Source organism: Triticum aestivum, chromosome 2A (assembly GCF_018294505.1).
Source record: "Triticum aestivum cultivar Chinese Spring chromosome 2A, IWGSC CS RefSeq v2.1, whole genome shotgun sequence".
NCBI lineage: Eukaryota > Viridiplantae > Streptophyta > Magnoliopsida > Poales > Poaceae > Triticum > Triticum aestivum.
The window spans coordinates 338699065-338771153 of NC_057797.1; the positions used below are offsets into that span (position 1 = coordinate 338699065).

A 72089-nucleotide genomic window follows, 5' to 3' on the forward strand; every position below is an offset into this window, starting at 1 on the left:
ATCACAATCCCAAACTTTAAGAAACGACAACTTTGGTTTCTTGCCAAACCACAGTTCAGATTGTGTCGTCTCAACGGACTTAGATGGTGCCCTTTTAAACGTGAATGCAGCTGTCTTTAATGCATAACCCCAAAACGATAGTGGTAGATCGGTAAGAGACATCATAGATCGCACCATATCTAATAAAGTACGGTTATGATGTTCGGACACACCATTATGCTGTGGTGTTCCAGGTGGCGTGAGTAGTGAAACTATTTCACATTATTTTAACTGAAGGCCAGACTTGTAACTCAAATATTTTACCTCTGCGATCATATCGTAGAAACTTTTATTTTCTTGTTACGATGATTCTCCACTTCACTCTGAAATTCTTTGAACTTTTCAAATGTTTCAGACTTATGTTTCATCAAGTAGATATACTCATATTTGCTCAAATCATCTGTGAAGATCAGAAAATAATGATACTTGTCACGAGCCTCTATATTTATCGGACCACATACATCAGTATGTATGATTTCCAACAAATCTGTTGCTCTCTCCATTGTTCCGAAGAATAGAGTCTTAGTCATCTTGCCCATGAGGCATGGTTCGCAAGCATCAACTGATTCATAATCAAGTGATTCCAAAAGCCCATCATCATGGAGTTTCTTCATGCGCTTTACACCAATATGACCTAAACGGCAGTGCCACAAATAAGTTGCACTATCATTATTAACTTTGCATCTTTTGGTTTCAATATTATGAATATGTGTATCACTACGATCGAGATCCAACGAACTATTTTCATTGGGTGTGTAACCATATAAGGTTTTATTCATGTAAACAGAACAACAATTTATTCTCTTACTTAGATGAATAACCGTATTACAATAAACATGATCAAATCATATTCATGCTCAACGCAAACACCAAATAACACTTATTTAGGTTCAACACTAATCCCGAAAGTATAGGGAGTGTGCGATGATGATCATATCAATCTTGGAACCACTTCTAACACACATCGTCACTTCACCCTTAACTAGTCTCTGTTTATTCTGCAACTCCCGTTTCGAGTTACTAATCTTAGCAACTGAACTAGTATCAAATACTGAGGGGTTTCTATAAACACTAGTAAAGTACACATCAATAACATGTATATCAAATATACTTATGTTCACTTTGCCATCCTTCTTATCTGCCAATCACTTGGGGTAGTTCCACTTCCAGTGACCAGTCCCTTTGCAGAAGAAACACTTAGTCTCAGGCTTAGGACCAGACTTGGGCTTCTTCACTTGAGCAGCAACTTGCTTGTTGTTCCTCTTGAAGTTCCCCTTCTTCCCTCTGCCCTTTTCTTGAAACTAGTGGTCTTGTCTACCATCAACACTTGATGTTTTTCTCGATTTCTACCTTCGTCAATTTCCGCATTACGAAGAGCTTGGGAATCGTTTCCGTTATCCCTTGCATATCATAGTTCATCACGAAGTTCTACTAACTTGGTGATGGTGACTAGAGAATTCTGTCAATCACTATCTTATCTAGAAGATTAACTCCCACTTGATTCAAGTGATTGTAGTACTCAGACAATCTGAGCACATGCTCACTAGTTGAGCGATTCTCCTCCATATTTTAGCTATAGAACTTGTTGGAGACTTCATATCTCGCAACTCGGGTATTTGCTTGAAATATTAACTTCAACTCCTGGAACATCTCATATGCTCCATGACGTTCAAAACGTCTTTGAAGTCCCGATTCTAAGCCATTAAGCATGGTGCACTAAACTATCAAGTAGTCATCATATTGAGCTAGCCAAACGTTCATAATGTCTGCATCTGCTCCTGCAATAGGTCTGTCACCTAGCGGTGCATCAAGGACATAATTCTTCTGTGCACAAATGAGGATAAACCTCAGATCACGGATCCAATCCGCATCATTGCTACTAACATCTTTCAACACAATTTTCTCTAGGAACATATCAAAATAAACACAGGGAAGCAACAACGCGAGCTATTGATCGACAACATAATTTGCAAAATACTATCAGGACTAAGTTCATGATAAATTTAAGTTCAATTAATCATATTACTTAAGAACTCCCACTTAGATAGACATCCCTCTAATCCTCTAAGTGATTACGTGATCCAAATCAACTAAACCATGTCCGATCATCACGTGAGATGGAGTAGTTTCATTGGTGAACATCACTATGTTGATCATATCTACTATATGATTCACGCTCGACCTTTCGGTCTCCGTGTTCCGAGGCCATATCTGCATATGCTTGGCTCGTCAAGTATAACCTGAGTATTCTGTGTGTGCAACTGTTTTGCACCCGTTGTATTTGAACGTAGAGCCTATCACACCCGATCATCACGTGGTGTCTCAGCACGAAGAACTTTCACAATGGTGCATACTCAGGGAGAACACTTCTTGATAATTAGTGAGAGATCATCTTATAATGCTACCGTCAATCAAAGCAAGATAAGATGCATAAAAGATAAACATCACATGCAATCAATATAAGTGATATGATATGGCCATCATCATCTTGTGCTTGTGATTTCCATATTCGAAGCACCGTCGTGATCACCATCGTCACCGGCGCGACACCTTGATCTCCATCGTAGCATCGTTGTCGTCTCACCAATCTTATGCTTCCATGACTATCGCTACCGCTTAGTGATAAAGTAAAGCATTACAGCGCGATTGCATTGCATACAATAAAGCAATAACCATATGGCTCCTGCCAGTTGCCGATAACTCGGTTACAAAACATGATCATCTCATACAATAAAATTTAGCATCATGTCTTGACCATATCACATCACAACATGCCCTGCAAAAACAAGTTAGACGTCCTCTACTTTGTTGTTGCAAGTTTTACGTGGCTGCTACGGGCTTAAGCAAGAACCAATCTTACCTACGCATCAAAACCACAACGATAGTTTGTCAAGTTGGTGTTGTTTTAACCTTCGCAAGGACCGAGCGTAGCCACACTCGGTTCAACTAAAGTTGGAGAAACTGTCACCCGCTAGCCACCTTTATGCAAAGCACGTCGGGAGAACCGGTCTCGCGTAAGCGTACGCGTAATGTCGGTCCGGGCCGCTTCGTCCAACAATACCGCCGAACCAAAGTATGACATGCTGGTAAGCAGTATGACTTATATCGCCCACAACTCACTTGTGTTCTACTCGTGCATATAACATCAACACATAAAACCTAGGCTCGGCTGCCACTGTTGGGGAACGTAGTAATTTCAAAAAAATTCCTACGCACACGCAAGATCATGGTGATGCATAGCAACGAGAGGGGAGAGTGTGATCTACGTACCCTTGTAGATCGACAACGGAAGCGTTAGCACAACGTGGTTGATGTAGTCGTACGTCTTCACGGCCCGACCGATCAAGCACCGAAACTATGGCACCTCCGAGTTCTAGCACACGTTCAGCTCGATGACGATCCCCGGACTCTGATCCAGCAAAGTGTCAGGGAAGAGTTCCGTCAGCACGACGGCATGGTGACGATCTTGATGTACTACCGTCGCAGGGCTTCGCCTAAGCACCGCTACAATATTATCGAGGACTATCATGGAAGGGGGCACCGCACACGGCTAAAAATATGATCACGTGGATCAACTTGTGTGTCTATGGGGTGCCCCTACCCCCGTATATAATGGATCAAGGGGGGGTGCGGCCGGCCAGGAGAGGGCGCGCCAGGAGGAGTCCTACTCCCTCCGGGAGTAGGATTCCCCCCCTTTCCTAGTTGGAATAGGATTCGGGAGGGGGGAAAGAGGAGAGAGAGAAGGAAGGGGGGCGCCGGCCCCCTCTCCTTGTCCTATTCGGACTAGGGGGGAGGGGCGTGCGGCCCAGCCCTGGCCACCTCTCCTCTCTTCCACTAAAGCCCACTAAGGCCCATATACCTCCCGGGGGGTTCCGGTAACCTCCCGGTACTCCGGTAAAATCCCGATTTCATCCGGAACACTTCCGATATCCAAATATAGGCTTCCAATATATCAATCTTTATGCCTCGACCATTTCGAGACTCCTCGTCATGTCCGTGATCACATCCGGGACTCCGAACAAACTTCGGTACATCAAAATGCATAAACTCATAAAATAACTGTCATCAAAACCTTAAGCGTGCGGACCCTACGGGTTCGAGAACAATGTAGACATGACCGAGACACGTCTCCGGTTAATAACCAATAGCAGAACCTGGATGCTCATATTGGCTCCTACATATTCTACGAAGATCTTTTATCGGTCAGACCGCATAACAACATACGTTGTTCCCTTTGTCATCGGTATGTTACTTGCCCGAGATTCGATCGTCGGTATCTCAATACCTAGTTCAATCTCGTTACCGGCAAGTCTCTTTACTCGTTCCGTAATACATCATCTCACAACTAACTCATTAGTTGCAATGCTTGCAAGGCTTATGTGATGTGCATTACCGAGAGGGCCCAGAGATACCTCTCCGACAATCAGAGTGACAAATCCTAATCTCGAAATACGCCAACCCAACATGTACCTTTGGAGACACCTGTAGAGCACCTTTATAATCACCCAGTTACGTTGTGACGTTTGGTAGCACACAAAGTGTTCCTCCGGAAAACGGGAGTTGCATAATCTCATAGTCATAGGAACATGTATAAGTCATGAAGAAAGCAATAGCAACATACTAAATGATCGGGTGCTAAGCTAATGGAATGGGTCATGTCAATCAGATCATTCATCTAATGATGTGATCCCGTTAATCAAATAACAACTCTTTGTCCATGGTTAGGAAACATAACCATCTTTGATTAACGAGCTAGTCAAGTAGAGGCATACTAGTGACACTTTGTTTGTCTATGTATTCACACATGTATTATGTTTCCGGTTATTACAATTCTAGCATGAATAATAAACATTTATCATGATATAAGGAAATAAATCATAACTTTATTATTGCCTCTAGGGCATATTTCCTTCAGTAACACCCCGAGACCCCGAGACCAATTCGGGTAAACCCTAGCCTCCACCTACTCCGCGTACCGGACATGCCCACCCCGCAGCCGGACGCGTCCGCCGCCGCCCCCTTAGCCAATCGCACACCGCCACATCACCCTGCCGGCCCTCTCTCTCCTCCGCGCTGCCGGACCCGCGGAGCCCATCTCCGGCCCGCCGCGGACCACGGCGGGCCTGGATCTCACGTCGGCCTCCGTCGCCCTAGCACCACCCGCCCGCCGCCGCCGTCCTGCCGCAGCTCGCCGCCGCGCCGCACCAGCGCCTCGTAGTCGAGCTCCCGCGCCCGCGCTGCCCGGCCTCCGCCCTCGCGATGCCCTCGCGCCTCGCCAACTCCGGCCGCCGCCCCGTCGTCCCCTGTGGCCGGATCCACGCCGGAGCCGCCGCCTCTCGCCGACGCCACGACGGCTCCCCCTCGCCAGATCCGCGCCGGACCCGACCCGGATCCACCTCGCCCGATCCACCAGTTGACATTCGCGAGGTGAAATATCTCTAAGTCCCAGGATTTCTTCATCTCATATGTGCATGTTTGACCTCGCGTTACTTCGTGCTTGTAGCTCTGTTTTGCGTGCATGCTATATCAAATTGTTCATCTCGTGATGCTCTACCTGATGATTGTTGTTGCATGCTTGTTTGAGTTCATCTTGACACCTTAATCCTCGTTGCAAAAGTGCTAAATGTTATAATCTGCTAGAAATTGTCATAATTTGCTGATTTGTCTTTTTCATAGCATTTTGTGTGCATTTCTTTTAAGCACCATGTCAACATGTTTTAGGAGCATCTTCATGACATCTTTAAAGTGGTGCCATCCATGTATTTTTATGTGCCCTGTGGTGACTAGCACAAGCATGCAAATTAGGATACTTGTTGTTGCTGATTTCAGTGACTTGATGATTTCTGCTAAGTTCGAGTCTGCTATATTTTGTTGCCATATTAACTGGATGCTACAAGTGGATCCATGCATATTTAGGAGATGCTTAGTAAGGATGTTTTGTAGATCTTGTTGTTATCTATCCATCCATGCCCTTGTTGGCAATTATGGCCTGCTGTAGCTTGTCATTATCATGCTCTAGAATTGCTAAATAATGTTTCTGTCAGCCTGTTATCAGTAAGTTCATTCTTGCCATGTAAATAGCTAGTGTTCTATGCATCCTATGACCATGTTCTTGCCATGAGTAGCTGCAAAGATATGCCTTCTTGCCATGGGTTACATTCACATGCCATGAAATGCTTTTTGGTGAGTTGCACAAGCTCGCAAACATGCCTACTTGTCGTTGTTCCTGCCATGTTCAGTTTATTTCACTCAGTCTGTGAATCTGTTATAACTTGCAATCTTGTCTTGACGATTGCCATTGATCTAGAGGTTATATGGAGATGCTTAGTAATCATGTTTTGTCATGTTTAATCTGTACGTTAATGCCACGCTTTTGCTTGTTATGTTCTTTCGCTGTAGCCTCATTGTTTCATGCCTCCAACATGTCAATATGTTATTTCTGCTCACATGTATGCATGTTTTTCACTAAGTTATAATCTGTGTTATAAAGTTGCTTGTTGCATTGGTCATATTAGTTTAATCCTGATGCCTATGAACCTGAACCTTGATGTTATTTGAAGCATGTAATATGCACTTTGAGTGCATATCAAGTTTGTGTCCATATGTTTCCTGTAGCATGTTGTTTCCTTGATTGCAAAGTGCATAGTTGTTGTTTTGAGCAGATTGTGTTTCAAACTTGTATTGAGTGTATGTGTTGAACCGTGGCTCCGTTTGGAGCATGCTCTACATGAAACTTGCTTGGTTTTGCATGTAGTTTCATCATGCCATGTTGCACCCTTGTTTTGGAGTGTTTGTGATGTTGTTTTGCTTGCATTTGCATCAATGTCATGTTTAACTTGTTTTGCTTATATCTTCTAGACCGTAGCTCCGAATTAAATGAAATTTATATGTAACTTGACTAAAAAGACGCGTAGATCATCTTGGTGCACTTTAACTTGTTGTTTGACAACTTCAACATTACATGTTGTTCAGATCTAGACCAATTCCAAAATTTGCATATGGGGAGTTTCCGGAATTGTTATGTGTTGTTTCCAGCCTCATTTAAACTTGCTTTGATGTGTTGTTCTTGTATGCATCATATCTTGCCATGAGTAGCATCATATAGCCTTATCATGCATCATACTTGGTTGAGCATCATGTCTTGTTATGTGTTGTGCGTTTACCATGTTGTTTGCTTCTTTTCGGTTGTGCTCCTTCTCGATAGTTCCTGTTTCATTGCGATTGTGAGGATTCGTTCGACTATGTGGGATCGTCTTCTTAATGGACTCGTTCTTCTTCCTAGCGGGATTTCAGGCAAGATGACCGTCACCTTGGATCTCACTACTATCATGCTATGCTAGTTGTCTCGATGCTATCGCTATGTCGCACTACCTACCACTTGTTTATCAAGCCTCTCAAATTGCCATGATAGCCTCTAACCTTTTTACCCTTCCTAGCAAACCGTTGTTTGGCTATGTTATCGCTCTTCTCAGCCCCTCTTATAGCGTTGCTAGTTGTAGGTGCAATTGCAGGTTGTTCTATGTTGGGACATGGATATCACGGGATATCACAATATCTCTTATTTAATTAATGCACATATATACTTGGTAAAGGGTGGAAGGCTCGGCCTTATGCCTAGTGTTTTGTTCCACTCTTGCCGCCCTAGTTTCCGTCACACCGGTGTTATGTTCCTTGATTTTTACGTCCCTAACACAGTGAGGGGTATGGGGCCCTCTTGACAGTTCGCTTTGAATAAAACTCTTCCAGCAAGGCCCAACATTGGTTTTAACATTTGCCATAATAATACTTGAACCTAATAATTAATTGGCATAGGGCGTCATGAAACCGAGGATTTTCTACATAGCAGGGGGGCAGTGCTTATGGTGTTGGTCCCAAACTAGAGCACCGTGCGGGACCGCCCCTAGGCAACTTGGGGTATTTGGATCATGTACGCTTCGCTTATCTGGCCGTGGCCTGAGACGAGAACGCGCGGCTACTATCAGGGTGTTGGCACACCGGGAGGTCTTGCCATGAATAGCGTCATGTAGCCTTGTCATGCATCATACTTGGTTGGGCATCATGTCTTGTTTATGTGTTGTGTGTTTACCATGTTGTTTGCTTCTTTTCGGTTAGGCTTCTTTTTGTTAGTTCCTGTTTCGATGCGATCATGAGGATTCATTCGACTACGCTCGGTTCGTCTATGTGGCTTTGTCTTCTTCATGGACTCGTTCTTCTTCCTAGTGGGATTTCAGGCAAGATGACCGTTACCTTGGATCTCACTACTATCTTTGCTATGCTAGTTATCTCGATGCTATCGCTATGTCGCGCTACCTACCACTTGTTTATCAAGCCTCCCAAACTGCCATAAAACAGTCTCTAACCTTTTTCACCATCCCAGCAAACCGTTGTTTGGCTATGTTACCGCTTTTCTCAGCCCCTCTTATAGCGTTGCTAGTTGCAGGTGCAGTTGCAGGTTGTTCCATGTTGGGACATGGATATCATGGGATATCACAATATCTCTTATTTAATTAATGCATCTATATACTTGGTAAAGGGTGGAAGGCTCAGCTTTTTGCCTGGTGTTTTGTTCCACTCTTGCCGCCTTAGTTTCCGTCATACCAGTGTTATGTTCCATGATTTCGTGTCCCTAACACGGTGAGGGTTTATGGACCCCTCTTGACAGTTCGCTTTGAATAAAACTCTTCCAGCAAGGCCCAACATTGGTTTTACCATTTGCTCAACATAATAACTAAACATGATAATAAATTTGTCGCATGGAGAGTTAGCGCTACCCGAGGTTTGTTTTCGACCTAATACAAGGGGGCCAGTGCTGATGGTGTTGGTCCCAAACGGGCAGCCTACAGGGCCACCTCGGGGAAACTCGAGGGCTGGTTTTACTCGTAGCTTGTACCATCCGGTGAACCCTGAGAACGAAATACGCGCAACTCCTATCAGGCTAGGTCGATGCATCGGGAGGTCTTGCTGGACTTGTTTTACCATTGTCGAAATGTCTTGTGCACCAGGATTCTGAGTCTGATCTGAGGGTCCCACGATGGAGGATTGTCTCCGCGGATCATGAGCTTGTCATGGGCTAAGTTGGGACACCCCTGCAGGATTTAAACTTTCGAGAGTCGTGCCCGCGGTTATGTGGCAGATGAGAATTTGTTAATATCCAGTTGTGGTGAACTTGAAGTAAACTCAATTAAAATACACCAACCGCATGCATAACCGTGACTGTCGCTTTTCGGAGAAGTTCGAGAGGAGAACACGGTTGGATTATGATTGAACGTAAGTAGTTCGGGATCACATATTGATCATTACTAGTTTGTGACCGTTTACGTAGTTTCTCATCTTACTCTTGTACTCGTAAGTTAGCCACCAAACAATGCTTAGTCGCTGCTGCAACCTCACCACTTTACACTCCCTTCCTTACCCATTAAGCTTTGCTAGTCTTGATACCCATGGTAATGGGATTGCTGAGTCCTCGTGGCTCATAGATTACTAGAACAACAGTTGCAGGTACAGGTAACGCGATGATCATGACGTGAGAGCGATGTTTACTTGTTTTGGAGTTCTTCTTCGTCATCGTCGATCTTGGGATAGGTTCCTGGTCGACAGCCTGGGCTACAGGGTGGACGTCGTTTGAGCTTCTGTTTGTGTTTCATCCGTAGTTGGATGTTCTCATGTATGATGTTTGATGTATTCTTGTGGCATTTGTATGCCCTTTGTATGTATCCCCAACTATTATGTAATGGTACGATGTAATAATATCCACCTTGCAAAAGCGTTTCAATATGCAGCTCTATCCTTGGTGGGACCTTCGAGTTCCTCTCGGATAGGATCGCATATTGGGCGTGACACCCCGCCCATCGCCACGAGTCGAACACGGGCGGTCATCTGCGAGAAGTAGAAGGGTTTCGCCGCGAGCACGCAAGGGCGCCCAATCAAGGTTGCCGCTGCCCGTGGGAGGTTGTATGCCACTGGAAGGACGACAAAGACATGGACAACGATGAAGATGATGACAGCCTCGGAGCCATGCCTACGAGGTCATCGTCTGGTACCTCGCATAGTTTAGTTTACTTTAAAAAAATACTTGAACTTGTTAAATAGCATCTGGTTTGCATGTGATACATATGAAACATGCTTAAATTTCGTCTGATTTACATGAATTTCGCTCGTTTAGGAATTATCCGTTTTAAATGTGGGCAAACATTTGGTGCATAGGGTTGAATGCCTGGCCCCTATCCGTTGTCACGGGACGCGTGTCCATTTTGATGAACACATTGGAGATGTCCTAACAGTTTGTAATACCATATCACATTTGCTCCCTCCGTGAGAGCCTCCCCTCATTTCTTCATTAACCTCCTCCCTTCTCCTCAGTCCTCCTCTTCGGCACTAGGGGAATGCGGTTGCCCTAGATCTAGTGGTAGAGTAGTTGTAGTTTGGAGTTCTCCCCATACTTTGGTTTGCTGAGTTATTCTGGCGCTTTGACCATAGCTGAGACAACGGCTCACGGGATTGGTGTTTTTATCTGGGCGGCGGAGGTGTCCCATTGTCCAAATAATGTCCACTCCATCCTATCCCCATTCTGGCGGTGTGCCTAGCTACGACGGAGGGTGCATGGAGGTGTGTTTCCATCGGATCCACCTGGCTTAGGTCGGCGTTGGTCTCCAGCCTATCCGGTTGGATTTGGATATCGTCATCGTTCGTGTGTTTGCATGTATAGTCTTTTTGATTTACGTTCTTCTGGATGCTGGACTAGTGCGCTAGTCCTTCGAGTCTTAGCATGACGACTTCCCAACTATCAACTACAACAAGGTTTGACCGCCTCTTGTGCGGGAAGGGGGATGATAGCGGCGTGCCTTCAGCTCGTTCGAGTACTTCTAGTCATCGCTAGGTGGTCCATGAACCTAGTTGTAATTTTTACTATTGGGATCTTTGTACTACTTTTAGTAAATGTGTGCAACGCAAGTTGATATTATGAAGAAAATTAATTGCACATTGATATTAGGTAGGATATCAATGACATATTAATTATGTGGCTAGCGTAGACGTTGGTATTTGGTAGTATGATACATGTTGATATTTGGTATGATACGAATCAAACGCTAAACATGTTTAGCGCTCGCCTTTGGAGTAATATAGGTCATTGGATTGCCATTTTCTGATAGCCGAAATTTGTTGGATCTGCCCCTTTAAGTTTTTTTATATTGGTATAGATAGAAATATTGATTATTGAATGATCGGTGGACTTTTTCAAAAAAAAACACAAGACTGGGCCTCTGTGAATACTTGTGCCTCTATCCATGCGTCATCAACTCCCATAGCATTAGGCCATGCCCAATGCTTCAGATTGGACAGATGCCCCAGCATGCCATGTAGGTTCGGATGGTTTAGCATGGCAAAAATGTGTAGCTTAGAGGTGTAGACGGTATCCTAGAGAAGAGGCTAGTTCTTCCCTGACAAAAGTGTAGAAGTAGTCAATGAGGAAGGATTTGACCGTTGACCCAGCATGCCATGTATTTTCAGATGGTTTAGCATGGCAAAAAGTGTAGCTTAGAGGTATAGATGGTATCCTGCAGAAGAGGCTGGTTTTTCTTTGACAAAAGTGCAAAAGCAGCCAATGAGGAAGACCACACCATGCTGATTTTAACCGGACCAACCTCTTGAGTATATGTGTTATGTGTATGTTGTGTATTGGGTTCGTCTCGTAGTTTCTTGTTATAATTGAGATCTGTGGCTCACCTTTATACATCATATATATGTGTCTATGCACAAAAAGTAATATATCATGCAATTCACCTATTCTACATGATATCAGTTTTTTAAAGTTTTCTTTCTCACTTCCGTTGCTGCCGCCGCCGCTCGCGTGCCTCCCCGCGCCGGTCGCCGCTCCTGCCTCCCCCGATCCATCCCGCCCAATCGCCTTCAGCAGCCAACCGCCGTGCCAGCCGCCATCCGCTACCCGCTTCGCCCGCCCCACCCCGCCCGATCGCTCCCGCCCGCTCCACCACGTCGCCTCCTGCATCCAACAGCCGAGATGCCCGATCACCTCGCTCGGCCGCCAGCCGCTTCGATCGCCTTGCCCGCCCGCCCGCTCGCGCCACCTACCGATCGCCTCGCCCGCCACCCAGCCGCCCGCCTACTACCATCGCTCCATCCGCCTCCTATGCTAGTCGCCGCCGCCTGCGCGCCTCCCGCGCTGACCATCGCCGTCGGGCCCGCGATGGCGTTAACCGGCCCGTCCACCACCGCCTTTGTCGTCCCGCCGCCGGTGTCCTCTGGCGCAGCCCCACTGCTGTACGGGGCGGACGCGACCTACGGCGCGTCCCCGCTGCCCCCGCTGGCTATGTCGACGCGCCACCGACAGCGCCCTCCGGCCAGTCCGTCATCGCTCCGCCTGCTTACGGGGCTCCGGGAGCGTACGGGTCTTCCGGGTACTGTTGGGGGTCGTCAGCGGACCAGCACTCGCTCGCTGGGCAGCAGCCAGACGGCGCCCAGCACCTACAGCATTTGTCAGCGGGCCAGCAGGTTTTTCCGGCAGACCATCCGGCCTATCCGACACCGTAGTTGCAGCCAGGGCTGCTCTCCATACCGTACGTGACTCCCGCCCCTCCCGCTCATTATGCGTACTCCGCGGCTCCTCAGCTGTATGGAGAGTACCCACCGCCGCAACTGAGCAGCAGCTACGGCTTCCCCATGGCGTCTCTGTCTCCCTCGTCGGCCCTGCCGTCGACGCCCTGGGACCCGGTGCTCCTCACCGGGCTGCATGCCGCTCCTACGCCGAACAACTACACTGGAGATGGTGATTGGTACATGGACACCGGTGCTATGGCTCACATGTTTGCTCATCCTGGTAACCTTGCCTCCTTCGCTCCTGTCTTCACTGACCGCCGCATCATTGTCGGCGACGGCTCCACACTTCCTATCACACATGTTGGGCATACTTCTTTTCTAATTCTACTACATTATCTTTGTCTAACATATTTGTGTCACCTCGTCTTATTAAGAATCTCATTTCCATTTGTTGTTTCGCTCGTGAAAATCCTGTTACTATTGAATTTGACGAGGTTGGTTTTTTGTGTCAAAGACGCTCGAACCAGGATGGTACTTCACCGATGTGACAGCCCCGACGAGCTCTATCCGGTGCACTCGCCTTCATCCACCACCACCGCACCGGTTGCTCTCTTCGTTGGAGTCGATCTCTGGCACATTCGCTTGGGTCATCCCAACCCCATCACACTTTGTCACATTCTGAGGAGTTTCAATTTCAGTTGCAATAAGATCGAGGATCACACTTGTCATGCCTGTCGAGTCGGCAAACATGTTCGCCTACTGTTTAATAATTCCACCACCATTGTTTCTTTTTCTTTTCAGTTGATTCATAGCTATGTGTGGATCTCTCCGGTTCCCAGTAACTCGGGCTATTTATATTATCTAGTCATTCTTGATAATTATTCTCATTATGTGTGGACTTTTTCTTTACGCAGAAAGTCGGATGCACTCTCTACCTTGACGGCTTTTTTACTCCTATGTCCGCGGCAGTTTGGGCGTCCCATCCTTGCGCTTCAGACGGACAATGGAAAAGAGTTTGACAACCTCTCTTTCCACACTTTTTTGTCGCATCACGGCACAATTTTCCGCCTCACATGCCCGTACACTTCATAGCAGAACAGTCGAGCTGAATGCGTCCTTCGCACTCTGAATGACTACGTTCGCACACTCTTGTTTCATGCCAACGTGGCGCCTCATTTCTGGCCGGACGCACTCGCCACTACATCACTTCTTTTTAACCTTAGACCCTGCCACCCACGGTGGAACTACGCACATCACCATCTTCTCTTTGGTACACCGACTTGCGTATTTTTGGGTGTCTTTGCTATCCCAGCACTACCGACACCACTTCTCACAAGCTTGCACCTCGATCTGTCGCTTGCATCTTCATCGGCTACCCCTCTAACTCCAAGGGATATCGGTGCTATGATCCCGTCTCCCATCGTGTGTTCACCTCCCGGCACATTTACTTTGATGAGCATGTGTTTACGTTTTAGCAGGTACCCCCGGCTGTTCCTCCCGCCACCGGTGACGCGGGCTCCTCGACGCCTCTCCCAGGGCGCTCGCGCGCCTCTCTTGGCCCGCCCCTGGCTTTGAGGCGCGCCTCCCCGCATGCGGCGCCTCCTACAGCCGCGGCACTGGCGCCCCCGACGTTGGCGCCCGCGGCCCCCTCGGCGCACGCGGCCCTCGCGCCCCCCCCCCCCCCAACGATCCCGGTGCCCATGGCCCACTCGGCGCCTCCGGCCTCCTCGGCGCCCCCCCCCCACCTGTGGCCGGTCTGGTCACCCGCGCCCGTACGGGCGTTTTTCGGCTGAACTCGCGCTATGCCTTGGATGACTACGTCCATGCGGCGTCCATCTCTGAGCCGTCGTTGTTGCCGTCCTCCGTTCAAGCCGCTCTTCGTGACCCGCTCTGGATGGTTGTGATGCAAGAGGAGTTTGACGCCCTGTTGCGTAACCGGACGTGGCAGCTTGTTCCCCGTCCCCGGCACGCCAACGTGATTACCGGGAAGTGGGTCTTTAAACACAAGCTCCGTCCTGATGGTACCCTTGATCGCTACAAAGCGCGTTGGGTCGTTCGTGGCTTTCGACAACGTGCTGGCATCGACTTCACCGACACCTTCGCTTCGGTCGTCAAGCCCGGCACGATACGTACGGTTCTCCACCTTGCGGTCTCCCGTGCTCGGCCGATGCACCAGATGGACGTCCCAAACGCCTTCCTCCATGGTCACCTCGAGGAGCAGGTCTTCTGCCAGCAGCCCACCGGGTTTGTTGACCCGGCGCTTCCCGACCACGTGTGCCTGCTTTCACGGTCCTTGTACGGACTCAAGCAGGCTCCGCGCGCTTGGTACCAGCACATCGCGGCGTTTCTCCACCAGCTTGGGTTTCGCTCTACCCGCTCGTACGCCTCGCGCTTCATCTATCATCAGGGCTCTGACACGGCCTACTTGCTGCTCTACTCGACGACATCATCTTGACGGCATGTACGACTGGTCTCCTCAGTCAGCTCACGGCTCGTATTTGCGCTGAGTTCACCATCAAGGACTTGGGTCCTTTGCACTACTTCCTCGGTGTCGAGGTGGTGCACCGTCCAGATGGCTTCTTCCTTTATCAGCGGAAGTACACTCACAAGCTCCTGGAGCGCGCCGGCATGCTTAACTGCAAGTCGGCCGCTATGCCTGTTGATACGAAGGCCAAGCTTTCTGCCATGGATGGTTCTCCTGTTTCGGATGCTGCTTTCTATCGATCTATTGTTGGTGCTCTCCAGTACCTCACTCTGACTCGACCGGAGATCCAGTATGTCGTGCAGTAGGTGTGTCTTCATATGCATGCTCCTCGAGACGTTCACTGGGTTGCCGTCAAGCGGATTCTCCGCTATATCTGTGGCACTATGGATCTTGGCGTCACGCTTCCGCCGACACCGCCCTCACCGCCTACTCCGATGCAGACTGGACGGGCTACCCTGACACTCGTCGCTCCACTTCGGGCTATTGTGTCTACCTTGGTGTGACGCCTGGATAATTAGGCTACAGTAACCCCCGTTAATGATGCCACGTCACCTCTGTCACTGTAGTTAATCTCGGGTTAGTTCAAAAACCGATTCAAAATTCAAATTCAAAATAGAGGCAAACAATAAAAGTTTTCAAATATTAAAATTTAAATATTCGGAGTAATCCAAATATTGCATAGGTAATTGTGGCGGAGAAACCAAACTTTGATAAAGTGTTTAAAGGCTCTAAAATAAATAAAACAATAGCTTAGACATTTAAATAAATGCCTTTCATAATTTATAGAGTATTAAACTATTTTAATTAGGTGTGGACTTTTTGTGGCAGTGGTAAAACTATTCACACTAATTTAGGTGCTTCTGTATATATTTTGTAAAACAAAATTAAATGAGCATAAAGATAAAACAATAAAGCAAAATTACTAATAAAAAAGGAAACAAAAGAATAAAAGGAAGACAACCCCCCCCCCCCCCCCGACTGGGCCTTGGCCCAGTTGGCCGTGCGGCCCAGCTAGCCAACCGGCCCAACCGCACCCCCCACTCTCTGGCCTACAAGGCCACCTCTCCCTCCCACGTAACCCTAGATCCCCAATTCCCCACCCACGATCCCCCTCTCCTCCACGATCTGGATCGGGGGGAACGAACCCACGACGCCCATCCCCGTCGCCCCGCACGACCACCCCACTCCCTCTCGTTCTCCATCATCGCCGAGCACCCCGCGCCTGATCCCTTGCCGAGTCGGAGCCCCACCTCGCCCGCGCGACCCCGCCCGAGGAACCGTCGCTTGCCGCCGTCCCCAGCGCCCGAGGACGACCTCGCCGTCGCTTCTCGCCACTACCCGGAGCTCCTCCGCCTCGACTCCGTCGACGCACGCGTCCCCGTCCTCCTCCCCGACGGCCTCCTTCGAGCCTTGTCGCCCCGGTCTCTACTCGACCGTGAGGACCCCAACCCCTCTCTTCTCCTCTCTCTCCCGTTCGTCCGCCGCGGTCATCTCCGTCGATCTCCACCGTCGGCGCCTCCCGGCCTTGCCGAGCTCGTCCACGGCCTCCCCGGGGTGAGCCTTCGCCCGTTCCCCCTGTTTGCCCCTCCCCAACGCTGTTTGTCGCCGCCCCACGACGTCCCAGGCTCCGGCTGTTGGCCGCGGTCACGGCGCGCCCTGCGGCGCCTACACCTCGCACCACGGTCACCCCACGTGCGCCCCGCGCCGCCCCCTGGCCGCGACCGGCCGCGCGCTGGCCGTCCTTGGCCGCGCCTTGCGCGTGCACGCGCGCCCGTGTATCTGCTGCTGCTGGTGCCGCCCCGCTCGACCCCGCTCGCCATCGCTGCGAGCCCTGCCGGCCTCACCCGCCTGCGCGCCGCCCTGGCCTCCTGCTCGCCCCGGCCATCCCTCCGCCGCCACCCCTGGCACTGGCCGCCGGCGCCGGTGTGCGTCGTGTGCGTCCAGCGCCCTTCGGGCTCGCGCCCGTTCGGGTGCCCGCCCCGCTGCTCGCCCGAACCCGATTGGCCCCTGGGCCATTGACAAGTGGGGCCCCGCCCCTGAACGTTTTAGGGTAAAGAAAAAAATAGAAAATTAATTAGAAAAATATTAATTAATTAATTAGATAATTAATTAACTTAATTAAATCTATTAAATTAACCTAATGACTTAATTAAACTAATTAAACCTGCTTAGTTAGTCTAAGGCAATGACGAACGGGCCCCACCTGTCAGTTTGACCGGTCAACGGTCACAGTTGACCGCTGACGTCATGCTGACGTCATGCTGGTGTAGTAAACCTATTTTTGGTTTAAATTAAATTTGTTAATTCCTGAAAATGATTAAATCCTTTTTAAATTAATATAAAATAAACCGTAGCTCGGATGGAAAAACTTTGTACATGAAAGTTGCTCAGAACGACGAGACGAATCCGGATACGCAGTCCGTTTGTCAGCCACACGTCCCTAGCATATCAAACCTGCAACTTTTCCCCTCCGGCCTGTCTATAAAAAAACACGAAACACCGGGAATACTTTCCCGGATGTTTGCCCCCTTCACCAGTATCACTTACTACCGCGTTAGGTCACCTCTAGCATCGCGCATTGCCATGTTATACTTTGATTGCTCTGTTATTTATTATGTTCCCCCTCCGTTACTTCTTTTCGGTAGACCCCGAGACTGCCGGCGAACCCCACTTCGACTACAGTGTTGACGACACGTCCTCCTTGCCAGAACAACCAGGCAAGCCCCCCCCCTTTGATCACCAGATATCGCCTACTCTTCTCTATACTGCTTGCATTAGAGTAGTGTAGCATGTTACTCCTTTCCGTTATTCCTATCCTAATGCATAGCCTGTCCTTGCTACTACTGTTGTTACCATTACCTGCTATCCTACTGCTTAGTATAGGATGCTAGTGTTCCATCAGTGGCCCTACACTCTTGTCCGTCTGCCATGCTATACTACTGGGCCGTGATCACTTTGGGAGGTGATCACGGGCATATACAATATACTTTACACAGTTACATTACCTGTGATACTGTTCGGAGATGGGGGCTGAAGGGGCAGGTGGCTCCATCCCGGTAGAGGTGGGCCTGGGTTCCCGACGGCCCCCGACTGTTACTTTATGGTGGAGCGACAGGGCAGGTTGAGACCACCTAGGAGAGAGGTGGGCCTGGCCCTGGTCGGTGTTCGCGGATACTTAACACGTTTAACGAGATCTTGGTATTTGATCTGAGTCTGGCTATTGGCCTATACGCATTAACCATCTACGCGGGGACAGTTATGGGCACTCGACGTCGTGGTATCAGCCGAAGCCTTCGTGACTTCAGCGACTAAGTGGCGCGCGCCGGATTGGACCGTAAGCCTGCTCTTGTATTAAGGGGGCTAGTTCTGCTTCCGGCCGCGTACGCAACGTGCAGGTGTGCATTGGGCGATGGGCCCAGACCCCTGCGCCATAGGATTTAGACCGGCGTGCTGACCTCTCTGTTGTGCCTAGGTAGGGCTGCGACGTGTTGATCTTCCGAGGCCGGGCATGACCCAGGAAAGTGTGTCCGGCCAAATGGGATCGAGCGTGTTGGGTTACGTGGTGCACCCCTGCAGGGAAGTTAATCTATTCGAATAGCCGTGATCTTCGGTAACAGGACGACTTGGAGTTGTACCTTGACCTTATGACAACTAGAACCGGATACTTAATAAAACACACCCTTCCAAGTGCCAGATACAACCGGTGATCGCTCTCTCACAGGGCGACGAGGGGAGGATCATCGGTTAGGATTATGCTATGTGATGATACCTGGAGGACTTCAGTTTACTCTCTTCTACATGCTGCAAGACGGAGGCTGCCAGAAGCGTAGTCTTCGAAAGGACTAGCTATCCCCCTCTTATTCCGGCATTCTGCAGTTCAGTCCACATATGATAGCCTTATTCCAGTTGATACCAATGCATACATATGTAGTGTAGCTCCTTGCTTGCGAGTACTTTGGATGAGTACTCACGGTTGCTTTCTCCCTCTTTTCCCCCTATCCCTTCTACCTGGTTGTCGCAACCAGATGTTGGAGCCCAGGAGCCAGACGCCACCTTCGACGACGACTCCTACTACACCGGAGGTGCCTACTACTACGTGCTGCCCGCTGACGACGACCAGGAGTAGTTTAGGAGGATCCCAGGCAGGAGGCCTGCGCCTCTTTCGATCTGTATCCCAGTTTGTGCTAGCCTTCTTAAGGCAAACTTGTTTAACTTATGTCTGTACTCAGATATTGTTGCTTCCGCTGACTCGTCTATGATCGAGCTCTTGTATTCGAGCCCTCGAGGCCCCTGGCTTGTAATATGATGCTTGTATGACTTATTTTATTTGTAGAGTTGTGTTGTGATATCTTCCCGTGAGTCCCTGATCTTGATCGTACACGTTTGCGTGTATGATTAGTGTACGGTCAAATCGGGGGCGTCACAAGTTGGTATCAGAGCCGACTGCCTGTAGGAATCCCCCCTTCCACACTCCTTGGTCGAAGTTGAGTCTAGACATTACAAAAACTTTTACTAACATGGCTGTGTGCCTTACGGGCCCACGTCGCCATTTGGGTGGTATTAGAATCTTTTACTCCTCGATCTTTACTCTGGGACTCTGAACTCTCTTCTATTCGGGTTAAATGAATTTTGCTAAATCTAACATTAGGATCTCATTATCACTTTCTCCCGGAGAGCCCTTCATTACAGATGATCGACTGCTTCAACAGAAGATTCTGATAATACTCTCCGATGTTCTCCCGAAACCTTGTGCCATTGCTTTTGCAATTCCCTACCAGTGAAAAATCCCTATGGATAAATACTTACACCTATCGTTCTTAATTTTATTCCCAGTTGGTCTTGTTATTACAAGATACCCCGAAATACTCGTCGTTGTTTCGATAATCCTTTGAGCTTACTGCCTTGCTGTTTTTTTTGTCACATGAATACCCCTACGGATAATTCTCGCACTTATCGAGTATCCGCTCATCCCCCAATTGATCATGTGTTTCATAATGGTCACCGAAATACTATTCGATCCTCCAAAAATCCTTAGTAGCTTATTGCTCTGCAATACTTGTCTGCTTGCATGATGGATGCTTTCCATATGTCTGGCAATATTCGTTAGTATCCTTAGACACCGTCATTTTGATCCCTTTAATTCAACATGAGTGCGAATGCACGCAATCATCAGTTGATCCTTTTATACTATCTTTCCGGCTCAGACGTCATTTTAAACATGAGCTGGTTCTCAACAAATCCAATTGCCGTCGATTGTACCCCTAAGGCTATTCAACTTATCCATCCCTAATCAGAACATTGCTTCTGATCCCTTGATTTGAAAATCATAATTCCTTTGCATTTGAGCTCTGGATTAGTCAGTTGTTTCCATAATCCAATGCCTTTGCATTGTTACTTCCTCTGGTTGTGTGCCGATGCTCACGTCAGCTCTGTTATAGACCGGCAGATCCTTTAATGGATTTTATCCGACATCGTCCTTCATATTCAATAACCTTGTGAGCCTTCCCTCGGATACATAATGCCTTTGGTAAATGGTATCATCTACTTTCACAACCTTGCTCTACTTTCGAGCTTGTGATATTTACTCTTGAAACTTGTGGTATATGTTTCTAAGAAGCCCCTATGGGTTGAACATATGCCTTCTCTAAACTGTGTGAACTCGAAAGTTTTCACGAGTCATACACTTCTGGTATTTTCCAGATAAAATTTCAACACTACAACTTCTTCGAAAGTGAGAAGTGAATGGAAGGTTATGCATTGGAGAAGTGGGAGTCGACCTTGAACTTTGTGTTCATGCCCATGGACACGATGTAGATCTTATCATTAAAGCTTCTCTTAAATTAAATTATTCCTTTGGTATAAGTTCATCTTATATCCGGGATCTGGCCTTTTGCAATCGTGGTTCCGACCATGTTCTCCTTTAAATACCATTTCGCGTGCAAGTTTAAGCGCTTGTCTTCTATAGAGCAATACCCCAGTCCAACCTCTACTTTGATCTGTCATCGAGTATTACCCCCTCTGGTATCTCGAGATTATCACGGAACTGCATAACTTCTTATGAGTTCTTCTTCAAGTATTATTTGACTTTCGCTGCATCATCATTTGACTTGATGTCATCGCCGACCAATTACATCTTCATGAAATCTCTCGACAAATGTGTCGTGGTCATCAGCAACATCCTGAGCTCTTCCAAGATATATATCGAATTCATGATGAGAAATACCATCCTTGCCCTTGATGATTTGTTTTATCATCTACCACTTTATTGCCTTCCGTTCGACACAAACTTGTTCGTGTTTTGTGTTATACCTTGAGTTCCTTGCTACCCAGCATTGTTCTTCTTTACCTTGGATATTACCACCTTTTATGTCAAGAATGTTGTGGGAATTTCACCACCTCTTATGCATTCTTGGTACAAGTGATACTTCTTGCCATATCCGTTCATTCTTAGACTATTGATTATTGAATCACCATTCTGACATTGGTCGTGCAACCCAACCCATAATTCGGGCGCACCTTTCAACCAATGTTTAATTGTGTATGTTTTCCTCGAGCATACTTCATTATATTATTTGATCTGACAAATGCTATCTCCCTATCCACATAATTGTGGAGATGCATCCTTTTGGATACCTCGTTGAATTATTGCTGAGTCCATCAGCCACTTCCTCATCCTCCCCTTGGCTTAATGATGAACCCTTGATCGGGACTCGCTTTCATAGTTCATTTCCCAAGAGTCATATAATGTCATCTCGTCACTTGTGTTGCACCTCTTCTTCTCAGGCACCCCGAGTCTGAGATATCCTAACACCAATCAGATATGAATCCCGGTCAGATATGATGGTTGGGACATATCTCCAAGAGTTATAACACTGGTCCTTATATATTGGTAAGGTGATGTCATGCCCATCACACCTGGCCGGAGGACTTGTGGTTATAGTTTCCATTTTAGTAAGGTTATCCTTTCTTCCATGAGAAAATGGTAAGACTTATTCTATAAGTTGTTCCTGATGGATCCTTTGTGTATCCATAGCCTGATCCTTACCTGATGACCATGTCAATGCTATCTCGAAGCCTATCTGTGGTACTCCGATTTTCAACAAGAACATTTGATGCCAATGCTAAATGTTTCTTGCTCAATTATCCAAACACCGTTGTATGGGTAATGTCATGAAATTTCTCTCCCCTTACCTAAGGGGTTTTCTACATGATATCCTGCCACGGATATCATGCTCTGCTTGTCCTTGGGAAGGATATATCCCTGAATTATGTGTTTAAAACACATTTTCCTTTCCATTCTTCTGTTTAAAACCTGATAATCGCATTTTCCTTTCCATTGTCTTGCTAAGCTTTTTTGTAATCTGACTTAACTGTGCAGTGATAATTCCATGCTTAGTAAGCACCTCATTGTACAACTCTGTCAGTGAGACCCTGTTACTATTGTTGATGACATTCCGGTAACCACCGATGGATGAGAACTTTGCCTATTGGTCCGCCTCGTTTCAACGAGCAGGAAAATTGTTCTCTTCATCCCTCGCCCTTGGTACCGATGTTGTTGCCGACATAACTGACAGGTTATTATCTGACATGTCTTGCTATCATGACCGTGCAAGATATCAACACTTTTCCTACTTTTAACCACATGGTGGGCCCATAACCCACAGTTCCACAGGATCGAAACCTGACTCTCCTACACCCCCTCTTCCCAAGGTTGTTCCTCGCGTGTGGCCTCGTATGTAATTCACGAACCACCTTCCGAGAGATCATCAAATATGTTACCGGACGCAATACTTATTCCCGATTGCTTTGAGCCGCTTTCCCGCCCTATTTCGGGCATCGAACTATTGCCTGCTCGCTCGAAACTTCCCATGAAACCTCATTATTTTGCTCTCGTTAATTTCTTAAGTTTCAACTCGAGAGTTACTTTCTGCCACCTTCCCTAATATTATCTACCGGATAAGCAGCCTTGTAGAGGTCTCTCCTTTTGAAGCTGCCCCTTTCCTATTCGTAAGTACGATGGAGTTCCCAAAGAAAGGATACCGACTTCATCATGATGACTTCAAGCTGAAGTATGAAGACATCAGCGTTATGGATCGACCTCTTCGAGGAGAGCAATCACGACTGAGAAGGCCCGCTAGATTAGTAACCAATCCATTCCCCCTTTCATTACCTCTTAAATCTCGGGACGAGATTTCTTGTAGTAGAGGAGAATTGTGACGCCCGGATAATTAGGCTACAGTAACCCCCGTTAATGATGCCACGTCACCTCTGTCACTGTAGTTAATCTCGGGTTAGTTCAAAAACCGATTCAAAATTCAAATTCAAAATAGAGGCAAACAATAAAAGTTTTCAAATATTAAAACTTAAATGTTCGGAGTAATCCAAATATTGCATAGGTAATTGTGGCGGAGAAACCAAACTTTGATAAGGTGTTTAAAGGCTCTAAAATAAATAAAACAATAGCTTAGACATTTAAATAAATGCCTTTCATAATTTATAGAGTATTAAACTATTTTAATTAGGTGTGGACTTTTTGTGGCAGTGGTAAAACTATTCACACTAATTTAGGTGCTTCTGTATATATTTTGTAAAACAAAATTAAATGAGCATAAAGATAAAACAATAAAGCAAAATTACTAATATAAAAAGGAAACAAAAGAATAAAAGGAAGACAACCCCCCCCCCCCCGACTGGGCCTTGGCCCAGTTGGCCGTGCGGCCTAGCTAGCCAACCGGCCCAACCGCACCCCCCCCCCCCTCTCTGGCCTACAAGGCCACCTCTCCCTCCCACGTAACCCGAAATCCCCAATTCCCCACCCACGATCCCCCTCTCCTCCACGATCTGGACCGGGGGGAACGAACCCACGACGCCCATCCTCGTCGCCCCGCACGACCACCCCACTCCCTCTCGTTCTCCATCGTCGCCGAGCACCCCGCGCCTGATCCCTTGCCGCGTCGGAGCCCCACCTCGCCCGCGTGACCCCGCCCGAGGAACCGTCGCTTGCCGCCGTCCCCAACGCCCGAGGACGACCTCGCCGTCGCTTCTCGCCGCTACCCGGAGCTCCTCCGCCTCGACTCCGTCGACGCACACGTCCCCGTCCTTCTCCCCGACGGCCTCCTTCGAGCCTCGTCGCCCCGGTCTCTACTCGACCGTGAGGACCCCAACCCCTCTCTTCTCCTCTCTCTCTCGTTCGTCCGCCGCGGTCATCTCCGTCGATCTCCACCGTCGGCGCCTCCCGGCCTTGCCGAGCTCGTCCACGGCCTCCCCGGGGTGAGCCTTCGCCCGTTCCCCCTGTCTGCCCCTCCCCAACGCTGTTTGTCGCCACCCCACGCCGTCCCAGGCTCCGGCTGTTGGCCGCGGTCACGGCGCGCCCTACGGCGCCTACACCTCGCACCACGGTCACCCCACGTGCGCCCCGCGCCGCCCCCTGGCCGCGACCGGCCGCGCGCTGGCCGTCCTCTGGCCGCGCCTCGCGCGTGCACGCGCGCCCGCGTATCTGCTGCTGCTGGTGCCGCCCCGCTCGACCCCGCTCGCCATCGCTGCGAGCCCTGCCGGCCTCACCTGCCTACGCGCCGCCCTGGCCTCCTGCTCGCCCCGGCCATCCCTCCGCCGCCACCCCTGGCCTCCTGCTCGCCCCGGCCATCCCTCCGCCGCCACCCCTGGCACTGGCCGCCGGCGCCGGTGTGTGCCGTGCGCGTCCAGCGCCCTTCAGGCTCGCGCCCGTTCCGGTGCCCGCCCCGTTGCTCGCCCGAACCCGATTGGCCCCTGGGCCATTGACAAGTGGGGGCCCGCCCCTGAACGTTTTAGGGTAAAGGAAAAAAATAGAAAATTAATTAGAAAAATATTAATTAATCAATTAGATAATTAATTAACTTAATTAAATCTGTTAAATTAACCTAATGACTTAATTAAACTATTTAAACCTGCTTATAGTTAGTCTAAGGCAATGACGAACGGGCCCCATCTGTCAGTTTGACCGGTCAACGGTCACAGTTGACCGCTGACGTCATGCTGACGTTATGCTGGTGTAGTAAACCTATTTTGGGTTTAAATTAAATGTGTTAATTCCTGAAAATGATTAAATCCTTTCTAAATTAATATAAAATAAACCATAACTCGGATGGAAAAACCTTGTACATGAAAGTTGCTCAGAACGACGAGACGAATCCGGATACGCAGTCCGTTTGTCAGCCACACATCCCTAGCATATCAAACCTGCAACTTTTCCCCTCCAGCCTGTCTATCAAAAAAACGCGAAACACCGGGAATACTTTCCCAGATGTTTGCCCCCCTTCACCAGTATCACTTACTACCGCGTTAGGTCACCTCTAGCATCGCGCATTGCCATGTTATACTTTGATTGCTCTGTTATTTATTATGTTCCCCCTCCGTTACTTCTTTCCGGTAGACCCCGAGACTATCGGCGAACCCCACTTCGACTACAGTGTTGACGACACATCCTCCTTGCCAGAACAACTAGGCAAGCCCCCCCTTTGATCACCAGATATCGCGTACTCTTCTCTATACTGCTTGCATTAGAGTAGTGTAGCATGTTACTCCTTTCCGTTATTCCTATCCTGATGCATAGCCTGTCCTTGCTACTACTGTTGTTACCATTATCTGCTATCCTACTGCTTAGTATAGGATGCTAGTGTTCCATCAGTGGCCCTACACTCTTGTCCGTCTGCCATGCTATACTACTGGGTCGTGATCACTTCGGGAGGTGATCACGGGCATATACAATATACTTTACACAGTTACATTACCTGTGATACTGTTCGGAGATGGGGCTGAAGGGGCAGGTGGCTCCATCCCGGTAGAGGTGGGCCTGGGTTCCCGACGGCCCCCGACTGTTACTTTGTGGCGGAGCGACAAGGCAGGTTGAGACCACCTACGAGAGAGGTGGGCCTGGCCCTGGTCGGTGTTCGCGGATACTTAACACGTTTAACGAAATCTTGGTATTTGATCTGAGTCTGGCTATTGGCCTATATGCACTAACCATCTACGCGGGGACAGTTATGGGCACTCGACGTCGTGGTATCAGCCGAAGCCTTCGTGACTTCAGCGACTGAGTGGCGCGCGCCGGATTGGACCGTAAGCCTGCTCTTGTATTAAGGGGGCTAGTTCTGCTTCCGGCCGCGTACGCAACATGCAGGTGTGCATGGGCGATGGGCCCAGACCCCTGCGCCATAGGATTTAGACCGGCGTGCTGACCTCTCTGTTGTGCCTAGGTAGGGCTGCGACGTGTTGATCTTCCGAGGCCGGGCATGACCCAGGAAAGTGTGTCCGGCCAAATGGGATCGAGCGTGTTGGGTTATGTGGTGCACCCCTGCAGGGAAGTTAATCTATTCGTATAGCCGTGATCTTCGGTAACAGGACGACTTGGAGTTGTACCTTGACCTTATGACAACTAGAACCGGATACTTAATAAAACACACCCTTCCAAGTGCCAGATACAACCGGTGATTGCTCTCTCACAGGGCGACGAGGGGAGGATCATCGGTTAGGATTATGCTATGTGATGATACCTGGAGGACTTCAGTTTACTCTCTTCTACATGCTGCAAGACGGAGGCTGCCAGAAGCGTAGTCTTCGGAAGGACTAGCTATCCCCCTCTTATTCCGACATTCTGTAGTTCAGTCCACATATGATAGCCTTATTCCAGTTGATACCAATGCATACATATGTAGTGTAGCTCCTTGCTTGCGAGTACTTTGGATGAGTACTCACGGTTGCTTTCTCCCTCTTTTCCCCCTATCCCTTCTACCTGGTTGTCGCAACCAAATGTTGGAGCCCAGGAGCTAGACGCCACCTTCGACGACGACTCCTACTACACCGAAGGTGCCTACTACTATGTGCTGCCCGCTGACGACGACCAGGAGTAGTTTAGGAGGATCCCAGGCAAGAGGCATACGCCTCTTTCGATCTGTATCCCAGTTTGTGCTAGCCTTCTTAAGGCAAACTTGTTTAACTTATGTCTGTACTCAGATATTGTTGATTCCGCTGACTCGTCTATGATCGAGCTCTTGTATTCGAGCCCTCGAGGCCCCTGGCTTGTAATATGATGCTTGTATGACTTATTTTATTTGTAGAGTTGTGTTATGATATCTTCACGTGAGTCCCTGATCTTGATCGTACACGTTTGCGTGTATGATTAGTGTACGGTCAAATCGGGGGCGTCACACTTGGACCCTCACTTATCTCGTGGTCATCCAAACGGCAGCCTACAGTCTCTTGTTCCAGTGCTGAGGCTGAGTATCGTGCGGTGGCCAACGCCGTCACCGAGTGTTCGTGGCTTCGACAGCTGCTTCAGGAGCTCTCTTGCCCTGTTGACCGTGCCACGATGGTCTACTGCGACAACGTCTTGGCGGTCTACCTCTCCGCTAACCTGGTGCATCATCGACGGACCAAGCATATTGAGTTGGATATTCATTTTGTCCGGAAACAGGTGGCCCTTGGCCATATTCGTGTTTTACACGTCCCTACTTCTCAATAATTTGCCGATATCATGACCAAGGGCTTGCCTACGGCGTCATTTGAGGAGTTCCGATCCAGTCTTTGCGTCAGCCGCAGTGCCGCGTCGACTGCGAGGTGTTGAGTATATGTGTTATGTGCATATTGTGTATTGGGCCGCCTCCTAATTCCTTGTATAGTTGAGGTTCTTGGCCCACGTTTGTACATCATATATATAGTGCCTATGCACGAAGAGCAATATATCGTGCAATTCATATATTCTACACAGCCTTCCCTATAGAAGTTGTTAAACTTGGGAAGTGTACTACTGCTTCCGTTGGATGAAGGTGGAATTAAATGGTGGCTTCAGTTACTTTTATCTAGGTGAAGCGTTGAGGCAGTGATGTGATGATGCCACCATAATTCATAAGTGGATCCTCTAACATTGAGAAGAAAAATTAGAGAAGCTACATTATCCTAACATCCCTTCTTTCGATCCATATGATTATGGCTAAAGCGATTTAAATTAATTTACAAATTGATGATCTACTTTATACTTCCTCCGTTCCTAAATATAGGTCTTTCTAAAAATTTCAACAAATGAATACATACAAAGCAAAATAAATGAATCTACACTCTAAAATATGTCTATATACATCTGTATATGATAATCCATTTGAAATCGTTAAAAGACTTATATTTAAAAACAGAGGGAGTACATTTATATAGTAATTACATACAAACAAATTAATGACGAAATTAAATTAATTTAAAATTATTTATATCTACAGTAAATATCAACATTAAACAACCTATTAACAGACTAGCACTGTAGTACCATGACATCCCTTCTTTATGTTAGAGGATCCGGTTCCCCATAATTCATGCCTGCGGCCAGCTGAGCAGGATGCCAGTTATTGTTGTGTGATGATTGCAGTCGCCCATAATTCATGCCTGCGGCCAGCTGAGCAGGATGCCAGTTATTGTTGTGTGATGATTGCAGTCGCCACTTGCTTCGATCCATATTAATTGTCGTATTCTTTTACAACGGCCTGCTTTTTGTGAGGGGCGCCATTTTGTTGTATTTATACCAAAATGACCATTTTTTTATATAACTACCAGAGTGACCCATGCCAATGCATCATTTTTCTTAATCTTTTTTCCGCTTTTAATACTGTCGGGCAAATTTAAATAATATGGATACGTAACGCATACGCTGCAACAACTTCAAGGTTATGAGCTTGCAGCATCGCCGTCGCCGGCTCGCCTGTACCATGCATCCCGTCGCTAACGCCACTTGCATCCTGATTCCCGTCACAGCATCGCTGCCACCGGTCGAAGCACCACACGTTAGCCTGCAGCAGTGTCCTCGGCCTGTAGCAGTCAGCCACCGGTCGAAGCTCCACACGTCAGCCAGCAGCACCGTGTCCCCAGCCCAGCCCACGGCGAGTCCAAGCAGCGCCCAGGCCTCATACAATGCTAGGTGCTTAGGATGGTGTTTAGAAAAATAAACTGGGTTTTTCTGAAGGACCAATGTGTATTTCTACAGTAGAGACGTCTAATTAAGTGTGTACCCTCTCTAAGCACCTTGAATTGTACAAGACCTACCATCCACACGTGTGTCTACAAGTTAACTAACATTCCTCAATAATGCATCTTCAAAATTCATTTTCCGTTCTTTCTTAGAGACGATAACTTTCTGGAATAAAATAGTGCAGCGATTGCTGTGTGTCTCTTGGAAACGAAAGCATACATGTATTATTCTGCTTAGTCAAGTAGAGTGTCATGATTTTGACTGCTCAAACGGTGCACGAACAAATAATTGCCCATGGAGAGTGACAACTGCTGAGGTTTGGTGAGGATCGATGCGGGAGGGCAAACTAATGACCTGCAGATTGTACCATTTTGAGTATCAACAAATCTGGTGCAAAACTAAAAATCTTCAGAATACAATGTAGATTTTTGACAAACCTTCTTGAATGGAGTAACACCCCAAGGATTATCTAGTTGCTCAGGCTCTCCCGTAACTATCAAGCGGCCAGCAGGATCTGACTGAACATGTACCTACAACAAAAGATGTATCAAGATAAATCTGTAAGCAATCTCACCATTCCAACTTTTGCGGCACTGAAAGCTTTATTTTATTTACCTCTTCACGAAGAAGGCCAGGAACCAATGCATAGACTTCATAGCAATCTTTCTGCAAGGAAACATAAATTTTCTTTTATATAAAAATGATCCTACTGATTTTTTGGTTAGCCATGCTTGGTTTTAAACACATAATAGGTCAACAGTCACATGATCTAACCAAGATTTACATATTTTAAATAGAATAAGCAGTTTGCTGGCACAGCTTTAAAAGTTTCAGAAATGTACTGAGAACTATTGGAGTAGAGATCCATGGGGAAAGAGTACAAATGTACTAAAAGAACATAAAGAATAATTTTGTACTTATAAAATGAGATACTCACAGTTCTCCGAACATTTATCTTCACCCAATCAGCAGGAGGGCCCATGTCAATAACTGTCGAGTCATTTCTGCCAAATAGCAATTATTTTCACCCAATCAAACCCATGAAAAACCATGACCAAGGGGATAGGAGGGACCTAGTCACTCGCATGTCAAGCCTACTTGGTAGACTGGATAGACCTTGTGGGTCATAATTCAACTATGACATGCAAAAGAATAGAATGAACTCTATGGGCTGGTGGCAACGTTGCAGAGTTCTTAATGATTCTCAACAGCAATGAAATAAAAGGTTTTGCAAGATTTATTTGATGGTAATAAAGAGTTGGGAAGAAGGAGAGTTACTGTAGCTTCTCAGATTTGTATGGTGTTGCCTTTTCATCTTCCAAGGTTGGTGTCCTTTTCCTCTTGGCCAGACCTATATGAATGCAATAGTCAATATATATTCTTGTAAACGGGTGTCTAACAAATGATATCCAGAAAAGTTACCACTGCTTTTTGGATTTTTCTCCTTCTTCAAGACAGGCATAGCTGCTTTATCCTGAAAGAAATTAGGATGTTAGTTATACAACAAAACACGATTACTATTGACCTTTGACTTCAAGCAACAAATACCTTAATTACTGGATCAGCAATTTCACCATTGCCAAGCAAGCGCTGCGAATGCCAGCCTTGCATGGCGCGAGTTGCAGATTCTCTTCTAGCTCTTCCAGATCCTGATGCAAGGCTTCCACCCACCTGTAGAAAAATTACAACCTCTTTTCTCAAGCCCAAAAGTTGCTCATCTAAAAATTACAACCTCTTTTCTCAAGCCCAAAAGTTGCTCATCTAATAAGATAGCATAATAGATTATAACATTGTACCTGACTATCAGAAGCAATTCGCTCGGTTAAAGTAGATGCAGCCACATGGAACTCGCCAGTTTCAATCTTGTGTTTCTCGTATTCAAGGAGTGCCTGTGAGAAAGAAAAAAAAACAATAAAGAGGTCCGCAGGAAACAGGGAGAGGAGGGGGGTAACAACACTGACTTATATTATTCAACCATTCTTCATAAAACAAGAAGAGAGGTTTACAAATATATTGCACTCTCGATTTCTTCCCTGCTGAGAACACAGACTGCATTTGCATTCAGACACTGAAGGGAAAACATAATCCCCATAACATGTAGCATTAAGATTGAACAAGATTACCAATTCTGGAGATGGGACTTATGGCATAGTTCTATGCTAGGAACTTAGTAAAACTTTCAACGAGTTAATCTATGTAAGTGCAAAAGGTCTTGCTCAAGCAACTATCATGGCATTCATAGCACACCACAGGATTCAACCACAAGAGCATAGCAAGTGAGGAGTTATAAGCAATGAGATGATCATCCATGGGAATATAGAGAGGTACCTTCTCATAGAAGTTGCGGAAGGTCCATGAAACAGTTGTGCATGTCCTGCATAAAACATGTTGGTTACGTGATAGGAGAGAGTACAGAAAGAACCACATGTCAATTACGTTCCAACTCCATCATTGCACAATTACAATAGAGATACATCTAGGTTGAATTCATACTTCGGAGGTTTGAATGATTCTCCCACTTGACGCCATAGTTTGCATGATGTCACCTGTTAATGCAACTCATGAGAAAGAATTCAACCTCACATTGATAAAGGTTATACAAAGTTACGCGCAAAAGTTACAAAATGACAAGTAAACACATGCATACTTCTGTGGTCAAACAAAGAAATATCAGACAGTCTAGATGTACCTTACCCCCATTCTGGAGAGAAAAAGAGATATTAAATCAAGGGCAAAGCTTGACTTTCCTCTTAAGCAACCATGTGTTTGCTAATTGTGTATGCATATATGCTCGTGGTGAATTTCATCATCATTAAAAACTATGATTAGTGCCATTGCTTCCTCTGCACATGGTCAAACTATCATTCAGGCTCGTGTTTTGTTTTTACAAAAAAATAGAAATCTTGGTTTGCAATAAATCCTTATTAGTTATGCTGATTTGCTCAATAAGGTTAACCTTTTGCCTTCTGATGTGATTATTGTCATTGCTTTTGTTAAATCATATAATTTGCAACCCACTTACTGAAAACAAAAAATATGATAATAATGCCAGGCAAGATTATGGGAGGAATGCCTCGTTGGCTGCATCAGCCAGGTAGGACAGTAAGCATGAGGTTTTGGGTCATATTTCTATTACCAACAAACTGAATGGAATCTGTCCTTACTTTTTATATTGGTGATAGAACTTGAGTCATTGTCAATAGAGAAAAGATTAGTGGATAATCAATTAAATAGTTGAACGAGGATTATAAACAGCATATGGAAGAAAGGTATTAAATAAAAATTAGTGCTTCATACTTTGTGTATGGTGCATCCAGTTAACAGGATCTGATATAAAGGCATAGGGTGCAAACAAATTGGGCAGATGAATAGACAAGTGGATTACATGAGTATGATAGCATAACAAAGGTAACAAAAACACAGAGGGTGTTAAATTAAGTAAAACGTATCAGAGGTCCTATAACTATTTGAGGGGTGTCAAGTTAGTCCTAAGACTTGAAAACCGCAGATCCAAGTCTCTATTTAAGTTGTTCATCGTGAGTCATAAGTAGCCCAGATCGGAATTGAACTGCTCACGTGGTTGTTGACCATTGCCTAGTTTTTGCAAAATAGCCCTTATAAATATATGTCTGTAATTTGTTAGTGCAAACCAGGGGCAATGAGCTGCCGGAGTGACAGCACCTCACGATCTGTCACCCTCTTTTTTTTTGAGAGGAACTACCACATGTTCATTCAACAAATAACTTACAGGATGGACACAGATGGTCGATCCATAAGACAAACACACAAACAATTGTCCTGGAGCTTTGCACCAAGGACCCCAAGAAAATAAGAAGATTTACAATTTGATCCAGAAAGATCCCTGTGCAAATCCAATCTCTTAAGCATCGTCGGACTCCATCGTCGCCATGGCAACGCCGGAGATGGACGATAGCAACCATCTCTCCCAAATCTGAAAGAACTCCAATGCAGACCATGCTGCTAGGCGAGTCGATTGAACGGTCTGCCGCACGCGACAGAACCGAGACTATGTGGCTCGTCGACCGGGGATCATCCCCAAGCCCGTCAGATCCCAGCACCGTCTCCTTCATCCACTGAGATCGGAGAAGAAAGACGCCACCGCAAACCACCATCCACATCACATGCTCCAGAACAGCAACAGACCTTGTACTAAACAACGTCCTCGTCGGGAAGCGTTTTTTATATAACCTGCTTGTTTTATTATAATTATAACAAGTCCTATATGGAAATGCCCGCTAAAGAGAAAATCTATTTGATTGTCTCTCGGCCAATATCGATTTTTAGAAAGAAAAAACAAGAATTTTCTTCTTTTTTTATTAACATTAAGAAAAAAGAATATAATTAAAATGGAATTGGCAATATAATTTTTATAGACTTTTGAAAGAAAAAAGGGGGTTTTTTGCAACCGTTATTTCTTATTTCTTGCCTATATCATATCACGGAAACCTTTCGCTTTGGAACGTGGAGAGATGGCTGAGTGGACTAAAGCGGCGGATTGCTAATCCGTTGTACAATTTTTTTGTACCGAGGGTTCGAATCCCTCTCTTTCCGCTCCCTTGGATCATTTGGGACTTTCAAATTGGAAAGAATTCTGACCCCCGGATTTTCTCATAGATAAATGTATGAAACAAATCCAATAAGAAAAAAAAACTGAATTTTTACTCCTCGCATCCAGGATTCCGTCCTGAGTCATTAGATAAGAATCCAAAGATAAAGAGTGAAACAAAGAATATCACTACTGTATAAACAAAAAGTTTGAGAGTAAGCATTACATAATCTCCAAGATTTTTTTTAAGGAATAGATTACCAGTTTTTCCTTACCACACGGATCCACTAGGATGTTTTTTTTTATACCTAAAAATGCAAAAAAGAATTCTTGAAAAAAATTGCAAGAATTCATTTATAAGAAGCACTCTTATCAATAGCAAAAGTAGGGTTAGGTGGTTAGGTATTGTGTAGGTACCTGCTCAACCTAGGTGCAGGGGAGTAGAAAGGCTGATCCAAATTTATTGCTGTAGCTACCCATTCAATGTAGAAGAATTTAAATTTTAGAATCGAAGGTTCATAATATAAAAATATAAAACTTCTCGGCTTTTACCCATTTTTGAATTTTTTTTGGAATGAACACATCATTCAATTTGGCATACAGAGTACTAAAGATTTCATCGAAAACTTACAGCAGCTTGCCAAGCAAAGGCTAATAGAAAAAAGAATAGAGGTATAACAGGCATAATATCCACGATTGGATTGAAAATAGCATAAGCTTCGGGTAATTTGGCAAAGAAAAAACTAGTAGGATAAAGAACAGAATTAAAACAGATACAGGTTAAACTAAGTATATTAGGCGAACGCCGGCCAGCACAACCAAACATCGTCAGATCTGAAATCCGGCGAGACACGGGGGCCAACTGCCTCCCAGCGCTACCAATTGAAGCATCACCGAGGTGGGGGAAAAGCAGGACCATCTTATTCCGACGCGGCGTCGATCCCGCCAGTGATGTGGCGCCTCCAAGGAAGACTAGGCCTAATCAAACTACACGCCGGAACGGAATCACCGGGGTCCCAGGCCCCGGCCCCGGCCCCTCCCGCTGCCGGAGCGACGGGCGGAGGGGTCGAGGACCCGCAGCCTCACCGGCGGAAGAAGAAGGCAGAAGTTCGCCTCGCGAAACGCCTGTCTAGAGCGGTTCACGATCTGTCACCTAGTGACCAACTTGTGTCTCCTTGGCCATTGCTGGCAGTGACAGCTCCATGGCAAGCAGACGGAGCTGGATGAGGAATGTTCTTGACATTCTGTGTAGCGGGTCCAGGCAGCTGCCACTGTCGGTTGTCACGAAATCCTGGGGCCGGCGGTGCAGTTTTCAGGTGCGACACGAGTAGCAAGAACGTGGTCTGAGCACATGGTGGTGCCTAAGATGGTGTTCAACCCAGTCCAGAGAAGCAGACGTGCACCTCTGGGTCTAGCGAATGAGCGCCATTTGTGCAGGGCGGAAGAAGCTGATCTCGGTGGCCACGTACCGGCATGATGAGCACAAAAATAAATGGTGATCGTGATATCTGCGATGCATAGGTTGAGAGCATGACTGAGGCTACCAGAGTAGAGCTAAATCTGCAGGCACCGTGGCTATGATAACTTGCGTGGGCACCACAGTAGCGGTGCATAGATGGTTCAGTGTGTTGCGTGCTTTAGACGCGCCGAAGTGGACGAGGTACATCGACGGCGTGCCGCACACACGGTGCACAACAAAAAGCTGATGCCTCTAAGCCGACTTATGCGGGGAACACGTAAGATGCATTTCGATGTCAGAAGGCAAATAGGCTACCCTATATAAGGTCCTTTCTGCAAAAAAAATGACATGTGAACAAGTCAATGCTGATCTGGGCTGCTTAGGGCTCCCAGTAAACTAGTTTTAGAGCCCGAATCTGCAGTTTTGAAAGTTTTAGGATTAACTTGAGACCCTCTAATATTTGTAGGGATGCATTTTACTCTTCAATGATCTATGTCTATAAGCGGACAAACATTTCCAAACATAATGTGTTCATTAAGTAAGCAAACCACATGTGGAAGCATCAAGTGTGATCTTATCAGCTTCATGTTTGTAGACCATATATTGTAAAGCAGAAAGCACCAGGATAGATCTAAAAAGAAAACTAAACACAAGATGCCCTGGCATAATGTCACAAAGGGATGAATGAGTACCTGATCATAGCCACCCAATCCAGTTACTTGTCTCCACAACCTGCAAAAAAAAAAGGTAATGTCAAATCATCCAGCAATCAGAATAACTTTCTATTATACAAACATAAAGATAAGCCCGTGGTACTCACTTGAGGCAATTCAATCCTTCACCATAAAATTTTGGGGGCTTGAATTCCATTAATTTCATCGTGTAGAACCGGTCAAGCTCCTTGATAAACTCAGCCTGCTCCTCCTCCGTCCCAGAGTCATCGCCTCCACGGGTGTAATCAAACATGAAGGAGTTGTTTGAGACCTTGTCAGACAAGTTTTGGTTTTCACCCTCCCCAGCTAGTGACGACACTAGCTCATCCTCACCATTGGCATCCTTCTTATCATCTCCACCATTGTCGATTTCCTCTTTCAGCAAGCTGCCCTTGTCACCATCCACCCTGGCCTCGGTGTGCTCATCTCCATTTCCTGCTTTATCAACATCCATCTCGGCAGCTTCATTTCCCTGGGTGTCATCCTTCAACTCAGCCCCCTCCTCTCCCTGGGCCTCGACCTTGGTCTCCACCACCTCATTTCCCTGGGCCTCACCCTCCGTCTCCGCCCCCTCATTTCCCTGGGCCTCAGTCTTGACCTGATGAGCCACAGAAACATCCACCAGGGTATCGCCTAAACGCTCCTCTACCTCTTCCTCCGCACCTTGGGCTTCAACCTTCCCCGAATCGTCAAGGGACGCAACGGTGGTGGCAGCCGCATCCACTAGGGCGTCGCCCTTGTGCTCCTCCCCCACTTCCTCGGCACCCTCTTCTTCAAGCACCGCCGAATTCTTGGTAGAACCAACGGCGTCGGCGTCGGCGTCGGCATCCACCATGGCGTCGTCCTCCCCCTGTTCCTCCACCTCCACGTCCGCCTCCGCGCTTTCGGGATTTGCCGAATCCTTCACGGAATCGACAGTAACGGCGGCCTCGGTCTGGCCATCGCCGGGGGCGGGCTCGCCGTTGGGCATGGGCAGCTCTAATTCCGCACCTAGACGGCAGTATGGAGGAGCGGCGGTAGCGACGCGCGCTATGGGGCGCTAGGGTTTGGGGTGAGGAAGAGGAGAGGAGATGGAGGACTTGAGTGACAGAAGCGGCCGATGTGTTTGGGTGGCTGGGTTAAACTTGGAGCTCGGACTCCAAAACCGATCTGCGCCATCCTGTCCCGACGTGAACCGGTGCACAGATCTTGACGTGAAACAAAATTGGTATTCATATATTTTTGCCCGAAACTCCAACGGTCTTATCCTCTTTTTATAGAAAAAATTAGAACTCCCTGCGTATACCCATTTCTACATGTGAAGGGATGAGATAAGCTGTTGTCAATTATTAGTAGGAAATTTCACCAGTGTTTATGAAATGGTTACCCACACCAAAAAAGCTTGTAGGACTGGGTTTCCGTAATTTTTCACTCTTCAACCAGGCTATACTTGGTAGACAATGTTGGAGGTTTCTTACTGAGCCAGATTCTCTTTGTGTTCGGGTTCTCAAAGGACGTTATTTTTTTCACTGCAATTTTTGGGACCCTCGAATTGCTAATGGCCATAAGGTTAAAATCATGATAGATTATTGGATTCCTAGACGCCGACCGTACATGTTGCGGACTCTATTTCCAATTCCATAATATACTAAAGTATGTTGCCTCGTGGATGGACATGGTCAATGGAACCAAGAAAATGTTAGAGCTTTCTTTCAAGAGGAGACTGTTGAACTCATATTATAAACGCATATTAGCGGCCATGGATGAGAGGATTTTGTGTTTCGGCCTCACACTCGCTTTGGACTATATATTGTCCGTTCATCATACAATCTCGCTCGATCTTTAGATTTCTTTTCATCACACAATATGGTTGGTTGTGGACTCACGTCAAGTAGGGAAGTTGGGGAGAAATATTGGAAAGAAATCTGGGCAATTAAGGCCCCAAACAAAACGAGCATAGTGCTATGGAGGTTCGCACATGACTGCCTCCCATTCGGACTTCAGTTATGCCATCGGAATATCCCCACAAGTCCTGCTTGTGTGCATTGTGGGAGAGATGAGAGTATTGAGCATTGTTTGTTGTTCTGTCAGTTTGCTTCCGAGGTTTGGAACAAGGTCAAAAAACAGTTGGACGTCCACCTAGGTCGTAGGAACTTCCGCTCAACGAAATAGTGGTTATTCGATTGCATTGACAGAGCATCACCGAAGCAGTCCACTGTGTTGGCAATCATTGTATGGCATATTTGGGAAGCAAGGAATGCAAATAAGAAATGGTGAAGGTAATATCCATCCACACCATGTTGCCTCAAAGGTCCATGCTTATATTGATTTGGTTTTGCTGCATCTTTTTAAGACTGGTGCGGGACACCATCGTGAGACACCATCAAGTTCATCCGTTAGATAGTCTTCGCCGCCGCCCGAATCAGTCTTTGTTAACATCGACGCGGCTATCTTCTCAAACCTGCACAAACTAGGAATTGGCATCCTGATTCGAAACCACAAAGGTGAATGCTTTGTCGCTTGCACCGAGCCACTTAAAGGGGTGGTACGACCAGAACTTGCTGAAAGTTGGGTGCTCCGTCATGCCATGATTCTCTCCCGTGATAAGGGACTGGACTCTGTCATTTTCGCTTCAAACCGCCTCTCCTTAGTACAACGAATGAACTCTTCATCGATAGACAGGTCTGAAGTGGGTGTAGTGGTGTCAGATATTAAGCGTTTGGTTGCTTGTTTTTCTTCAGTTTCCTTCTGTCATGTCAATTGGCCGTTGAATGTTGTTGCTCACAAACTAGTTAGGTCTTGTGAGTTTGCTAGTTCAAAAGTTGTGTACTATTGTACTCCAGAATGTATCAGGCAAACTCTATGTACTGATGTATACAAATTAATAAAATGTAGCATTCTCTCTCTCAAAAAAAATTAACTCCCTGCATATATATTATTCACTAAACGGAATATGGACCATAGGGATAAATGCCGCGACACAATAGCAGAGAGCATTTTTCTGAAATGGCATGATTCTGCACTCATTAAGAAGAAAAGAGTTGCACGATTATTAGGGAAAACCAAGCTAAAACTAGATACAAAGGGCCGAACACCCAACATCATGACACAGTGGGGCAAGCCTAGACTTGTCGACGGTGTGCCAGTGAATTATAGTAAGTCATGACTGGGCGCAAAAGTTTCTGTTTTTTCACAAAATCAAGTCAACTATCAACCAAATCATCCCAAAAGGCTTTACTTGGCACAAACTCTAATTGAAACATAAAAACACAATCATTATAGTAGAAAGAATTATGTCATCACATAAAACAGAAATAAAAAAGCAAAATTCTAAGATAACTATTGGGTTGCCTCCCAGCAAGCACTATTATTTTACGCCCCTAGCTAGGTGTAATGCATTGTTTCGAGTATTGTCATCTTTCAAAGTAATCCCATAGGTGGCCCTCATAATAGATTCATATGGTGGTTTAATTCTCTTCCTTGGGAAGTGTTCTATCCCTTTCTTTAATGCAATTTGGAACCTTATATTTCCTGCTTTCATGTCAATAATTGCACCTATGGTATATAGGAAAGGCCTACTAAGTATTATAGGACAAGACGGATCACATTCAATATTAAGCGCAGCAAAATCCACTGGCACATAATTTTTGTTAACAAGTATGGGAACATTATTAATTCTACCCAATGGCTTTTTAATAGTTGAATCTGCTAAATGCAAGTTAAGGGAACATTCATCCATATCGCTGAGACCTAGCACGTCACATAAAGATTTTGCTATAGTAAAGACGCTAGCACCTAGATCACACAAAGCATTACATCCATAATCTTTATCTTAACTTTAATAGTAGGTTCGCACTCATCATGTAATTTTCTAGGTACAAAAACTTCCAATTCTAACTTTTCTTCATGAGCTTTAATCATAGCTTCTACAATATGTTTAGTGAAAGCTTTATTTTATTCGTAAGCATTAGGTGAGTTCATCATGGATTGCAACAAGGCAATACATTCAATCAAAGATAAATTATTATAATTAAAGTCCTTGTAATCCAACATAGATGGTACATCACTATTTAAAGTCTCGACCTCTTCCAACCCACTTTTAATGTTTTTATCATTAAGATCATCACCATCTGAACAATTGGGACGCCTTCTAACTAAATTTGACTCATCTCCGGTCCCTTTTTCATAAAGTTTTATTTTACTAAAAATGTTATAATAGGTGTCACACCAATCATTTTAATATCTTCATCATGATTATGATAAAAATCGGGTGGAATCGCTTTTTCTAGGAATTCTCGCCTAGCTCCTATTCTAGCGATTCTTTCTCTACTTTCATTCATGGTGACTTGAATAGACTTTAGAGTTTCAGTAGCACCATATTATGTAGCATAATTTCACTTTTAAGAGTTTCCAAAACATGAGCAATTCTATCCATGTTTCTAGCCATATCATCAACTTTATGTAGCTTTTCTTCTACCATGGTATTAAAATCTTTTGAGAATTAATAAATTCTGTAATGTTCTTCTCAAGTTCAATAGGTATATTATTATTATTATTATTATTATTATTATTATTATTATTATTATTATTATTATTATTGTTGTTGTTGTATGAATTACCATAATTATTAGAGGGATTACCGAGATACTGTCTAGGATTGAAATTCCGTCTATAAGCATTGTTGTTGAAATTATTTCTAGTGATAAAATTCACATCAATAGCATAATTATTTTGCTCAATCAAAGTAGATAGTGGTACATCATTAGGATCAACATGAGAATTTTATCACTCAAAGTGGAAACTTCTTCGACAGAGTTTACCTTCTTACCTGTTGGAGCTCGTTAGGTGTGCCATTGAGAATAATTTGTCATCATATTATCAAGGAGCTTTGTTTTTTCGAAAAGGGGGGACTCCCCGGCCTCTGCATCAGAACGATGCATACGGCCATCTTATTAAACAAATAAAAAGGTTCCAACAAGGTCTTAAAGTATCCAAATGAAAATAAAAAGAGCTCACACAGAGCCAAAAGGGCTAGAAGACAAACTAGCCAAATAAAGGACGCCACAACCGGCTGGCAAAAGAGAGATAGGTAAACTAATTGCCTATCCTATTACATGACCACCATCCAAACCGGTTGAAGATATCCCGAGCTACCATCTCCCAGCGGATAGATCCAGTAACCAAACGCTCCCTGGCCTCCGTCGGAGTGAGTAGCGACCACGAATGGATCAACGCCGTGGCTCGGAAAATAACCTACAGAAAATGAATGTGTGTTGTCCTGTTAAAAACCAAATCATTTCTGCAATTCCAGAGTGCCCACAACAAGGCACGGACTCCAACGTGAATATGTCTCGCTAACTGGGGTTCTATCCCGTTAAGCCACGTTCCAAATAATGTGTTGATAGAACTCGGTGGAGTAATATCAAAAGCAATATGGACCGTCCGCCATAAGACTTTGGCTAGCGGGCAATCAAGAAAATGGTGTTTGATCGACTCATCCCGATCACAAAAACTACACCTAGTAGGTCCTGTCCAATTACGCTTTGTCAAGTTGTCCTTGGTTAAAATAACTTGTTTATGGACAAACCACATAAACACTTTGATTTTCAAAGGGACTTTCACAGCCCAAACATGTGTGGAACTAGGAATCGAGCTTGAATTGATAACATCAACATACATTGATTTAACTATAAATACTCCAGACCTAGTAAGCTTCCAGCGTAATTCATCGGGTTGTTGAGAAAGCTGAACCTCCATCAGTCTACTTAATACAAGGAGCCATTGTTCCCAACGATTTCCCACTAGCAACCTTCTGAACTGAATATTAAGGGGGATAGATTGAAGTACTGTGGAAACAAACACCTCACGTCGTTGAACAATACGATACAAAGACGGGTATTGGATGGCTAAGGGTGTCTCTCCGAGCCAACTATCCTCCGAGAATCGCGTACTAGCACCGTTACCAATAATAAACTTTGTCCTATTAAACAAGGATAATTTGACTTTCATAAGCCCTTTCCAAAAAGGAGAATCAGTCGGCCTTACTGTCACCTGAGATAAAGTTTTGGTTTGAAGATACTTGCTACGGAAGATTTGCGCCCAAGTGGCATCAGTCCCACTTGATAAGTTCCACAGCCACTTGCTGAGAAGACATCTGTTCTTAACTTCAAGATTCTCAATACCAAGACCCCCTTGGTCTTTCGGTCTACAGATGATATCCCATTTGGCTAGACGGTATTTTCTTTTTAGTTCATCACCCTGCCAAAAGAATCGTGATCGATAAAAGTCCAGTCTTTTCCTAACTCCAACTGGGACTTCGAAGAAAGACAAAAGAAACATAGGCATACTCGTGAGAACCGAATTAATCAAAATTAATCGGCCTCCATATGAGATGAGCTTGCCCTTCCAGCAACTCAGTTTCTTTTCAAATCGGTCTTCGATGCACTTCCATTCTCTGTTTGTCAGCTTACGATGGTGGATTGGTATTCCTAAGTATGTGAAAGGTAAAGCCCCCAAATCGCACCCAAACAATTGCCTATATGCCTATTGTTCGTCATTGGCTCTACCAAAGTAGAACAACTCGCTTTTGTGAAAGTTAATATTTAGCCCGGTCAATTGTTCAAATAAGCATAACACCAGCTTCATATTTCTCGCTTTGGCCAAGTCATGCTCCATAAAAATGATTGTATCATCGGCGTACTGAAGGATGGACACACCTCCATCCACGAGATGAGGTACCAGGCCGCGCACTTGACCAACCTCCTTAGCCCTTCCTATCATAATTGCCAACATATCAACTACAATGTTGAACAGGATAGGAGACATTGGATCCCCTTGTCTCAGGCCCTTATGTGTCTGGAAATAATGACCTAAATCATCATCCACTTTAATTCCAACACTCCCTTTTTGCGTATACGATTCAACCTGGCGGCGCTAGGCTTCATCAAATCCTTTCATACGCAATGCCTGTTGGAGGAATGGCCATTTGACTTTATCGTACGCTTTCTCGAAATCCACCTTAAAAACAACTCCATCTAGTTTTTTCGAGTGAATTTCATGGAGCGATTCATGAAGGACCAAGCTTTGTAGCTTCTCCCAATGTAATTCCCATAAAGGTACCACCTACAACAGAGTCTGGAAGATTTCTCGACACAAAGTTTAATCCCACATAATTTTTTTGTATCATCATCCATAAGCTTAATCCATGAGTGGGACAATTTCTAATCATCAATTTCATTCTCTCTCAAGATTGTGCAACTTGTGCTTGCTCATGTTGCTTAAAGTTCATGATTTGATTTCTAAGAGAAATAATCTTAGCGGGAGGAAAATACTTGGCAATAAAAGCATCCTTACATTTATCCCATGAATCAATACTATTGCGAGGCAAGGATGAAAACCAAGTTTTAGCACTATCTCTTAACGAGAAAGGAAATAATTTTAACTTAATAGTATCATTACCCACATCTTTTTTTAGGTGGCTCTCTGGGGTTTTCCCAATATTTGAGAATTTATAAAAGTGGAATTAGGTCAGATGGAGCCATGTGGGGCCCACAAGGTAACAAAGCATGCCTACCCCCCAAGGCGTGCCATGTTGCCTTGCCATCTCCTCGTTTCGCATCTGGTCTCCTCTCAAAGCTTCTAAGGTCTCTTTTATCTAGAAAAAATCGTCAAAAAGTTTCGGAGCGCTTGGACACCATTTGGTATGATTTTTTTTGGAAAATAAAAAACAATCAGAAAATAGCAACTGGCACTAGGCACTCGATTAATAGGTTAGTTACCAAAAATGGTATAAAATTGTATAAAAAGTACCTAAGATTGGTAATATAATAATATGAAACAATCAAAAATTATAGATACATTGGAGACGTATAGTTCGCCATCTAGAGCTAATCGTCCTCGAGAATTAGAGGGGGAGATTGGAACCACACTGGGCTTCTAATTATGAGTATTATAGGATCTAGGTCAAGATCTAATTGATCAACTAAGACAAACTAGAACTAGAACTAACTAGAGGAGGCTCCAGAACTTGTGTGTTCAAAAGTGCCCAAAACCTCTAACCTAGATAGGTTGAAGGAGGAGCGAGTGTGCCACAAGGGGGGGGGAGGAAACCTTCCCCATTTGGCCAACCAAAAGGAGGGGTTTCCCCTTCGATTAGGGCTCCACACTCTCCCTTTCGCAGGGAGAGGGGCGCCACCTATATTGGGCACTTGTGGCCCAATATTCCTTCCACCACTTGGCCTTTTAAGGCCCGTTGATATTGAATTAAATATAAAAGTGTCCTAACAATTACTAGAGCCTTTTATTATTAATTTAACATCACCGAAAACATTTTTCGCCTATATATTATTTATCGGGAATACATGGTATTGCCTCATAAACTTCGAAACCCTTTCGGTGACCCCAGAACTCCTCTGGTCCTATTCTAAATATTAATGGAACCATTTCCCAAATATATTCTCATTATTCAAATCCTACTAACACTCAGCATATCATGATTACCTTGTGACCCTGTAGGTTTGGTAAGACATAGACATGAGCGAAATCCCTTTCGTTCAATGACCGATAGCGGAACCGTGGCCGTCCATAGCGATCCATATGCATACATGAATGGCATTTGAGTGAACCGTTAGCTATCATGTCATGTTCCCTTTGCTCCACTATACTATACAAAATCTGAGGTGAGATGTGCCGGTATCCACTTGAGTCATACACATGCTCACTATACCACTCTCCTTGTTATCAGCTTCGTTGTTCTTTCTCGTTGACTTGTTCTGGCATCCCCGTGACAAAGTCACTTGTGTTTGGCAAGACAATTATGGATGCTTTCACACTAAGAGGGCCCTTAGAATATCTCTCCATCATCAGAGGAGCAAGTTCCACTCTCGATCTATCGAGTCCCTTGTCAAACTTTTCGATGAACATGTGAGTTGTCATTATGGTCGCCGTGTTATAGATGACATTTGAGCAACCCCAAAGCTCATCATATGGTAAGAAGTGACTATGATACTCTCATGGTCTAAGGAACTAAATGTCACGCCCAGTATGCGACCCTATCCTAAAGGAACACGAAGGTCCCACCAAGGATAGAAGCGCATATTGGAGACACTTTTGCAAGGTGGATATCATTACATCGTACCATTACATAATAGTTGGGGATACATACAAAGGCATACAATACCACAAGAATATATCAAACATCATACATGATATCAACATGTGATTGGGATAGAATTGCATCTTGGGCGCTACAAGTTGGTATCAGAGCATCGGTCTCGGGGCGTTACAACTCTCCTCCACTAACAGAAGATCTCGTCCCGAGATCTTAGGAACGAGACGGAAGAGAAAAATGATAAGATAAACAAGAGTGCAAGAGAGAAGATGAAGGAAGTCGAGAGCACTCGGGTTGAAAAGAGGAATGACGATTATGACGAGAATAAAAAGCTCAAGTCATAAGATAGACTCTGAAACGACTCCGGTTAGAAGAAGATAGAAAAGGAATAAGAACGAAAGGATTCGGATAGCGTCCGAGTAGATAAGGAAAGTAGGGATTGGCAAGAAAAAGGACTTCAAAAGAGGACCTGACACTCCGGTAAAATGGATTAGCAAGGCAAGAACAAGGTCTTGGTGAAATTAGATGATGGGTAAAAAGAGCAACATCACAGTGCCTCCGGAACGGAAGAATAGAGGGTACATCATTGGAAGGAAGAGAACGGGGAAAAACAACATACAACTTCCACCATAATAGTATTGAGAAGCATCCTTGCAAGGAAGTATTGAACAGAGTTGTTGGAAATTCAACAACGAAAAGAATAAGCTTGTTGTGGGATTATGGAAAACAACTCAAAATTAAGAGGTGATAACCGACCACAAATGGAAATGATTGAATACCTGAGAAGAACGAAGAAATGCAAAACTCCACTTCAAAAGAATGCGGAGAATTAATTGCACGTTAAGACGCAAGAAGAAAAGATACTTGAGAATTAAATCCTTAACGAAACACCATGAAGAACTCTAGTAACAAAAGGATGATGAGATAGAATTGAAGGATGAAAGAATAAGATTAAAGTCTTGCGATGATTTAGATGGAGCTTCGCAGCGAGACAAATGAGAAAAACTTGGAACTCCAGAAAAGAAAAAATGAACAACTTAGAACCAAGAGATTATTCATCATGAAAATCTCCGAACGAAGGAATTACTTGACCATGATGAAATTAGAATAAGAATTACGTTATGCTTATCCTCATCAAATTTAATTGATGACAGATGGATTTGGCATGCACTTATTCTTCTTGAAAAGGATTGAAGAGAGATATAGCGCAAATTTGATAAGGTCTTCCTGAACCACTGGTAGGACTGGAAAGAACGAATGAATTGATACGATAACAACGTAAAAGAAAATCTTGAACAAACCACCGTAAGAATTTGAAAATGAATGAAGAAAGAGAATTCCTCACCGGGAAGAGTTAAAATAACAAATATACTTTAGGGGATTTAGATGCAAAAGAATGAAGAGATCACAATCTGACTAAAGACTACTTGAACGAAACACCAGGAGAATATGGAGATGAACAAAGAGACATCAATTCCGAATAATTGGAGACGAAGTTGAAAACTTAGAACGAAGAAATCTTCCGAAATGATGGCCTCCAGATGATCGCGAAAGGAATGAACTCCTGAAATGCGTCAGATGGATGAGAAAAGAATCTCTAACAAACAGAATAATTCGAGAGGATAACATGAAGCTAGAACCATGAACCTTCAAGAGAACGGACAAGATTTAGAGTTAAACTCTTCTTCAGTCTTCAAATGTTGAGAATGACGATGAGGAACACCACCAAAATTACTTGGACACTCTGGACAATGAGGAATAGAAAGGCTGAACCAAATATGAAAGAATTCGAAAGTGAGCTTGAAAGAGACATTTGCCCGATGAGGATTCATAGTTACGTCAAACTTTGAGAAGGATTTGAGAATAACTCTGGAAGAATTAGAAGAGTCAGGTAAGATCCTGGAAAAAGACCTGTGGGTTAGGGACCACTGAAAAGAAACACCGTTGGAAATGATTGTTTGAATGAGAAATGATGCACCAGAATGATTCAAAGACTTGAATGAGGTGACAACCTCGAATTAATTTGAACACAAAAACGAATCTTCTGAGATGTCTTGAGCACTCCAGAAGAACAAACTGGCGAGAGGCGAACGAGCAAGGGGAAACACTTTGGTCAAGGAAAAGAATGTGATCAACCCAAAAATTGGAATTGAATCCACCGGAAAATAAAACGAGAAGAACCATGATGAAGTTGATGAGAATTTCACCGGTTGAGACAATTGAGGAAAGACTGAAGAGGCTCTGCATGAATGAAATTGATGCTCGAATAGAGGCTCAGACTCTGGGAAGAAAAAGGGTGGGTGGGTGGGAAAAAGAAAGACAACATTAGACGACATTGTTTCACTTCGGACGGGGAAACAACGTCGTTGAGAAAGAGCTGACGATTTATCTTGCAAAAGATACATAGGGTCGAATCGACTCGAAGAGAAGTGCGCCGGATGAAAAGAGCTGACAACACAACAATCGAAAAACTAACTACGTGATCCTAACAACAACAAAAATTGAAGGGGAAGAGGAGTAAGTCAAAACACCTACGTCAAGATTTCTCACCAGAGCGATGAAGGGGCTGAGGAGTAAAAAGGAGTCCTACTCTTTGATATAACTAGACTCCCAAAAAGTTTTTCTTCTAGACTCGACAACGGCCAACTACGGACAATCAAGGGGGCTCCTATGGTCGGTCGAGGCTCTGATACCAACTTGCCACGCCCAATATGCGACCCTATCCTAAAGGAACACGAAGGTCCCACCAAGGATAAAAGCGCATATTGGAGACACTTTTGCAAGGTGGATATCATTACATTGTACCATTACATAATAGTTGGGGATACATACAAAGGCATACATCGCCATAAGAATATACCAAACATCATACATGATATCAACACGTGATTGGGATAGAATCGCATCTTGGGCGCTACAAGTTGGTATCAGAGCATCGATCTTGGAGCATTACACTAAAATACATGTTAACAATCCGTGTTATAACAATTGACTTGTGACGATATCATCTCAATGTATAACAAACAAGTTTGTGTCGATTCAATATGATCATTCTTCTAACGTCATACTCTCAATGTTGTTTTAGGACTATTGTTACACTTAACGATATCCTAAGATCCGGAAAACATGATCACTAACAACACTTGAGCCAGTCTTAGAGGCGAGACTAGGAATCTTATCTTTTTCGTTTATCATTCTATACGTGCATATGTGTTTTCCACTGAATCAAATATTCCAAGATCATAGCAATTACGACATAAAATATAAACTCTTAATTATGAACATGAAAATATAATAATACAATATTATTGCCTCTAGGGCATACTTCCAATGACCACATGATTGCCACATGTTCCTCTCATTTCCAAGATTTTTATAACCACACATGTTATTGTTAGAGTTGATATGAGAACAATTGACATCTAACTGTTATGGTAGAATATGAGTAGGCCTTGCATAGCCGTTTTCCTCTCATTTTTACTTGATCTTTGAACCATGACATATTGCTAGAATATGAAAGCCATTGGCATTTTTTTAAAACTAGGGTATGATTATAACCATGGCATTGCAATGATCTGGCTATGATCTGTGTCACTGTTATAATAATCTTAGTTCCACACATACTCTGAACATGATTGTCTATATTTGTCCTTTTGGTCTCCAATTTGATTTGTTGCAGTAGACGCAAATGCTCTGGCCTTTGTAATTCTAGGACCTGGGAATATAGGTGCCAATGTGTGGTGGTTTATCGCCCGTTCAACTGATGTTAGGCATTTCATGCTCATTCGCATGTACCAAAGTGACCCAACCATTTCATCAAACCACATGCAGTACAATGCATGGGGCATTCATGACTGTGATGGCTATGGATGCTTCGTGTTCGAGAAAGATTCCAGCTTTGTTGGGCCAGGCGTATTCAATTGGAGGAGGGTTTACAACCTCGACAACCACTCCCTATTCCTCGGTCTCAATTATCCGATCATCCAACAAATCATCAAACATATCACCGGCAATGATTATCGTGCTATGCAAGTTCCATTCGCAAGGGGAAACTATGTTTACACATCGTACCATGGGTTTCATGAAGCACCATATCCAAAGATTTGTCAACATAGCTTGTTGCAAGATGAACTTCAGTGTGTGAAAGGCATCAAGCTTCCACACGATGGATGACTTTTGCAAACCCGACATGCAGCGATGTGGTTCATCCCAATAGCAAATATGCACAACTTGATTCGTAGTGATATCTAGACTGAGACATGTATCCTGCTGGTGTCTTATGAACATGTTTTGTTGGTTATTTGTAGTTAGTTCGAAGGATAAATACCTTTATGGGATCATGTGCATCCTACATCACCTACATTTCATGTATTTTAATAATGATGGAGATGTTGTGCAGAAGCCATACATTGCAATTAGGCTCAAGTGCGTACTTGTTGGTGAAAGTGTTGTCCAAATGGAATTATATTTCGTATTACTCATGTGTGAGGGAGTCTTGGACTAGGGGGTCCTCGGGGTGTCGACCCATCTCATGTGGGCCGGACTATTGGCACGCACTGTATTCGGACCGAAGACCTTTTGTGCCTTGGTGTGTACTCCAAGTCAAGATGGAAGATCCGGCGTCCCCTTGATGTAACCGACTATATGTAAACCCTAGTACCCATGGTGTGTACATAAACCAGAGGGTTTAGTCCGTAGAGGCTAGGAGAACAATCACCATCCTACTAGCTAGGGTTTAGTTCCTCTGATCTCATGGTAGATCAACTCTGTAATCCCCATATACACAAGCCATATAATCAAGCAGGACGTAGGGTATTACCTCCCATAGATGGCCCAAACCTGGGTAAATATCGTGTCCCGTGTCCCTTGTTCCCCATCGATCCAAGATCCACATTTCGGGACCCCCTACCCGAGATCCGCCGGTTTTGACACCGGCATTGGTGCTTTCATTGAGAGTTTCGCTGTCGGATCGACGACCACCTACGCCAGGGACGTCTCATCCCCTGGCCGGGCTCTTGCGCCCGATATGTCCATTTTGTATCATGTTTACCTATTGTTATTTACTATGTTTTTATGCATAATAATGCTTTTTCGAGTAATTCTAATGCCTTTTCTCTCATAATATGCCAGGTTTATACAAGGAGGGAGAATGCCGGTAGCTGGAATTCTAGACCTAAAAGGCTACGTCAGAGTTACCTATTCTACACATCTCCAAATAAGCTGAAAATGTCTGGAGAATTGTTTTGGAATATATGAACAATATTGGAGCAAATAACTACCAGAGGGGGCACACCAGGTGGGCACAACCCACCTGGGCGCGCCAGGAAGACCAGACGTGCCCTGGTGGGTTGTGCCCTCCTCGGCCCAACTCCGGTGCCCCTCTTCTGGTATATAAGTCATTTTGACCTAGAAAAAAAATAAGGAGAGGACTTTCGGGATGGAGTGCCGCCGTCTCGAAGCGAAACTTGGGCCGGAGCACTTTTGCTCTTCGGTGGAGCGATTCCGCTGGGGGAACTTCCCTCCTAGAGGGGGAAATCATTGTCATCGTCATCACCAACAACCCTCTCATCTTTGGGAGGGCAATATCAATCAACATCTTCAACATCACCATCTCCTCTCAAACGCTAGTTCATCTTTTGTGTTCAATCTTTGTACCGAAACCTCAGATTGGTACTTGTGGGTGACTAGTAGTGTTGATTACATCTTGTAGTTGATTACTATAAGGTTTATTTCGTGGAAGATTATATGTTCAGATCCATTATGCTATTTAATACTCCTCTAATATTGAGCATGATTATCATTTGTTATTAGTTACTTTTCTTCTTGAGGTCACGGGAGAAATCTTGTTGCAAGTAATCATGTGAACTTGATATGTGTTCGATATTTTAATGATATGTATGTTGTGATTCCCTTAGTGGTGTCATGTGAATGCCGACTACATGGTACTTCACCATATTTGGGCCTAAGGGAATGCACTGTGGAGTAGTTATTAGATGATGGGTTGCTAGAGTGACATAAGCTTAAACCCTAGTTTATGCGCTACTTCATAAGGGACTGATTTGGATCCAAAAGTTTAATGTTATGGTTACATTTTATCTTAATACTTTCCTCGTAGTTGCGGATGCTTGCGAGGGGTTAACCATAAGTAGGAGGTTTGTTCAAGTAAGAACATCACCTAAGCACCAATCCACCCACATATCAAATTGTGAAAGTAGCGAACAAGAATCAAATCAACATGATGAAAGTGACTAGATGAAATTCCCGTGTACCCTCAAGAACGCTTTGCCTATTATAAGAAACAGTTTTGGCTTGTCCTTTTCCACAAAAGGATTGGGATACCTTGCTAAACTTTACTTACCATTATTGTTACTTGCTCGTTACAAATTACCTTGCTATCAAACTATCTATTACCGACAATTTCAGTGGTTGCCGAAACTACCTTGCTGAAAACCACTTGTCATTTCCTTCTACTCCTCGTTGGGTTCGACACTCTTACTTATCAAAAGGACAATGCTTGATCCCCTATACTTGTGGGTCATCAAGACTCTTTTCTGGCGTCGTTGTCAGGGAGTGAAGTGCTCTTAGTAAGTGGAAATTGCTAAGGAAAATTATTACTTTGTGCTGAAATTTATTGTCACTTGTTACTATGGAGAACAATCCTTTGAGGGGTTTATTTGGGGTATCTTCACCTCGACCGGAACCACAATTAGTTGTACCTCAACCTACTGCACCTACCAAAAATATTGGTTATGAAATTCCTTTGGGAATGATAGAACAACTACTAGCTAATCCTTATGCAGGAGATGGAACTGAACATCCTGATATGCACTTGATATATGTGGATGAAATTTGTGGATTATTTAAGCTTGCAGGTTTACCCGGAGATGATGCTAAGAAGAAGGTTTTCCCTTTATCTTTGAAGGGAAAAGCATTGGCATGGTATAGGCTATGCGATGATATTGGATCTTGGAATTGGAATCAATTGAAATTGGAATTTCTCCAAAAAAATATCCTATGCATCTAGTTCATCATGATCGGAATTATATATATAATTTTTGGCATCATGAAGGAGAAAGTATCTCTCTAGCTTGGGGGAGGCTTAAGTCAATGTTATATTCATGCACCAATCATGAGCTCTCAAGAGAAATTATCATTCAGATTTTTTATGCTCGGCTTTCTCGTGATGATCAATCCATGCTCAATACTTCTTGTACTGGTTCTTTTATGAAGAATACTATTGAATTCAGGTGGGATCTTTTAGAAAGAATTAAACGCAACCCTGAAGATTGGGAATTCGTCGAAGGTAAAGAGTCAGGTATTAAGCTTAAGTTTGATTGTGTTAAATCTTTTATGAATATACCGATGCTTTTCACAAGTTCAGCACGAAATATGGACTTGACTCTGAGATAGTAGCCTCTTTCTGTGAATCATTTGCTACTCATGTTGATCTCCCTAAGGATAAGTGGTTTAAATATCATCCCGCTATTAAAGAAGAAATTAAAGAACAAGTAATGGCTAAAGAAGAAACTATTATTTACAATGTTGATCCAGTTGTGCCTACTGCTTATATTGAAAAACCACCTTTCCCTGTCAGGATAAAGGAACATGCCAAGGTTTCAACTGTGGTCTGCAGAAGTAACATCAAAGCACCTAGACCTTCAGAACAAATCAAAGTATTACCTAGTGTTGCTATGGTTAAAGATCTCTTGGTAGAAAATATCGATGGGCATGTTATTTACTTCTGTGATGAAGCTGCTAGAATTGCCAAACCCGATGAAAAAGATAAACATAGACTTGTTGTTGGCATGCTTGTTCACTACAAAAAAAAAGACACATCTGTGACATTTTGGGCCGAACTAATTTTTTCTGTCATACTTATGACACTTCTATGACGATAATTGTGATAAAACCCGGTATCATCATAGATGCGGTGGGCTCCTACTTCTATGACAAAACCCAAATCTTATCTTCAAGAGTCCACCATACCTACCTAAGGATTGAGCAACATCCTTCAAGTAAGTTGTCATGGGTGCAATAAGGCAATAAAAATTGCTTCTAAAAGTGTTAGATCATTTAGTGTTAGAGAAAATTGAGTGTTGTACGAACTTGTGATGGCAAATAATAAAAGTTGCAGACTGCATAATAAAGGTTGTTATCATAAGGGGCAATATAACATGACATTCTTTTGCACTAAGGGGTTGAGCATACAAAAAAATAAGAGCGTGGCAACCTCTGCTTCCCTCTGCGAAGAACCTATCTTTTACTTTTCAGTATTTACTTTTATGCAAAGAGTCAAAGTTTTTCTCTCTATTCCTTGTTATTTTTCTCTTTTGGCAAGCATCATGTGGTGAGGAAAGATCTAGGCACATATATCCAGTTGGATATGTGTAGCATGAGTTATTATTGTTGACATCACCCTTGAGGTGAATACCTTGGGAGGTGAAATTATAAGCCCCTATCTTTCTATGTGTCTGGTTGAATTTTTTTTCTCATGTGTATGTGTTAGCAATCATAGAAGACTATATGATGGTTGAGTATGTGAAGCTCTTACGTAGACTCTGTTGAATAAGTTGAATTACAATTGCTTGGTGACTAAGAACATAGGTTGTTGAGTTTCAAGAGAATTCATTGTTTGAACCTTAACATGTGAATTGGTTGCTACTATAACATGAGAAGTTTTATAAGAACGAATTGTTATTGTTGGGGAACATAGCATGCAATTTCAAAAATTTCCTACGATCATGCAAGATTTATCTAGGAGATGCATAGCAATGAGAGGGGGAGAGTGTGTCCACGTACCATCATAGACCGAAAGCGGAAGTGTTAGGTTAATGTGGTTGATGTAGTCGAACGTCTTCGCGATCCAACCGATCACGTACCGAACGTACGACACCTCCGAGTTCTGCACACGTTTAGCTTGATGATGTCCCTCCAACTCTTGATCTAGTAGAGGGTCAAGGGAGAGTTTCGTTAGCACGACGGCGTGGTGACGGTGATGTGATCCACGCAGGGCTTCGCCTAAGCACTATGACGCTATGACCAGAGGAGCAAACTGTGGAGAGAGACGCCGCACACGGCTTGGAACAATTGTTGTGTCTCCAAGGGGTGCCCTGCCCACGTATATAAAGGAGGGAGAGGGAGGAGGCCGGGCCTAGGGGGCGCGCCATAAGGGGGGAGCCCTACTAGGACTCCTAGTCCTAGTAGGATTCGCCCCCTTCTTTTCCTTCTCATGGATGGGGAAAGGGGGAAAGGAGAGGGAGTAGGAGAAGGAAAGGGGGGTGGCGCCCCATTCCCTAGTCCAATTCGGACTCATCCCTTGTGGGGGGCGCACCAGCCCCTTGTGGCTTGTTAGCCTATCTCCTATGGCCCATATCTTTCCCTCGGGGGTTCCGGTAACCCCTCTGGTACTCCGGTATGTACCCGATAAACTCCGGAACCCTTCCGGTGTCCGAATACCACCTTCCAATATATCGATCTTTACCTCTTGACCATTTTGAGACTCCTTGTCATGTCCGTGATATCATCCGGTACTCCGAACAAACTTCGGTCACCAAAACATATAACTCATAATACAAATTGTCATCAAACGTTAAGCGTGCGGACCCTATGTGTAACACCCTCGATGCGACTATATCTCCCACGTGTCGAGGCATGACTTAGAGGCATAATCGCATTGAAGGCATATGTCGCAAGTTAGGCAATCTTCACAACATCCCATGTAATATAGATAATAAAAGGGGAGATAACATAGTTGGCTTACACTCGCCACGTTAATCAAGTACATAAATAACATTACATCATCCAAACACTCATGGCCCGACTACGACGCCAAAATAAAAGATAACCCAACATGCGACACGGTCCCGATCACCCCCAACTGGGCACCACTACTGATCATCAGGAAAGGAAACATAGTATCGTTGAGAGTCCTCATCAAACTCCCACTTGAGCTCAAGCGCATCACCTGGAGCGGAATCATCAGGTCCTGCATCTGGTGTAATAGTAATCTGTGAGCCACAGGGACTCAGCAATCTCGGACCCTCGCGATCAAGACTATTTAAGCTTATAGGTAAGGCAAGGTAAATATGTGGAGCTGCAGCAAGCGACTAGCATATATGGTGGCTAACCTATTCGCAAAAGAGAGCGAGAAGAGGAGGCACAACGTGAACGCATAACCTAGAGGGCAAATCCTGCGGCAAACATTACTCCAACACCGTGTCCACTTCCCGGACTCCGCCGAGAAGAGGCCATCACGGTAACACACTCAGTTGATTCATTTTAATTAAGTTAAGGTTCAAGTTATCTACAACCGGACATTAACAAATTCCCATCTGCCCATAACCGCGGGCACGGCTTTCGAAAGTTCAAATCCCTGTAGGGGAGTCCCAACTTAGCCCATGACAAGCTCTCACGGTCAACGAAGGAATAGACCTCCTCCCGAGACGTTCCGATCAGACTCGGTATCTTGGTTCTTCAAGACACTTCGACAGGTTAAAACTAATCCAGCAACACCGCCCGAATGTGCCGACAAATCGCGATAGGAGCGGCACATATCTCGTTGTCAGGGCACAATCGGATAAGCAATCCGTACAACTAAAACCAGCCCTCGAGTTTCCCCGAGGTGGCGCTGCAAGGGGCTCTAGATTTGACCAACACTCAAAGGAGCACTGGCCCCGTGGGGGGGGGGTTTAAATAAGATGACCCTCGGGCTCCAGAAACCCAAGGGAAAAAGAGGCTAGGTGGCAAATGGTAAAACCAAGGTTGGGCATTGCTGGAAAAGCTTTAATCAAGGAGAACTATCAAGGGGTTCCCATTATAACCCAACCGCGTAAGGAACGCAAAAATCCGGGAACATAACACCGATATGACGGAAACTAGGGCAGCAAGAGTGGAACAAAACACTAGGCGAGAGGCCGAGCCTTCCACCCTTTACCAAGTATGTAGATGCATTAAGATAACAAGATAATATAATGATATCCCAACAAGTAAATAAATGTTCCAACAAGGAACGGTCTCCAATCTTCACCTGCAACTAGCAACGCTATAAGAGGGGCTGAGCAAAGCGGTAATATAGCCAAACAACGGTTTGCTAGGACATGGTGGGTTAGAGGTTTGACATGGCAATTTGGGAGGCTTGAAAGCAAGTGGTAGGCATCGTAGCATTGGCATAGCAAAAGAGCGAGCATCTAGCAAAGCAAAGATAGTAGTGATTTCGAGGGTATGATCATCTTGCCTGCAAAGTGGTCAGAGTTGACTAGATCCTCGAAAGCAAACTCAACGGGCTCCTCGTTAGCGAACTCGTCTCCCGGCTCTACCCAAACAAGACAAACAAGCAACAAGGACACAATCAACCACATGCAAGGATCAAATAATAGGATGCAAGGATGGTATGCTATGCGGGATGCGATGCGGGATGCATATGCAAGATTTGACAAGGGATGCATGAACCTGGCCTCAACTTGGAAATCCTAGTGTGCCACTGGAAATATGAGATGAAATCGCTTGAAAACGATATAAAGAACGCCGGAATCGGAGTTGCGGTTTGGAAATGGCAAGCAATTCAAATATGACACCGGTCTGCGATTTACAGCAAGTAGCCAACTAAATGCAACAAGATGAACATGCTACAGCACTCAAACATGGTAACAAAATACATGGCAGGGATGCATTCATGATGCTTAACAAAAGTCTAGCACTGAGCTACGGCCAAATCATCCATTAACAGATTCAAACAAGCATGGCAAAAATGCATATGGCAAACAGATTTCAGACTTAGTGAAATTAACACTTGTCTGGAATTTCAGATCAGGTAGCACACTTCGGAGCAGCAAAACTACATGCTACAAGACCTGAACATGGCAATGAAAGTATGGCATGGAGCTACTCAAAGAGCTTAACAAAAGTCCCTTAGTGACCTTGAGCCAAAAGGGATCAGAAAATACAATTGCAAGCATGTGAACATGGCAAAAACATAATCAGTTCTCAGACTTAGTGAAAACTGGAGCATGCTGAAAACAGATATCAAGTAGGCATGTTTACGAGCTCGATGCACTCACTACAGAGCAAGTCATGATAATCTAAGCTTACACCCATCAAGAATACACAAAACGCAAGTTATACATGGCAAGAACAATAACATAGCATGCACAGATCAACTACAACATCATCGGCAAAATCGCTAACAAGTAGACAATCTGCCCAGATTCACGAAGTAGCAAAAGTAGAGCTCGATTGACTCAAGCTAGGGTGCTCCATAATTGCAAAAAAAGACATGGATGGATAGATCACTACAAGATTAACAAAACATCCTTACTGATCATCCTCAAAAGAGGCACGGATCACTAGGAAACAACATGAACATATGGTCATATGAGATAAACAGCTCAAAGACTTAGTGGAAATGCAAGTCCCTAAAATCAGCACTAACAGGTGCACCACTTTGCAAGCTCGTGCTAGTCACCACACACATCACAAAAATACATGGGTTGCACCTCTGGAAAGATGGAAAAACCCTTAACAAAACATATGTAGAGCTCATGGGCATATCATGCACACAATAATCATGACAAAAATAATAAATATCTAAATGGAGCAGCAGATCTGACAATTATCTCAAGTAGCATTCTTCTAACAACATTTCGGGTATCAAGATGAACTCAAATGAAAATGATGCAATGGAATGAAATGATGTACTCTCTGAGATGAACATTTTGATATGCTATATGCCAAAATCGGAGCTACGGATGCAAAGTTATGGCACGATGAAATATGCAAAAAAATATGCAGAAAAGGGACTTAGGCGGAATCGACCTAGGGTTTACTGTAGCTGGATCTGGATCTCGCCGGTGCGCGGATCGAGGATCACCGGGGAGGGCGCCGGGAAGAAGGCCGGCGAGGTTGGGGCGCCGGATCCCGCCGGATCCGACCCGTAGAGGCGGCGGGAAGGTGCGGCTGCGGCGGAGGAGGAGGTCGGCGGCGGGGCGGTCGGCCGGCGACGATGGACGCGGCGGCCGATGCGGGTGATGTTCGGTGGCGGAGCAGCGGCGTGGCGGCGGCCGGCAATGGCGGCGCGACGGTCGGCCAGGAGAAGAGGCGCCGGTCGCGGGGAAGATGGGAGGCGGCGCGGTCGGGCGCCTCGGCCCGAGTCAGGCGGCGGGAGGGCCGGCCACGGGCCTAACGGGCCCGTGCGGTCGGCGGCGATGTGGGGACCGGCCCAGGGACAGGTGTCGCGTGGAGATTGGCCGAGGGGGAGCGGGGCCGACACGTCTGGCCGTCCGGATTTCGTCCGGCGGCGGCGGGTGGAGTGTTTCTAGGGTTTCGTCCGTGATTCGAATGGGGGGTCTTTAAATAGGCATAGAGGGAGTTAGGAGAGTCCAAATGAGGTACGGTTTTTGGCCACGCGATCATGATCGAACGCTCTAGATGATGGAGAGGGTTTAGGTGGGTTTTGGGCCAAAATGGAGGGGTGTTGGGCTGCAACACACACGAGGCCTTTTCGGTCCCTCGGTTAACCGTTGGAGTATCAAACGAAGTCCAAATGATACGAAACTTGACAGGCGGTCTACCGGTAGTAAACCAAGGTCGCTTGACAAGTCTTGGTCCAATCTGGAAATGTTTAATCCCCACACACAAAAGAAAGGTAGAAATGACCACCGGAGGAGAACGAAGCGCCGGAATGCAAAACGGACAACGAGGAAAATGCTCGAATGCAAGAGATGAACACGTATGCAAGTGCAATGCACATGATGACATGATATGAGATGCATGACAACGACAACAACACACGAAGACAAAAACCCGTACCCGAGAAAATAAAATAACTTAAAGCCGGAAACGGCAAGAGTTGGAGTACAAATTGGGAAAGTTACATCCAGGGTGTTACAACACTCCACCACTACGAAAGGATCTCGTCCCGAGATCTAGGACTGAAAGAACGTCGGGTACTTAGAACGGAGGTTATCCTCGCGTTCCCAGGTAGCTTCATGGTCGGAATGGTGTGACCACTTGACTTTGAGGAATTTGATTGACTTGTTGCGAGTCTTGCATTCAGTCTCTTCAAGAATAGCAACTGGGTGCTCACGGTAAGAGAGATCTTCTTGGAGCTCAATGTCCTCAAAGTTGACGGTGCGGTCAGGAGTCTTGAAGCACTTTTGGAGCTGAGAGACATGGAACACGTCATGAACATTTGCAAAGTTTGAAGGAAGCTCGAGTTGATAGGCGAGGTCGCCTCTCTTGTTGACAATCTTGAAAGGTCCCACGTATCTGGGGGCAAGCTTCCCTTTGATACCGAAGCGACGAGTACCTTTCATAGGAGAGATGCGGAGGTAAACATGATCTCCGATCTCGAAAGCCAAATCATGGTGCTTACTATCATGGTAGCTCTTCTGGCGGGATTGGGCTGCTTTGAGGTTATCTCGAATGACTTTGCACATTTCCTCCGCCTCTGTGATTAAGTCATTACCCAAAAGCTGACGTTCATCGGTTTCAGACCAGTTGAGAGGGGTACGGCACTTCCTGCCATACAGAATTTCGAAAGGGGCCTTGCCCGAACTTGCTTGAAAACTGTTGTTGTAGGAGAATTCAGCATAAGGAAGACAATCCTCCCACTTCATGCCGAAGGAAAACACACAAGCCCTGAGCATATCTTCAAGAATCTGGTTGACATGCTCGACTTGACCGCTAGTTTGAGGATGGAAAGCTGTGCTGAAGCGGATGTTGGTGCCCATGGCCTTCTAAAAAGAATCCCAAAACTTGGAGGTAAAGATGCTGCCACGGTCTGAAGAGATCACTTGTGGGATACCGTGCAGAGAGACAATTCGAGAGGTATAGAGTTACGCCAATTGAGCTGCAGTAATTGACTCTTTGATAGGCAGAAAATGAGCCACTTTAGTGAGTTTGTCGATGACAACGAATATAGCATCATTGCCACGCTTGGACTTTGGAAACCCAGTCACGAAGTCCATTTCGATGTGGTCAAACTTCCATTCTGGAATGGCAAGAGGTTGGAGGAGACCCGCTGGCCTTTGGTGTTCTGCCTTCACTCTTCTACAGACATCACACTCATTCACGAATTGAGCAATCTCGCGCTTCATTCGAGTCCACCAATAAGCCTGCTTGAGGTCCTGATACATCTTCGTGCTCCCAGGGTGGATGGAGAGGAGAGAATTGTGAGCCTCGTTCATGATCACTTTACGGAGGTCACCTTTGGGCACGACAATACGATCCTCGAAGAAGAGAGTATCCTTGTCATCAAGGCGGTAGCACTTGTACTTGGGTTGACTCTTGGCAATCCCAATATTCACCTTTTTCACCATAGCATCAAGAAGCTGGGCTTGGCGAATCTGGTCTTCCAAGGTAGGAGAGACTTGAAGGTTGGCGAGGAAACCTTGAGGAACAACTTACAGGTTAAGTTTGCGGAAAGCTTCACAAAGCTCGGGTTGATAAGGCTTGAGAATCAGACTGTTGCAATAAGCCTTTCTGCTCAATGCGTCAGCAATCACATTGGCCTTGCCTGGAGTATACTCGATACTCAGATTATACTCTTGAATCATTTCGACCCATCGAGTTTGCCTGAGGTTGAGATTAGGCTAAGTGAAGATTTACTTGAGACTCTTGTGGTCAGTGAAAATGTCCACTTTTCTTCCCAATAAGAGATGTCTCCAAGTCAAAAGAGCATGCACAACTGCCCCAACTCGAGATCATGAGTGGGGTAGTTCTTCTCATTGGGCTTCAACTGGCGAGAGGTATAAGCAACAACTTTCTTCTCTTGCATCAACACTGCGCCAAGACCTTGGAGAGAGGCATCACAAAATACCTCGTACGACTTGGATTCATCAGGCGGAGTCAGAACTGGAGCAGTGATCAATTTCTCTTTCAAAGTGTTGAAAGCAATGTCACACTCCGAAGACCAAACGTACTTGACGTGCTTCTGGAGAAGATTTGAGAGAGGCTTCGCGATCTTAGAAAAGTTTTCAACGCATCTTCGGCAATAACTTGCGAGACCGAGGAAGCTACGGAGTTGCTTCACGTTCTGAGGAGGTTCCCAATTCACAATTGCAGACACCTTCTCAGGATTCACCGCCATGCCCTTGGCAGAGATGATATGACCAAGATAAAGAACCTCATCGAGCCAAAATTCGCACTTGGAGAACTTGGCGTAGAACTTGTGTTCTCTGAGCTTATCGAGCACCAAACGCAAGTGCTTGGCATGATCTTCATTGTTCTTCGAGAAAACTAGAATGTCGTCGAGATAGACCAAAACGAAGTCATTGGTGTAGGCGTTGAAGATGAAGTTCATCATGCGAGAGTAAGTCGGAGGAGCGTTGACAAGGCCAAAAGACATGACAGTGTATTCATATGAACCATAGCTTGTCCTGAAAGCCGTCTTGCGAATATCTTGCTCACGGATTCGAATCTGATGATAACCCATACAGAGATCAAGCTTGGAGAATACTTGGGCACCTTTGAGTTGTTCGAACAGCTCGTTGATGTTGGGAAGTGGGTATTTGTTCTTGATGGTCTTCTTGTTCAATGGACGGTAATCAACACAAAGTCGGTCCGTTCCATCCTTCTTCTTCACAAAAAGAACACCACAACCCCATGGAGAAGAACTAGGACGGATGAGACCCATTCTCTCGTGAATATCGAGTTGCTTCTTCAGCTCCTTCAACTCTTCAGGTCTGAGCTTGTAAGGACGCTTGCACACTAGTTCCGTGCCAGGCTCAAGATCAATAACGAATTCAACTGGCCGATGCGGAGGCATTCCTGGAAGCTCTTCTGGAAAGACGTCTTGATATTCGCAAACGACTGGAATTTGCGAGATAGCATCCAATTCACCCTTCTCATTGAGAGAAAACAGACGGATGGTATCATCACGAGCGGCAAAGACAATTACATCCTCAGACGAATGAGTCAATTGAATCTGCCTGGCTGCACAGTCAAGATGTGCCTTGTGCTTAGAAAGCCAATCCATTCCGAGAATAAGATCAATATTCGAATCACCCAGAACATTTGGAGAGGACAAGAACTTATAGTCACCCAAAGTGATTGTAACATCCGGAACGCATACTCGAGATGTCATTTGACGGGCCGGAGAGACAATAGCCAACGGTTTCGGCAACACTTGAGTAACAAAATCATGCTTAGATGCAAAAGGTCTCGAGATGAAACAATGTGATGCACAAGTGTCAAAAAGAACTCTTGCGGGAATATCATTAACAGGAAGGTTACCCATAATGACATCTGATGAGTCCTCTGCCTGAGCTGCATTCATCAAGTTGACCTTGGCGGACTTGGGGTTATGCTTGACCACAGCTGTACTTGCCGATCTGACAGGAGGAGGAGGAGGAGGAAGATGCCTCTGGTTGAAACACTTGTTGGCATAGTGACCCTTCTGTTGGCACTTGTTGCACGTGACCTTTGAAAGCGGACGGTGGTACGTAGCACTCGATCTTGGAGCTTGAGACGAAGTCTTGTTCTGAAAGCCAGGGTTGGGTGGGTGGGAAGATCCACTGCCACCTTTGCTCTTCTGCTGATAGGGCTGATGGAACAGAGGAGGAGGAAGCCAATACTTCTGCTGCTTGGCCACTTGAGTAGAGGAAGAAGGAGTAACATCTCTGACTCGCTTCTTGGAAGCATCACACCTCAGTTGAGCGGCCTCTTGCTTCAATGCCATGTTGTAGAACTCATCGTACCTCAAGGGCTCAGAGAGAACAAGAGCTATCTGAATTTCTTCTCTGAGACCACCCCTGAACTGATATATCATGCTCTTCTCATCAGGTACGTCCTGCTTAGCAAAGCGGGCGAGCTTCTGAAACAACTTGTTGTAGTCATAGACAAACAAAGAGCCTTGCTTTAGGTTGTGGAATTCCTCACGCCTGCTTTCAACCACGCTCTGAGGTATATGATGAGCTCTGAAATCTGGACGGAATTCATCCCAAGTGATAACACGTCCACCTCTGGAATCCTTGTACTGCTGGAACCATTCTGCAACTTGATCTTTGAGTTGGAAGGAAGCGAACTTGACAAAGTCCTCAGGCCTGACGTTACTGCACTTGAAATGCTTGCACAGATCCACAAGCCAATCGTCAGCATCGGTTGCCTCAACACAATTGCTGAAAGTCTTTGGCCCGTTAGCAAGGAACTGGTTGAGTGTAGCAAAGTGATTCTGATTGTTGCCTTGGTTCCCTTGGTTGCCTTGATTTCGCTCTTGAAGAATTTGCATGATCAACTGTGTGTTTGCATTGGTTGCGGCCATCACAGCTTGCCATGCCTTCGGAGGAGGTGGAGGTGGTGGCGGATCAGGATTCAGAGTAGTGCGCGTTGGAGGAGCCATCCTGAAGAGGTTGACATCCATTAGCACATTGATAGACAAATATTGAAGCTGAATCCAACGGAATGAAAATTGCAACATATAGTCTTCACATCCGAACAAAATGAACGAATGCATTCCTCTTGAAATGGTCACATATCCATAAATTGAGAAGCCACTTAGAATTTAGGTAGAGAAATAAATCAACAAGGTATGGATCAAGAACGAATAATCGGTAAGAAATCCCAATCTCAAACCAATATCCGTGGAAGAAGAACTAGAGCTACTAGAATTCCCACCTATGAAACTCCCGAACCTTTCCGGTTATGCAATCAGGTGTTGGGGATACAGGGGAAGCATAATATCTCACCCAAATCTAGCAAATCCTACATCCAGCTGTATCCATCCTTCAACACATAACCGAGAAAAACTTCGGAAACCATCTACCTCAACCTTCGAAAAGCATTCGTTATACAAGTTATGGCGATACTCCCGAACTCCCGCCCCAGTACTGGGTGGCGTCGAGGTTATCTCACCAACGAACTGCATAAAAGAGATTTTCGATGTCGGCGTACTAGACTTAGGTATTCCAGAACTGCAACGATAAAATTATGACAACAACACCTCAGAGCTCAACTCCCCGGGACACTTCCACAAAACCCCTGACAAGAGGCACCAAGACAATGTTCTCGTCATAAAACCATCGTAACGATTCCAAGATACCCGCGTGATCCTAAATTTTTTTTAGTGAAATTTGAGAAGAGAAGAGTCAAAACTCTACGTCAGGATGCCTTACCAGAGCGATGAGGAGACTGGGAAGTAAAAAGAATTCCTAAACTCTCCGATATATAATTCCTAAATGACTCAAAACATTTTTCTAGACACAACTCGGCTGCTAAAAACGATCAAGCAATGGGGCTCCTAAGGTCGGGGAAGGCTCTGATTACCAACTTGTAATACCCTCGATGCGACTATATCTCCCACGTGTCGAGGCACGACTTAGAGGCATAATCGCATTGAAGGCACATGTCGCAAGTTAGGCAATCTTCACAACATCCCATGTAATATAGATAATAAAAGGGGAGATAACATAGTTGGCTTACACTCGCCACGTCAATCAAGTACATAAATAACATTACATCATCCAAACACTCATGGCACGACTACGGCGCCAAAATAAAAGATAACCCAACATGCGACACGGTCCCGATCACCCCCAACTAGGCACCACTACTGATCATCAGGAAAGGAAACATAGTATCGTTGAGAGTCCTCGTCGAACTCCCACTTGAGCTCAAGCGCGTCACCTGGAGCGGAATCATCAGGCCCTGCATCTGGTGTAATAGTAATCTGTGAGCCACAGGGACTCAGCAATCTCGCACCCTCGCGATCAAGACTATTTAAGCTTATAGGTAAGGCAAGGTAAATATGTGGAGCTGCAGCAAGCGACTAGCATATATGGTGGCTAACCTATTCGCAAAAGAGAGCGAGAAGAGGAGGCAAAGCGTGAACGCATAACCTAGAGGGAAAATCCTGCGGCAAACATTACTCCAACACCGTGTCCACTTCCCGGACTCCGCCGAGAAGAGGCCATCACGGTAACACACTCAGTTGATTCATTTTAATTAAGTTAAGGTTCAAGTTATCTACAATCGGACATTAACAAATTCCCATCTGCCCATAACCGTGGGCACGGCTTTCGAAAGTTCAAATCCCTGCAGGGGACTCCCAACTTAGCCCATGACAAGCTCTCACGGTCAACGAAGGAATAGACCTCCTCCCGAGACGTTCCGATCAGACTCGGTATCTCGGTTCTTCAAGACACTTCGACAGGTTAAAACTAATCTAGCAACACCGCCCGAATGTGCCGACAAATCCCGATAGGAGCTGCACATATCTCGTTCTTAGGGCACAATCGGATAAGCAATCCGTACAACTAAAACCAGCCCTCGAGTTTCCCCGAGGTGGCGCTGCAAGGGGCTCTAGGTTTGACCAACACTCAGAGGAGCACTGGCCCCGTGGGGGGGGGGTTTAAATAAGATGACCCTCGGGCTCCGGAAACCCAAGGGAAAAGAGGCTAGGTGGCAAATGGTAAAACCAAGGTTGGGCATTGCTGGAAAAGCTTTAATCAAGGCGAACTATCAAGGGGTTCCCATTATAACCCAACCGCGTAAGGAACGCAAAAAACCGGGAACATAACACCGATATGACGGAAACTAGGGCGGCAAGAGTGGAACAAAACACTAGGCGAGAGGCCGAGCCTTCCACCCTTTACCAAGTATATAGATGCATTAAGATAACAAGATAATATAATGATATCCCAACAAGTAAATAAATGTTCCAACAAGGAACGGTCTCCAATCTTCACCTGCAACTAGCAACGCTATAAGAGGGGCTGAGCAAAGCGGTAACATAGCCAATCAACGGTTTGCTAGGACATGGTGGGTTAGAGGTTTGACATGGCAATTTGGGAGGCTTGAAATCAAGTGATAGGCATCATAGCATTGGCATAGCAAAAGAGCGAGCATCTAGCAAAGCAAAGATAGTAGTGATTTCGAGGGTATGATTATCTTGCCTGCAAAGTGGTCAGAGTTGACTAGATCCTCGAAAGCAAACTCAACGGGCTCCTCGTTAGCGAACTCGTCTCCCGACTCTACCCAAACAAGACAAACAAGCAACAAGGACACAATCAACCACGTGGAAGGATCAAACAATATGATGCAAGGATGGTATGCTATGCGGGATGCGATGCGGGATGCATATGCAAGATTTGACAAGGGATGCATGAACCTGGCCTCAACTTGGAAATCCAAGTGTGCCACTGGAAATATGAGATGAAGTCGCTTGAAAATGATATAAAGAACGCCGGAATCGGAGTTACGGTTTGGAAATGGCAAGCAATTCAAATATGACACCTGTCTGCGATTTACAGCAAGTAGCCAACTAAATGCAACAAGATGAACATTCTACAACACTCAAACATGGCAACAAAATACATGACAGGGATGCATTCATGATGCTTAACAAAAGTCTAGCACTGAGCTACGGCCAAATCATCCATTAACAGGTTCAAACAAGCATGGCAAAAATGCATATGGCAAACAGATTTCAGACTTAGTGAAATTAACACTTGTCTGGAATTTCAGATTAGGTAGCACACTTCGGAGCAGCAAAACTACATGCTACAGGACCTGAACATGGAAAAGTAAAGTATGGCATGGAGCTACTCAAAGAGCTTAACAAAAGTCCCTTAGTGACCTTGAACCAAAAGGGATCAGAAAATACAATTGCAAGCATGTGAACATGGCAAAAACATAATCAGTTCTCAGACTTAGTGAAAACTGGAGCATGCTGAAACAGATATCAAGTAGGCATGTTTACGAGCTCGATGCACTCACTACAGAGCAAGTCATGATAATCTAAGCTTACACCCATCAAGAATACACAAAATGCAAGCTAGACATGGCAAGAACAATAACATAGCATGCACGGATCAACTACAACATCATCGGCAAAATCGCTAACAAGTAGACAATCTGCCCAGATTCACGAAGTAGCAAAAGTAGAGCTCGATTGACTCAAGCTAGGGTGCTCCATAATTGCAAACAAAGACATGGATGGATAGATCACTACAAGATTAACAAAACATCCTTACTGATCATCCTCAAAAGAGGCACGGATCACTAGGAAACAACATGAACATATGGCCATATGAGATAAACAGGTCAAACACTTAGTGGAAATGCTAAGTCCCTGAAATCAGCACTAACAAGTGCACCACTTTGCAAGCTCGTGCTAGTTACCACACACATCACCAAAATACATGGGTTGCACCTCTGGAAAGATGGCAAAACCCTTAACAAAACATATGTAGAGCTCATGGGCATATCATGCACACACTAATCATGGCAAAAATGACAAATATCTAAATGGAGCAGCAGATCTGACAATTATCTCAAGTAGCATTCTTCTAACAGCATTTCGGGCATCAAGATGAACTCAAATGAAAATGATGCAGTGGAATGAAATGATGTACTCTCTGAGGCGAACATTTTGATATGCTATATGCCCAAATCGGAGCTACAGATGCAAAGTTATGGCACGATGAAATATGCAAAAAAAAATATGCAGAAAAGGGACTTAGTCGGAATCGACCTAGGGTTTACTGTAGCTGGATCTAGATCTCGCCGGCGCGCGGATCGAGGATCGCCGGGGAGGGTGCCGGGAAGAAGGCCGGCGAGGTTGGGGCGCCGGATCCCGCTGGATCCGACCCGTAGAGGTGGCGGGAAGGTGCGGCTGCGGCGGAGGAGGAGGTCGGCGACGGGGCGGTCGGCCGGCGACGATGGACACGGCGGCCGGTGCGGGTGACGTTCGGCGGCGGAGCAGCGGCCGGCAATGGCGGCCGGCCAGGAGAAGAGGCGCCGGTCGCGGGGAAGATGGGAGGCGGCGCGGTCGGGCGCCTCGGCCCGAGTCGGGCGGCGGGAGGGCCGGCCACGGGCCTAATGGGCCTGCACGGTCGGCGGCGATGTGGGGACCGGCCCAGGGATAGGTGTCGCGTGGAGATTGGCCGAGGGGGAGCGGGGCGGACACGTCCGGCCGTCCAGATTTCGTCCGGCGGCGGCGGGTGGAGTTTTTCTAGGGTTTCGTCCGTGATTCGAATGGGGGGGTCTTTAAATAGGCATAGAGGGAGTTAGGAGAGTCCAAATGAGGTGCGGTTTTTGGCCACGCGATCGTGATCGAATGCTCTAGATGATGGAGAGGGTTTAGGTGGGTTTTGGGCCAAAATGGAGGGGTGTTGGGCTGCAACACACACGAGGCCTTTTCGGTCCCTCGGTTAACCGTTGGAGTATCAAACGAAGTCCAAATGATACGAAATTTGACAGGCGGTCTACCGGTAGTAAACCAAGGTCGCTTGGCAAGTCTCGGTCCAATCCGGAAATGTTTAATCCCCACACACGAAAGAAAGGTAGAAATGACCACCGGAGGAGAACGAAGCGCCGTAATGCAAAACGGACAACGGGGAAAATGCTCGAATGCAAGAGATGAACACGTATGCAAATGCAATGCACATGATGACATGATATGAGATGCATGACAATGACAACAACACACGGAGACAAAAACCCGAACTCGAGAAAATAAAATAACTTAAAGCCGGAAACGACAAGAGTTGGAGTACAAATTGGGAAAGTTACATCCGGGGTGTTACACTATGGGTTCGAGAACTATGTAGACATGACCGAGACACATCTCCGGTCAATAAACAATAGCAGAACTTGGATGCTCATATTGGTTCCTACATATTTCACGAAGATCTTTATCGGTCAAACCGCATAACAACATACTCATTCCCTTTGTCATCGATATGTTACTTGGTCGAGATTCGATGGCCGGTATCCTCATACCTAGTTCAATCTCGTTACCGGCAAGTCTCTTTAATCCTTCTGTAATGCATCATCCCGCAACTAACTCATTAGTCACATTGCTTGCAAGTCTTATAGTGATGTGCATTGCCGAGAGGGCCCAGAGATACCTCTCCGATACTCGGAGTGACAAATCCTAATCTTGATCTATGCCAACTCAACAAACACCTTCGGAGACACCTGTAGAGCATCTTTATAATCACCCAGTTACATTGTGACGCTTGATAGCACACAAGGTGTTCCTCCAGTATTCGGGACTTGCATAATCTCATAGTCAGATGAATATGTATAAGTCATGAAGAAAGCAATAACAATAAAGCTAAACGATCATAATGCTAAGCTAACGGATGGGTCCTGTCCATCACATCATTCTCTAATGATGTGATCCCATTCATCAAATGACAACACATGTCTATGGTCAGGAAATTTAACCATCTTTGGTTAATGAGCTAGTCTAGTAGAGGCTTACTAGGGACACTATGTTTTGTCTATGTATCCACACATGTATCAAGTTTCCGGCTAATACAATTCTAGCATGAATAATAAACATTTATCATGATATAAGGAAATATAAAATAACAACTTTATTATTGCCTCTAGGGCATATTTCCTTCAGTTATGATGCTAGGAAAAGTGATTGAAATTATCATTGATCAAACTTATGCACTTTGCTAGCATTCACACTTCATAAATTATTTCTTTTATCATTTACCTACTCGAGGATAAGTAGGAATTAAGCTTGGGGATGCTGATACGTCTCCAACGTATCTATAATTTATGAAGTATTCATGCTAATATATTATAATTCTTGGATGTTTTACAATCATTTTATAGCAACTTTATTTCATTTTTTGGGACTAACCTATTGACCCAGTGCCCAGTGCCAGTTGCTGTTTTTTGCTTGTTTTTTACATCATAGAAAATCAATATCGAACGAAGTCCAAACACCGTGATACTTTTTGTAGAATTTTTATGGATTAGAACACCCAAGATGGGCCAGAGCAGCACCTGGGGGTGCCCCGGGGGGGTCACAACCCACCAGGGCGCGCCCATGTGGGTTGTGCCCACCTCAGTGGCCTCCCGCACCCCCTCTTTGCCCTATAAATTCAAAAATATTCCAAAAACCCTCGGGGTTAACCTAGATCAGAAGTTCCGCCGCTGCAAGGCTCTGTAGAAACTGAAAACCAATCTAGACCCTTTCTGGCACCCTGTCGGAGAGGGGAATCATCTCCGGTGGCCATCTTCATCATCCCGGCGGCCACCATGATGAGGAGGAAGTAGTCCACCCTCGGGTTTGAGAGTTTGTACCAGTAGGTATGTGTTTAATCTCTCTCTCTCTCTATCGTGCTCTTGAGATGTCACGATCTTGATGTATCACGGGCTTTGTTAATATAGTTGGATCATATGTTGTTTTCCCCTCTCTATCTTGTTGTGATGAATTGAGTTTTTCCCTTTGTGATTTCGTTGTTATCGGATTGAATACTTTTATGGATTTGAGAACACTTGATATATGTCTTGCAATTGAATACTCATGGTGACAATGGGGTATCGTATTGATTCACTTGATATATTTTTTGGCACTCAACCCGCAGATTCCCGAGGTGACATTGGGGTAATCTATGCATAGGGGTTGATGCACGTTCTTGTCTTTGTTTCCTCGGTATATATCTTGGGGCACTCTTTGAAGTTCTTTGTGTTGGATTGAGTATTATGAATCTGAATTTGCTTTGGTGTTATTTTAGTATGAACTCTTGGTCAGATCGATCAGAAAGAATAGCTTCATGTTATTTTAGTACGAACTCTAGGATAGATTGATCGAAAAGAATAGCTTTGAGGTGGTTTCATACCCTACATACAATTCCGTCGTATGTTCTCCGCTAGATAGGAACTTTGGAGTGATTCTTCGTTGCACGTTGAGGGACAGTTATATGATCCAATTATATTAGCACTATTGAGAGATTGCACTAGTGAAAGTATGGACCCTAGGCCTCATTTTCAAGCATTGCAATACCGTTTTTGTGCCCGTTTACTATTTTCTACCTTGCTGTTTTTATTTATTCAGATTATAAAAATATATTTCTACCATCAATATAACACTTTTATCACCATCTCTTCGCCGAACTAGTGCAGCTATACAAATTACCATTGTATTTGGTGTGTTGGGGACACAAGAGACATTTTATTATTTGGTTGCAAGGTTGTTTGAGAGAGACCATATTCATCATACACCTACCACGGATTGATAAACCTGAGGCCATCCACTTGAGGGAAAATTGCTACTGTCTTACAAAACTCTGCGCTTGGAGGCCCAACATGTCTACAATTATAAAGTTACATAGTAGACATCAATCACCAATGACATTTGAATCTTAATATGAAAGAAGTGGTAATAACTGAAATATTAAAGATTCTTGAAGCAGGTATAATCTATCCCATAGCTGATAGTAGATGGGTAAGTCCCGTTCATTGTGTCCCTAATAAGGGAGGTATTACTGTTGTTCCTAATGATAAAAATGAACTCATTCCACAAAGAATTGTCACTGGCTATAGAATGGTAATTCATTTTAGAAAATAAAATAAAGCAACTAGAAAAGATCATTACCCTTTGCCTTTTATTGATCAAATGCTAGAAAGGCTATCTAAGCACACACACTTTTGCTTTCTTGATGGATATTCTGTTTTTTCTCAAATACCTGTTTCACAACCTGATCAAGAGAAAACCACCTTCGCTTGCCCTTTTGGAACTTATGCTTATACACATATGCCTTTTGGTTTATGCAATGCACCTGCTACCTTTCAAAGATGTATGACTGCTATATTCTCTTATTTTTATGAAAATATTGTTGAGGTTTTCATGGATAATTTTTCTGTTTACGAAACTTCTTTTGATGATTGCTTAAGCAACCTTGATCGAGTTTTGCAGAGATGTGAGCAAACTAATCTTGTCTTGAATTTGGAGAAGTGCCATTTTGTGGTTAATGAAGGTATTGTTTTGGGGCATAAAATTTTTGAACGAGGTATTGTTGTGGATAAAGCTAAAGTTGATGCAATTGAGAAATTCCCATGTCCTAAATATATTAAAGGTATTTGTAGTTTCCTTGGTCATGCTGCTTTTTATAGGAGGTTTATTGAAGACTTCTCTAAAATTTCTAGGCCTCTTACAAATCTTTTACAAAAGGATGTTCCATTTGTTTTTTATGATGATCGTGTAGAAGCCTTTGAAACACTCAAGAAAGCCTTAATTTCTGCACCTATAGTACAACCACCTCATTGGAACTTGCCTTTTGAAATTATGTGTGATTCTAGTGATTATGCTGTTGGAGCTGTTCTAGGACAAAGAGTCGATAAAAAATCAAACGTTATCCATTATGCTAGTTAAACTCTAGAGAGTGCTCAACGGAATTATGCTACTACTGAAAAATAATTTTTAGCACACTGGTGCGCGTCGGTCCTAAACAAACGG

The 72089-nt window shown here is 45.0% G+C and overlaps 1 protein-coding gene, 1 long non-coding RNA gene and 1 other non-coding gene across 3 annotated transcripts; 1 reads left to right on the forward strand and 2 right to left on the reverse strand.

The window, feature by feature from the left end:
• Positions 1–29162: 29162 nt before the first annotated feature.
• Positions 29163–36927, reverse strand: LOC123188629 (AT-rich interactive domain-containing protein 6). Its single transcript, XM_044600819.1, has 12 exons — positions 35913–36927; positions 35785–35824; positions 31560–31612; positions 31395–31440; positions 30863–30955; positions 30615–30737; positions 30489–30540; positions 30345–30417; positions 30004–30070; positions 29682–29732; positions 29504–29596; positions 29163–29420 (listed from the first exon to the last, which is right to left on the reverse strand). The coding sequence occupies exons 1-12, from the start codon at positions 36773–36775 to the stop codon at positions 29316–29318; spliced, it is 1659 nt and encodes a 552-aa protein (XP_044456754.1). The 5' UTR covers positions 36776–36927; the 3' UTR covers positions 29163–29315.
• LOC123188630 (uncharacterized) lies at positions 33263–35776 on the reverse strand. Its single transcript, XR_006494976.1, has 2 exons — positions 34051–35776; positions 33263–33941 (listed from the first exon to the last, which is right to left on the reverse strand). It is a non-coding gene; the product is annotated as an uncharacterized lncRNA (long non-coding RNA).
• TRNAS-GCU (transfer RNA serine (anticodon GCU)) lies at positions 33551–33638 on the forward strand. Its single transcript has one exon. It is a non-coding gene; the product is annotated as a tRNA-Ser (tRNA).
• Positions 36928–72089: the final 35162 nt, after the last annotated feature.

Coding starts and splice junctions, on each gene's coding strand:
- LOC123188629 (XM_044600819.1), bottom strand. CDS start 36,775: ATGCCCAACGGCGAGCCCGCCCCCGGCGATGGCCAGACCGAGGCCGCC. Junction 30,956..31,394: donor TCCGCAACTTCTATGAGAAG/GTACCTCTCTAT, acceptor TCTTTCTCACAG/GCACTCCTTGAATACGAGAA. Junction 30,541..30,614: donor TTGCTGATCCAGTAATTAAG/GTATTTGTTGCT, acceptor AATTTCTTTCAG/GATAAAGCAGCTATGCCTGT.